At 44.1% G+C, this 72,089-nt stretch overlaps 2 protein-coding genes across 3 annotated transcripts; one reads left to right on the top strand and one right to left on the bottom strand.

Moving 5' to 3' along the window:
* Positions 1–14,566: 14,566 nt before the first annotated feature.
* On the bottom strand, positions 14,567–38,016 carry LOC139441814 (mannose-6-phosphate isomerase-like). The gene is made up of 8 exons (XM_071222572.1): positions 37,979–38,016; positions 36,627–36,754; positions 35,098–35,298; positions 33,290–33,431; positions 26,394–26,579; positions 25,593–25,766; positions 21,504–21,715; positions 14,567–19,974 (listed from the first exon to the last, which is right to left on the bottom strand). Exons 1-8 carry the CDS (start codon positions 37,995–37,997, stop codon positions 19,759–19,761), a joined length of 1,278 nt encoding a protein of 425 aa, XP_071078673.1. The 5' UTR covers positions 37,998–38,016; the 3' UTR covers positions 14,567–19,758.
* A 270-nt stretch (positions 38,017–38,286) lies between these two features.
* LOC139441824 (ecto-NOX disulfide-thiol exchanger 2-like) lies at positions 38,287–70,221 on the top strand. Of its 2 annotated transcripts, none has more exons than XM_071222581.1 (13): positions 38,287–38,466; positions 39,156–39,332; positions 39,815–39,993; positions 40,733–40,832; positions 42,505–42,711; positions 44,057–44,290; positions 46,636–46,848; positions 50,420–50,526; positions 57,884–58,016; positions 61,419–61,591; positions 65,550–65,774; positions 66,554–66,722; positions 67,715–70,221. In XM_071222581.1, the coding sequence occupies exons 1-13, from the start codon at positions 38,439–38,441 to the stop codon at positions 67,963–67,965; spliced, it is 2,196 nt and encodes a 731-aa protein (XP_071078682.1). In that variant the 5' UTR covers positions 38,287–38,438; the 3' UTR covers positions 67,966–70,221. The 2 variants fall into 2 exon arrangements, with proteins under 2 accessions (XP_071078682.1, XP_071078681.1); XM_071222580.1 differs by having other exon boundaries at positions 61,407–61,591.
* Positions 70,222–72,089: the final 1,868 nt, after the last annotated feature.

The raw sequence follows: 72,089 nt of genomic DNA, 5'->3' as shown, positions 1-72,089 counted from the left end.
TCATTCTTTCATATGTCGCGGTAGCTGAGGTAGACAATCACTTAACCACAAATCAAACGATGCGGGTTCGAACCCCGCTGGCGACACATGTTTTCTTACAAAATCTGAAATCATTCACTTGTCGAAATATTTAAAAAATAGTTCCGTCAATTCCAAGTGCAAATTAATTGAAATGTTGATTCAAGATAATGTATACTTGACATTTATTGTAATAAAAAAGTTGTTCATCAATAAATCTTACCCTCATTCACAAACAACTCGGGGGCACGGGTGGCCCAGTTGTGTAAGGCGCCGCGATTCGCTGTGCAGAGTTGCGTCCCTTTGGCACGCCAGAAATCTATGATTTCGGGTTCGAATCCCGGTTCGCCCCAATTATGTTTCTAGGTTTGTCAGCACCATACCTGTGCTCGTGGGTTCGACCGAAGATGTAAACGTGTGAGATCTGCATCACTTAGGGCTTTCCTCCCACATTAAGCTGACACGCCGTGATATGAGCACCGATCCACGCAATTGGGATACGATGACATGCATGAACCAAGTCAGCGAGCCTGACCACCCGATCCCGTTAGTCGCATCTTACGACAAGCATGGTTTGCTGAAGAACTGTTCTAACTGATCTTCATATTATGATGTTATGATAATGTTGTTATGATAAGGTTACTGCTGTGAGGGTGAAGTAAATAAATAGATACTATTCCCATATACATGTTCATATTATTTCTTATATTGGCTGTTATCTCCAGATGAGGCTGTCGTTTTCTCTGAGGCCGTTGGCCGTTTTCTCGATTTTTCCTTAGGCCATTTTTGACGGTGGCCGTTTTCTCTATAACCCGATAGTACGAGTCCGACCCTATCACCCTATAACATGTGTTTATGAATCACAATCAACAAATGATGCTACTGAGTGTTCATGAAAAGGTGAGCGTAGCCTGCCCCACCGGTGGCAACCGCCACAAACAAGTCAGTCGTTCACCTCTAAGAACACGAGGGGGCACGGGTGGCCCAGTCGTCTAAAGCGCCGCGATTCGCTGTGCAGAGTTGCGTCCCTTGGGCACGGCAGAAACCTATGATTGTGGGTTCGAATTCCGGTTCGCCCCGATTATGTTTCTAGGTTTGTCAGCACCATACCCGTGCTCGTGGGTTTTACTGAAGTGGTAAACGTCTGAAACCTGCATGATTGTTGTTTTTTGTCACTGTATATTTATGCATAAATCTAAATATAAAAGAGTTGAGGTGATTCCGTTGATAAATGTTTGCTTCTAGTTCAGTGGGTCAATCAGTGGAAGGGAATTGGCTATTTGACCGTAGCGAACGGTATCAGGTCACGGTATCCCTGAAGCTTAAGTTAAACTTCTAGGGGCGGAGGGGTAGGTCGTGTGAAAACTATGAGATGGTGACATAACGTGGGCGCCCCAACGTCAAAGAAAACGTTAGCGAGAAAACGTCTTGGCCACAACGCCTTCTTGTGACTTTGCCAATCCAACCGGAAATTCTGATTCATGCATAAAGAAGCGTATCAGCAAGAAGGGGCGCGCAATTGGTGCTTATTTTGATGCCTACTTCTTGCCTAAAGTTTAGGTAGATGTTATCAATGCGGAAGTCAAACATTTTTCATTTTGTTTTCTACCCCAAAACCCAACCTGCTTCTCGAGCCCCGCCCCTCAACCCACCCCACCCCTCACCCAATCCCACCCAACGCCACCCCAAAACCCAACCTGCTTCTCCAGCAGCCACCCCTCGCCCCAGGCTACCCCAAACTCAACCTGCTTCGCTAGCCCCCACCCCTCGCCCCACGCTACCCCAAAACCCAACCTGCTTCGCTAGCCCCCACCCCTGGAACCACGCTACCTCAAAACCCAACCTGCTTCGCTAGCCCCCACCCCTCGCCCCACGCTACCCCAAAACCCAACCTGCTTCTCTATCCCCCACCCCTCACCCCACGCTACCCCAAAACCCAACCTGCTTCTCTTTCCCCCATCCCTCGCCCCACGCTACCCCAAAACCCAACCTGCTTCTCTTTCCCCCATCCCTCGCCCCACGCCACCCCAAAACCCAACCTGCTTCTCTTTCCCCCATCCCTCGCCCCACGCTACCCCAAAACCCAACCTGCTTCTCTAGCCCCCACCCCTCGCCCCACGCTACCCCAAAACCCAACCTGCTTCGCTAGCCCCCACCCCTCGAACCACGCTACCCCCAAACCCAACCTCCTTCGCTAGCCCCCATCCCTCGAACCACGCTACCCCAAAACCCAACCTCCTTCGCTAGCCCCCACCCCTCGAATCCCGCTACCCCAAAACCCAACCTGCTTCGCTAGCCCCCACCCCTCGAACCACGCTACCCCCAAAACCCAACCTGCTTCGCTAGCCCCCATCCCTCGAACCCCGCTACCCCAAAACCCAACCTGCTTCTCCAGCCCCCACCCCTCGCCCCACGCCACCCCAAAAACCAACCTGCTTCTCTGTCCCTCATCCCTCGCCCCACGCTACCCCAAAACCCAACCTGCTTCGCTAGCCCCCATCCCTCGAACCACGCTACCCCAAAACCCAACCTGCTTCGCTAGCCCCCACCCCTGGAACCACGCTACCTCAAAACCCAACCTGCTTCGCTAGCCCCCACCCCTCGCCCCACGCTACCCCAAAACCCAACCTGCTTCTCTAGCCCCCACCCCTCGCCCCACGCTACCCCCAAAACCCAACCTGCTTCGCTAGCCCCCACCCCTCGCCCCACACTACCCCCAAACCCAACCTGCTTCTCTATCCCCCATCCCTCGCCCCACGCTACCCCAAAACCCAACCTGCTTCTCTTTCCCCCATCCCTCGCCCCACGCCACCCCAAAACCCAACCTGCTTCTCTAGCCCCCACCCCTCGCCCCACGCTACCCCCAAACCCAACCTGCTTCTCTAGCCCCCATCCCTCGCCCCACGCTACCCCCAAACCCAACCTGCTTCTCTAGCTCCCACCCCTCGAACCACGCTACCCCCAAACCCAACCTGCTTCTCTAGCCCCCATCCCTCGCCCCACGCTACCCCCAAACCCAACCTGCTTCTCTAGCCCCCACCCCTCGAACCACGCTACCCCAAAACCCAACCTGCTTCGCTAGCCCCCATCCCTCGAACCACGCTACCCCAAAACCCAACCTGCTTCGCTAGCCCCCACCCCTCGAACCCCGCTACCCCCAAAACCCAACCTGCTTCTCTATCCCCCACCCCTCGCCCCACGCCACCCCAAAACCCAACCTGCTTCGCTAGCCCCCACCCCTCGAACCCCGCTACCCCAAAACCCAACCTGCTTCTCCAGCCCCCACCCCTCGCCCCACGCTACCCCCAAAACCCAACCTGCTTCTCTAGCCCCCACCCCTCGCCCTACACTACCCCCAAACCAAACCTGCTTCTCCAACCCCCACCCTACCCCACCCGTCACCCCACGACACCCAAACACCAACCTGCTCTTCCCAGCCCCCTGGCAGTTGTCCTCCTGGCTCTATGAGTCAGAAGGGACATTGAAGAGATGCTACGAAGCCGGATGACAATATTCAACTTTAACACTGAAACAATGACCCGAGTCTCCGTTCAGAATAAAACAATCGTTTGGGCTCCGGCACTTGAAGCAAGTGAGGCGGGTGCAGGTGCCCCCCTAAGCACGTGGACAGGAAAGTGGTGGCAGGACCTTGGAAGGGGGACGTGCAGTCAACAGTCGAAGGGAGAAGGGGAAGAGGATGGGGGTGAGCGGGGAGGGGGAAGGCAAATCAGATCATCAGATATTATTAGCCGGGCGTGTTTTAAGAATAATATATGATATTTACTATTTGGAAAAAGACGACTATGCTTGTCCTAAAAGGCGACTAACGGGATCGGGTGGTCTGGCTCGGAGACTTGGTTAATGCATGCCCTGATGTCAATCACTGGATTGTCTGGTCCAGACTCGATTATTTACAGACCACCGTCATGTACATGTAGTTGGAATATTGCTGAGTGCGGCGTTAAACAACAAACAAACAAACAATATCTAAAAACACGCGAGGGTAATAATCTCTTTGTCATAAAATGTCAATCTTAGAATAAACTAAGTTTCATATATATTGCTATTCACTATACAGGAAATTTAGAAACTGTGTAGGAATACAAAGCCTGCGTGAATCGCCCCATATATAAAATAGTGCCAAAAAATGATCTGCAACCATGTTTGTTTATGTAAGCCTCTACAAATCAGGAAACCTCGCATCATGAAGACAACGTGAAGCAACAGCTTTTGAGCAAGTTATCACGTCGATGTGTGGAGCTTACTAAAAGTAGTTCCTGCTAACTGACCTCATTTGCATATTTATTGGATCGTGTTAGCAAGTTGATCGGATTAGTCCGAGATCATAAACCGGTATATGGTCTCTGGATTAATGTATCACATCGCTAACACAATGCATTATATGATCAACTTATAAAAAAAATCCCTAAGTGAGTTCTCTATCATTGAAGTGATGCATTTGGGATCACAGGGCAAAAGACAATTCGAGATGCAATGTACGGGAAGGTCAAGGTCATTTTGGGAGGGTCGTTTGTACGTGCAGCACATTCGGAGGAGCTCTCAGTACTTCGTTCTTTGTCCAGCATGTGTTCCGGGCGTTTAATGTCGCGCAGGAAGTAGGTCCTCGTTTCGCAGAACGTCTTGGGGACTATTGTCCTAACCTCCCATTGTTTAACATTGACAATCTACACGGCGTCACGGAGTTTTTGTTGGTTTGTTGTTTAACGCCGCACTCGGCAATATTTCAGCTATATGACGGTGGTCTGTAAATAATCAAGTCTGGACCAAACAATCCCTAGATTAATATCGTGAGCATCGATTCACGCAATTGGGATACGATGACATGCATCAACCAAGTCAGCGAGCCTGATCACCCGACCCGATTCCGAATATTGCTGAGTGCGGCGTTAAAGAACAAAACAAACAAACAAACAAACAAACAAACAAACAATCAAACACTGTCTGGTGTGGAAATATATACACATATAACAACTATATATATATATATATATATGTATTGGGGGCACGGGTGGCCCAGTCGTCTAGGGCACCGCGATTCGCTGTGCAGAGTTGCGTCCTTTGGGCACTCCAGAAACCTATGATTGTGGGTTCGAATCCCAGTTCTAGGTTTGTCAGCACCATACCCGTACTTGTGGGTTTCACAGAAGTGGTAAATGTCTGAGACCTGCATCACTTCGGGCTTTCCTCCCACATTAAGCTGACACGCCGCGATATAACTGGATTACTGTCAAAAGCGGCGTTAAACCCTATAATATCATTATCATTATAACAATTACCGTAAAGGCCAATCAGTCCAGTCTGCAAATCAGGCTCAGTGTTCTGCACTCGCATGAAGTCGGAAATTTGGCGGAAGAAATGTGTGCGCAGTCACCAATGTGCGGGTGCGGCATGTCGGCATCCTGACCGCTGCGTCATCGCTGTATGATGTAGTCGTTGTCACATCCGGGCTAGTGAGTTTGATCAGTGTAAGTGTGCACTTACATGTAAGTCTACCAACAGTAACATCCACGGATCATGTGGTCAGCTGACTTGTTTGATAGCGTGTCATCGTACGCGTGCTCACAATATCCATCACTGGATTGTCTGGTTCTGAGTCGTCAACGTGAGTTTTGTATCACAAAATATCCTTAAACATGTCAAGGAGCTAAACGTGAAATTCATGGCAGGAAATTTTAAAAAAGGGGCGCATTCTATGGGTCTTTTTGGCGTTTAATGGCGATATAGAAGGGGTAACTGAAAAAGGTATATAGTAGTTGTCAGATATACTTTCATTTTCCGTTTCCTGGATGAAGGAGATGATGTGAGGTACACAACAACACAACATCACAACAACACAACATCACAACATGGACACAACACGTGTAAAACCTCAGTGGGATACGAACCTGCAACCTCTTGGTGTGTAGTCCTCCATTCTTCCACCTATACTCATTCGTCACCCCTCCCCCCCTTCCGTACCTACGAGTTGGTCACGAATTCCCCTTTTATGCTATGGAGACTGCTTTGGTAGCAAATGTAAAACTTTAAACATGTTTAAATTTATAAAAGAATTAAACAGCATTTTTTTCAACTTCATATGGAATGGAAAGAACGATAAAAAAAAAGTGAGTGAGTTAGTGAGTTGGGTTTAACGCCGCTTTTAACAGTATTCCAGTTATATCACGGCGTGTTAGCTTAATGTGGGAGGAAAGCCCGAAGTGACGCAGGTCTTAGACGTTTACCACTTCGGTGAAACCCAAGAGCACGGGTATGGTGCTGACAAACCGGGGCGAACCGGGATTCGAACCCACAATCATAGGTTTCTGGCGTGCCCAAGGGACGCAACTCTGCATAGCGAATCGCGGCGCCTTAGACGACTGGGCCACCCGTGCCCCCGATAAAAAAAGAAGGGTATACCTAGTTCGAAAATATGAGGATGGTGGCCTTAGAATGGTTGATATTACAATGTTTATTTAGTCACTTAAGTTATCGTGTATCAAACGATATTTTTCCAAACCAAAAAGCTCGCCTCTTTCAGGCTTTCCCTCACAAGACATTTTCCGTTTTGGCGCTAATATTCAAAAACACTTCAATATCACAAACCCATTTTTGAAAGACACATTAGACGCTTGGAACAAGTATATAAAAACGCACCAAATACATGAAAACGAAGTTAATGAGATTTTAATGAAACTGTTGTGGTACAATCATAAATGTAAATTTCCGGATTTCATTCTTAGAAATTGGTAAACAAGGGGTATTTGCCATGTAAAGGATTTATGTGACTCTAACTGCTTTATTCCATTCCCTGAGCTGAATGTAATGTATGGTATAAAATGTACTTTATTAGACTATAACTATATTAGATGTTTGCTGTTAAACATCCCTAAGCCATGGAAAGATCTTATGCATGATGCAAAAAAAATCTAAACACAATGCAACTAAACATTTCTTCTCCATGGCTTGATTTACTGAAGATAAGCAAAGGTTCTAAGATATTTTGTGATAACTTTATTTCATCATCTAACTTTCCAGAAATTTTTGAGATGTAGGAACAAAAATTTAACAATCAAATTAATTGGAAATATTTATTTTTACAATATAGAATATCTACAATAGAAACAAACCTACTAGAATTCAAATTCAAATTCCTTCACAAAATTATATACACCAAAAAGAAATTGTTAACGATGAACTTGGTTGACAACCTAGGTTCATTTTGCAATTCAGACAATGAAAACATTGCTCACGTATATTTAGAATGTTCTCATGTTAAAGAACTCTGGGACGAATTTAATGCTTTCACAAATGTTATTTTCGGTCATGTTATTATTAAAAAACAAGATATCTATTTTGAGGTACAAACAGCTTCTTAGTAAATCACTTATTGATACTGGCAAAATGACACATTTACGTAACACATCTTGAAGGAATAAAACCATGTTTTTATTCATATAGAAATATACGGGAAGATATTTACCATGTCGAGTTGTTCTTTGCATAAAGGAACAATAATTTCTTTCAATAATACATGGAGTTTAATGGGCAAATCATAAGGCAGGCGGATTAGCTGACTTAATCTATACCTCTTACAATTATTATACTGTATCAAAGGTGAACTTACTGTCATATCACATCCTGTACATTTTCTCATGATATTTACCATGTAATTTGGTGCCTCCTATGATCCGATGACTATGTACCCTCTGGACTGAAAAAAAAAAAAAAAAAAAAAAAAAAAAAAAAAATAAAAAAAAAAAATAAAAAAAAAAAAAAAAAAAACTAAATTAAAAACTAAACTAAACAATAATGAAATAAATAAATAAATAAAATAAATAAATAAATAAATAAATAAATAAATAAATAAATAAATAGATAGATAGATAGATAGATAGATAGATAGATAGATAAATAAGAAAAAATAAAAGAAAATAAAAGAAAATAAACAAATAACAATACTAAAAACATGTTTAGATTACGGGGAGGTTGTGTTAAGGTGGTGTCCTGATTAGACGACCCTGGGGATATTTAAAAATTACAGATGATAGCAGAAATACACATATATATACAGTGCTGGCAGTGAATGGATAGGAAAATGGAAGGACTGGGTCTAACATGGCGATCAGAGGAGCATGCTGACGGTTTAATGTAAGGCTGCAACGACCAAGAATGACGACAGGGGTGTGTTGTTAAATAAAAATGAACGTTTGAGATTCCTTTATCAATAAGGAATCATGACCTCACCTCGTTGATACAGCGTGGCATGGTCCAAGTTCGGCCGCCGTTCCGGTCTTTTTGTTTACGTCGGCGTACACGTCTCCTAACCAGGGCCCTGTTTCACAAAGCGATCTTAGTGTTATGTTGATCGTAAGCCTATGAAAAAGTATGGGAGCTAGGACCAGCTTAGCACTAAGATCGCTTTGTGGAACAGCTTCAAGGTCCATTGCGTGCTCGATATGGCTGAAATATTGCTGATGTGACGTAAAAAGCATAAACTCACTCACTCACTCAATCTTTGCGTGCTCTATGAGGAACGGTCAGGACTCATGGCTGACCATTTCATTCTGGTGATATCTTGCTGCTGGGGGTAGTCATTAACGACACGTGCACGGTGAACGTCATCGTCTTGAAAGACCAAACCTGGACCAGCATGGCGCGCAAACGGCACAACTATTTTGACAGTATGTTATCTCGGTAGGACTGTCCAGTGACCCTTCCGTGCATGGATAGTGTGCAGTGGCGTTCTGGCAGTCAAAGTGATCCCGTTCCATATCATTACAAACCACCCCGGAGTCTACCATGTTGCCTTACGTTGACGTTCGCATGACGTCAGACTCGTGTGACAAGTCCACGCCTATCAAGAAATTCCACAAAGAATCTGGACCGATCTGAAATCATGACACGAGGTCTTCGGCGATTTCTACCGTTTCTTCGCCCTGAACACCATTGGCGTCTGTGCGAATGTGTCGATTTGTCAACCGTACTACAACACGTGGTCATCATGCATGAAGATTAGCATCATGAAGACTGAGTGAGTGAGTGAGTTGGGTTTAACGCCGTTTTTAACAGTATCCCAGTTATATCACGGCTTGTCAGCTTAATGTGGGAGGAAAGCCCGAAGCGATGCAGGTCTCAGACGTTTACCACTTCGGTGAAACCCACGAGCACGGGTGTGCATCATGAAGACGATTTCTAATCGTCTGGTGCCGCTGTACAAAACAATTTAGAGCTACGACTGTCGTAAGTCTATGTTAAGGAGTTACGATCACCTTAACGCTAAATCGCTTTCTACAACGGCACCTGGTCGGTAAGTTGAACTCCCGTGACCTGGCGAAAGTGAACAGCGATTTGATTGGCTGTTTGGGCTCGATTTCGTAAAGCCTGGTTTCCAATAAATCGATCCTTGACTTCTGTAGTTGTCCTAATGCGCCCTGTTCGGGGCCGATTATTTACAGAAACCTGTTCCAAAGTCTGCAAATCGCAGACTAAAACACATTAAACATATTGGCTACCGCTCGCGGAGTTCTTCCAGTTTGGGGCATGCCAATAACCACTTGGCGTTCATTACGCTGAAGACGACGCACTCCCATTCTGATCACTTATAAAGCAATCTCATTAAAATCAGATCTGAGTTCTAGCTTCCGCTAAACAAAGATCTGAGGACATCCAATTACGGGTCACGTCAGAACGACCTTTTGCGATCTTTGAACGATCACTGAAACGAATAACAAGAAGTCGACATCAGCCAATTAGAAAGCAGCTTTCTCGAGCTTTACGGCACTCGTTTCAACCTGACGACTTCCAATTCAGACTACGCTTGAAAAATATGTTGACACAGTTCTTGATTAAAATTTTTAAAACTGAACGAACATTCCGGAATGTCTAATATATGGTTGGGATTGTATAGCAATGCTTCTCACGTACTGTGCAACGCCTCCTCCATTCAAATGTTTATCCGACGGAAGCGAGAGTTAATTTTGATGGAATCAGTCGTACCGGCCGTAACTGTCGTGACAGTCGGAAAACACATTCCGACTGTCACTTTCATGATCTGGTAAGCGACGCTTTGATTTGTTGGATGAAAGGTTGTTCTGACGCGAATCCATAATGGGATGTCCTTAGATCTTTGTTTCGCGGTAGCGAGAACTAAGATCTGATTTTAATGAGATAGGCATCAAAACAATTGGTGAGGTGAGGTGAAATGGGGTTTAACGTCGCGTCCAAGATTATTGCACTTATATAGCGACGTGCATGTACGTGTATGTGTGTGTGTGTGTGGCTGCTTGTACTAGTCCGGACTGATGCCGATTTATAGTGCTAGCCGACTGAGATACCGTGCCTCAGTTAAACATGAATACCCCACTCAGACACAGTATACTGACTCCGAGCCGACCAGTCCTTGTTTTAGCCCCTTAATGCCGAGTGCCAGGCAGGGTAACAACAAGTACCATCTTTTAATGTCATTTGGTATGACCCCGGGATCGAACCCCGAACCTTCTGCTCTCCGGGCGGACGCTCTACCACTAGACCACGGAGGCGGTCCATTAAAGCAATTGACGATATGACAACTTTTCAAAGAAGTGTTATAATCATGAATGACCCCCTGACCACGTGCACGGAGAAACTGCATGGTCTACGTTAGGTGTTTATTTTTATCTCTGGCACCCATCTTCCTCCTGACGACCAGCCAGAACATTTGTTGTTCATAATTCCCGACGGGGTCAAGGGTGGCCCAGTCGTCTGAGGCGCCGCGATTCGCTATGCAGAGTTGCGTCCCTTGGGCCTGCCAGAAATCTATGATTGTGGGTTCGAATCCCGGTTCGCCCCGATTATGTTTTTGTCAGCACCATACCCGTGCTCGTGGGTTTCACCGAAGTGGTAAACGTCTGAGACCTGCATCACTTCGGGCTTTCCTCCCACATTAAGCTGACACGCCGAGATATAACTGGAATAATGTTAAAAGCAGCGTCAAACCCAACTCACTCATGATTCCCTCCTGTATTTGGAGAGTATAAATGGAAGGTTTGGAAACAGCTCTTTGGGACAATGTGGACAGCTCTTGGAATATATACGTTTTATTTTATGCTTTTGCAGATGATAAGGCATCATTGTCGGAGCTATACAAATTAGTTATACTCACTGGTTCTATATTGTTCTCGTTTGGGTTTAAATGTAAATAAATACAAAAATATGTTTTTTTCGCACCATATGGAAGATCGACGCAGATACATTTTGGGTTATGGTGGGAATAATTTGGAAATTGTACACAAGTTTAATTACCAGATATAATGGTTCTGTTATTCTAAATAAAATAATTACATTAAATGAGAACCAAATAAGTCAAACAGAAAGATGATGTGTCTATAATTCGCGAAAACACATGCAAAGCACATAAACGTAGCGTTTGGGGATAAATTTTACAGCTTCATCCAAACGCAACCGCCTGTAAAAAACGTGCAGCACAGGATCCTGCATTTAGGCATACAGGCCCCCCTGCTGAATGGGTATAAAAATCCACATCAACGGCTGTTCATACTGTCCTTATAACGGCTGTTCATGCTGTCCTTATAACGGCAGTAGAGGCGATGACAAAATGCCAAGACTGAATGCAGCTCAACGGAACGGGTAGCCCAGTGGTTAAAGTGTTTGCACGTCACGCCGAAGACCCGGGTTCGATTCCCGACATGGGTACAATGTGTGAAGCCCATAACTGGTGTCCCCCGCCGTGATATTGCTGGAATATTTCAAAATGCGGCGTAAAACCATACTCACTCACATTTCTGTTTGAAATGGAACCTGTTCCTAAATAGTTAAGGAAAGATAAACGAATCTTGCGAAGTTTAAAAGCAGTATGAGGATTTTAAATATCGAGTTTAAACGTGCCCTGTGTATGATATAAGAGAAAAGCGAGGTCACCATGGATTGGGAAGGATTTTAGCCAGTGTGACGAGTCTTGTGTACAAATAAGTGGTACTTTTCCCCTCGCACTATACCCACTCGATGTGGCCCCTGCCCTGGTTTCAGGCCAATAGAGGCGCACTACTCTTCAGCTGTTGTAAACATTACATTACACTTGAGAGGATCTTTCCTTTCATTGTGGTAGATTCACAACTCTCCATGATCCCTCCTCTTCGCCATTGATAGAGTCGTTTAAACATAGATATCCGAGGAGCTAAAGTGTCCACATGGCCACATGGCTCTCAACAACAGGAACATAACACTTGTGTCAAATATAACACTTATTTCCAAGACCTACAAACTACATGTCCCTACTCCAAAGAAGTTAAAGAAGTTTAAGAAGATGGCATATATACTAGCCACTTAAAGAAACTGTGCACGGAGAAAATATAGATATAAGGGCACACCGTCCATATATGAAATATAGGTTTGAACACAGCAATTATTGGAGACATTCAAACGCTCATGCACGTGCCATGCGATATGACGTCATTGATGGGGGCCTATGGACGTGCAATGTGTTACTGCACTTGCATCCTGTGCAACTCAAAATTCGCTGTCACTTTGGAAAGCATGATCTGTGGTCATTCAAAAATTCAAAACTTCTCAGGCGCAGATACCAAGATTGACAGCTGCACAGCGTCATGAAGCCATTGGAATGATCCGAGCGGGAATGAGGCAACAACAGGTGGCAACACATTTCCAATGCCATCGTAACACGATATCGGCATTGGTGAGGCGTTATCAGAACACAAATGACGTTGCCGACCACCCATGTTCAGGACGTCCCCGAGTAACGACGCCAAGACAAGACAGATGGATTCGAGTTACAGATCTCCGACACAGATTTTCCAAACGGCAGTAACGACGTCCCAGACAATTCCTGGACTGCGCCGTATCCATCCCAACACTGTCAGGAATCGTTTACGTCAGTACGGGATTCGACCACGACGCCCTGCCATACGTCCCATCCTGACACACCGTCGTCGCGTCAACCGTCTAAGATGGTGTCGAAATCATGTTCGCCAACCTCGAATATGGTGGAGAAATGTTGTCTTTACAGATGAATCGAGGTTCAACATTTCCCACAGTGACGGGCGCCAACGTGTCTACCGGCGTTTGGGAGAACGTTATGCACGCAAATGTATTGTGGAGAGGAATCGTTTTGGAGGTGGCTCTGTGATGATTTGGGGTGGGATAACAGCACGGCACCGAACCCCTTTGGTGGTTGTTCAGGGCAATCTCACCGGTGTTGGCTACAGAGATCAGATTCTGATCTGGTGGGTAGCCTAGTGGTTAAAGCGTTCAATCGTCATGGCAAAGACATGTGTTCGATTCCCGACATGGGTACAATGTGTGAAGCCCACTTCTGGTGTCCTACGCCGTGATATTGCTGGAATATTGCGGCGTAAAACCATACTCACTCACTCACTCACTGAGGTGTGGGCCTAACTGTGCTCATTTAACCAGCCTGTATGTCCTGCAAATTGACACCATTTTTCTGACATTTTTTGTGTGTTTCAAATCTGCCGTTCAGCGATTCCATACTGTGAGAACGGCTGTCTGTGAAAACGCTGAGTCTGGACCAGACAATCTAGTGATTAACATTACGTTTACAAAGTAGACACAATTTACGGATAACAACTTCTTTAATACCTCTTAATACTGTAATTTAGAGAATTAAAGAAGTTGTTATCCATAAATTGTGTCTGCTTTGTCATCCGTCAACTTCTAAGATATGCCCATCAAACAAAGCATTATGTTTGTTGTTTATCGCGGCACTGAGCAATATTCAAGCTAGATTCCTTCGGCCTGTCAATAATCGAGTCCTTGACCGAATGAGTCACGATGCCCGTCATTGGGGCATAACGACCCAGAACACGAACTTGAGAAGACCTATGAAAGAACAAAGTCATTTGAATAAGACAGATGTGGTGATAATAATCAAGACTCTCCACCTCATTGGCATCCGACGTACTGAATTACAGGCACCAAGCACCCCTGACTAAAGTTTGTCAGCTCCCCCCATAGCTTTATATTCACTTCAAAGAGATTGGGGGTCAGAATAGGTCCTGCGAAAGTCCATTGCATGGTTCAAGTTACCAGTCAAATTGTGCAAAACAAACACCAAAATTCGACATCATCATCTTTACGTTAGAAAATGAGAATATTTTGCTCATAATAACTTATATAATCTAAATGAAATATATCCTCCTTCAAAACTAAAAGATATGTTGAAGTAAAACTCAATTCATTCACAGGAACTAGTTATGGGGACAAAAAGAGGCACCAGTGTATACCCTTAAATATGTATTGAACGAATATATCATTTACTTTTAAACATTGAATTCGCATTATGATGTGCTCAAAGCCCTTTAGAGCATTATCTGTTTGACTTTCAGCATCCCTTTTTTCAAGGTGCAGGATAAAAAAAAAAAATAGTAAAATCAGCACAGAGAATATCATAGAAACTATCTCAATGAAGCATACTTGTCAAAAATGTAATTGGACTGTGATACTATCAAAACTAGATTGTTGAGTAAGGATAAGAATTTATGGATGAAAAGCTTCTTTATTACAAATAAGAGCGCCGTTCTAACATCGTTATCAAGCAAGTGATGTTATTGCATTTAACAACATAAATTATCGGTATAACCAGTCGTATGTACGGAGTTTGGAGTGGTGTAGTTTACGCATATATGCATCTTATGTTGGTAGTTGGGATATTCTGACATTTTCCTACTAAAACTATTAAATGTTCTCATGCCCATGCCGCATGCATGTGTTAGCTTCAATTCTGCTGTAATCCTTTCAAAACAGAGGGTGTTATTCAAATCTGCCGTTCACTATTTTGTGAATCAATGAAATGGGGACCTGATGCTCATGCTGTCGGTCACTAGTTCTACAGAAACGTGTAGTTTGATAGTAAGGTGTGTCACTAACAGAAAGCACTGGGAAACAAAAACCAAATGAAATTTCAAAATTGTTTTTCATTTTTTGTGCATGCATCAAAGTATAACAGTCACAAACTGTATAAAAATAAACCAAAGCCTGATGATATGTGCATCAACATACATTTATTAGACACATGCATCACTTAGTAAACATAACATCTTCTAAAACATAACAGCTGAGAAAGCACTACATGTCTGTAACCATAGGTCCAGCAAACTAAAAAGTCTCATAAAAAACCCAACCAAACCTGAGAAGATATGATATTCCATCCCGTGCAATGCGTGGAGGTGACATTTCTGTTACCATGGTTACAATTGCCAGCAACCAGATGCTAGATAGGGTGCAGGGCCAGTATAAATGTGCCAGCTTTAGTTGGAGTAGCTTGACCTGCTCAGAGTCTGCAGAAAATGTCATTAAATATTCCAAAATTGGAATAAATGATTTCCCAATTCATGTTTAAATATATAACTAATAACTAATTGCAGAGCTTGTAGAGGTGACTTGTATTTCACTGATACCAGGGCCAACAAAGAGGAAAAGGTCGTAATGCTTAGTTTTCTATTATTGCATTGAATGTGATCTCAATATTCAATGTTAAAAAAACTCTGAATTTAACAAAATAAGAACTCTAAAATAATCCCAATTAAGAATAAAATAACAACTTTTTTCCAAATTTGCCGGTCAGGGGGCACTTAGTTTAGAATCCTGGACAAATTCCTGAACGTATCCCACTTCAAGATGGACCACGGTTTGAATCCCGGACAAATTCCTGAACGTATCCCACTTCAAGATGGACCACGGGTTTGAATCCCGGACAAATTCCTGAATGTATCCCACTTCAAGATGGACCACGGATTTGAATCCCGGACAAATCCCTGAACGTATCCCACATCAAGATGAACCACGGGTTTGAATCCCGGACAAATTCCTGAACGTATCCCACATCAAGATGGACCACAGGTTTGAATCCCGGACAAATTCCTGAACGTATCCCACTTCAAAACTACCACCCACACAGGCCATATCAGAACTACCACCCACAGGCCATATCAAAACTACCACCCACAGGCCATATCATGTAGATCTTGAAACAATATCCTAACGTCTACTATGATCCATTGTTTGTGTTGAATGTGATACAAGACATGCTCAAAGTAGCAGACCAAATCTGTAAACAAGCATTGTTACGTCTAAAAAAGCATTGTGAGTTTCAAAACTATATTTATTTACCAGCAGAATACACGTCTCCATCGTTACACGTCTCCCTCGTTACAAGATTCCCTCGTTACACGTCTCCCTCGTTACACGTCTCCCTCGTTACACGTCTCCCTCGTTATAACACTGCTGATAATCAAACTAACCTGAATTGGGAAATATTTAATTCCTATTTGGGAAATTTAACTTATACTGGACTAAAAAATGTTAGGGATCATGAAATATTCTGTACACAAACTATCCCCATTCCAAATTGCATAACTGCCCAAATGCAATTCTTTTCATAAATTCGTATGAAAAGGACCTCACAGAGGAGTGAGTGAGTGAGTGAGTATGGTTTTTACGCCGCTTTTAGCAATATTCAAGCAATATCACGGCGGGGGACACCAGAAATGGGCTTCACATATTGTACCCATGTCGGGAATCGAACCCGGGTCTTCGGGGTGACGAGCGAACGCTTTAACCACTAGGCTACCTGACCACCCCCTCACAGAGGAAGTTATATTTCTAGTTGAGACCATTATCGATTGTCCAGCTCCATCATCGCTTTTTCACTCTAAAAAACAGCTGTCTAATCAAACTGAGCAGGACAAATTCTGTATTAAGTAGAGAAAGGAGCGATAGAAATGGCTATGTTTGTTAAGGAAGCGGATGGCTAATGGGTGCGGGATATATGTCATAATATAACCGAGATATAACACACTGTATGGTGGACGAGGACCGGAGACAAGAGTCATTGCTGTATCCGGTCTTGTCCCTCACTGTACTGAGATTGTTTGTTGAGATCAAGAACTTGGTATATTTCTGTATCATAAATACCACATACAAAGAAGACATATGTATTCATGTGTAATACACTTTTCATAAATGATACGGAAAAGGGTAAATCTGTATCAAATAGTCATTCTTGAAATAATAGAGGGCCAGTGTATGACCACAGTGGCGGAGTGTTGATCTCCGTTGATCACATAGCGCCACCGGACAAGAACAGGACCACACACACCTTGATATCCCATCTTAACCAATCAGATCTTAGTTCTCGCTATCGCTAAACAAAGCTTTGTTTAGTGGCAGCGAGAACTTAGTGAGTGAGTGAGTATGGTTTTACGCCGCTTTTAGCAATATTCCAGCAGTATCACAGCAGGGGACACCAGTAATGGGCTTCACACATTGTACCCATGTCGGGAATCGAACCCGGGTCTTCGGCGTGACGAGCGAACACTTTAACCACTAGGCTACCTGACTGCCCCAGCGAGAACTTAGATCTGATTTTAATGAGATTGCATCTTAACTGGGATGCTAGATGCTAGTTTGAGCAGGTAGGCATAGCACTCATATATGAAGCTAAATAAAAGATTTTTCTGCTGGTGACCTTAATTGCATATTTATCAGATCATGATACAAGATTACCTATTGCGTAGTGCGGCATAAATCAACAAACAAACAAACAAATAAACAAAACTTGTAGAGAATCAAAATAAGCGACACCCCCCATGATATTCCGTCCCTCTGACGGTCTCCCCATGACTGTCAATGCTGGTCACTGGATTGTCAGATCTAAAAGTCTGGACTGAAACGATTCATCCACGTACCATGATACAAAACGTGGGGATACGGTACACCGAAGCCTCCATTCAGTCTTGTTATGATTCATATCAGTTCATGAACAAAGTACCATGATACAAACTCTATCATGAATCGTATCAGCCCCAACCACATAAAACACTGCTCCATCGAAGTCTATACAAAAAAGTAATATTATCTTATATTACATTACCTTATGTTTGTCGGAACTAAGCTGTCACACGGCTTCTAGCAAGTGTGTAAGACACACTGGTATTACATATTATTGCTTACATGCATATAACTTTGAGTGAGGTACCTAATTTACCATAGTAAGTGCCCCTTTGCCACCTCCAGACCAACATGTGAGTGAGTGAGTGAGTTGGGTTTAACGCCACTTTTAACAGTATTCCAGTTATATCGCGGCGTGTCAGCTTAATGTGGGAGGAAAGCCCCAAGTGATGCAGGTCTCAGACGTTTACCACTTCGGTGAAACCCATGAGCACGGGTATGGTGCTGACAAACCTAGAAACATAATCGGGGCAAACCGGAATTCGAACCCACAATCAGGTTTCTGGCGTGCCCAATGGACGCAACTCTGCACAGTGAATCGCGGCGCCTTAGACGACTGGGCCACCCGTCCCCCCAGACCAACGTGTACCGTAAGTCCTCTTAATAAGCACCCCGCACTAAGTTAGAAACATTACTAGTACTGTTAAATCTGCATCTTATTGTGTAAATTCCTGATCTGATCACAGACAACACAGCTGTGTAGAATGGCACATAATGTCAGACTTATTTACAACAAACAACACAGAAGGAGTATATATTAGTAACTATATTAATGTTTTTGTTTTAGTTTCATCAGTGTTTGAACTACGTCTGTTCTCTACCGCCTGACCTCTGACAAGAAACTTAACTTGTGTATGATTTTAATAAGCTCTTCTTTACCAAGTTTCTAAGCCTCCAAAACGCTTATTATGGCGAATACGGCATGTGTAATAATCGAGATGTAACTATACGCCGAGTACCCAATACATCTGGATTTCTTTTTCTGTGTCTGCATGAGACGATATCACTCATGATTATCAATAGAACTAACAAAATTATTCAACAAACATCTTTGAAGACTGTCAAGATTTAATTTGATATTCACATTCATAACTGTCTTTACAAGATCTGAAACCTACTATATCATACAAGAACCTTTGTATCATGATATAACACCAGCATAGTTTGATAACATACTTTGTATCATGACATGGAGTAAAATAAATCTTTGAGTGGGAGAATAAATCTCTTATACCCCATCACGAAGAAAATGAGGCTGCACATGGATTTCTGAGGGGGAGACTATGCCACTTAAACCTCGCTATGAAGCAAAAAGCCACACGTTCTTCACGAGTCATGGAAAGACGTGACACAGCACATGCTGACCTCTACTTGCAGCTGTGTTCTATCAATTTTAAATTTGTTTTAAATCTTTTACAATGGCAGATTGAAACATGTCGGTAAGATAAATTGGTTACTAGAATCACTGGGGGTGTATGTGATGGTGTGGTCCCATGTTTGATGTAAGGTTTTAGAAGGTCAAGCTCTTGGTATAAAACCTAAGATGGGATTCACAAAACCACATATACCCCGAGTGATAATGCTACCACTATTTTGTATCATGATATATCAGCAGTCTCATGACTCTAATGCTATAAGTCAAGATGTAAGGGTCCCTAGATTCCAATTCAACAGAAGGCCCCAAGCCTCCTTAATTCGACCACTGTCATTCATAATTAGTAACCAATATCATATCCATCTTATGGAGCATTTTAACAATTATTTCTTTGGATAAAAATATATGAAAAATTCTTCTTTTGACATAAATATTGTGAGGTATGACATCACGTGATGAGCATCTTGTTAAAACCCTGTTCCCTGGTTGTGTTCTGTAGTGACTTCTGTCAAACAATGCTAATAAGAATAGATACTGGGACTTTGTTCTACAGTTGTTGGTGTCTCGCTCTACAATCTGTTCGTGTCTGTGTTTCACGTGGATCAAACTCCTGCGTATGCTCGGAACAATAGCATTCCATCTGAGGTAACATTGACAATGACTTCTTCCTCTGCGGAGAAGAAGAATACTGATCCCCGCTGGAGGGGTACGGGAGAAGACAGTGTTGCGTTGGTTGCCTCCCCTGATCCTTCAATCACAATGCATATACTGGCGCTCTTGAGTGGGGCCAGTCGCACCTTCCTTACACCAGCTGGTACCTACACAGAAACAAGGACAGGGTGAGTGAGTGAGTGAGTGAGTGAGTGAGTGAGTGAGTGAGTGAGTGAGTGGGTGGGTGGATGGATGGGTGAGTGAGTGAGTGAGTGAGTGAGTGAGTGAGTGGGTGGGTGGGTGGCTGGATGGGTGAGTGAGTGGATGGGTGAGTGAGTGAGTGAGTGAGTGAGTGAGTGAGTGAGTGGATGGATGGGTTAGTGAGTGAGTGGATGGGTGGGTGAGTGAGAGAGCAAGTGAGTGGGTAGGTGGGTGAGTGAGTGAGTGAGTGAATGAGCGAGTGAGTGGCTTAGTGGGTGAGTGAGTGGGTGAGTGAGTGATAGGGTGAGTGTATGATAGGGTGAGTGAGTGAGTGAGTGAGTGAGTGAGTGAGTGAGTGGGTGGGTGGGTGAGTGAGTGAGTGGATGGGTGAGTGAGTGAGTGAGTGAGTGAGTGAGTGAGTGGGTGGGTGGCTGGATGGGTGAGTGAGTGGATGGGTGAGTGAGTGAGTGAGTGAGTGAGTGAGAGTAGTGAGTGGATGGATGGGATAGTGAGTGAGTGGATGGGTGGGTGAGTGAGAGAGAGAGCAAGTGAGTGGGTAGGTGGGTGAGTGAGTGAGTGAGTGAATGAGCGAGTGAGTGGCTTAGTGGGTGAGTGAGTGGGTGAGTGAGTGATAGGGTGAGTGTATGATAGGGTGAGTGAGTGAGTGAGTGAGTGAGTGGGTGGATGGATGGGTGAGTGAGTGGGTGGATGGGTGAGTGAGAGTGAGTGAGTGATTGAGTGAGTGAGTGGATGGATGGGTGAGTGAGTGGGTGGATGGGTGAGTGAGTGAGTGAGTGAGTGATTGAGTGAGTGAGTGAGTGGATGGATGGGTTAGTGAGTGAGTGGATGGGTGGGTGAGTGAGAGAGAGAGCAAGTGAGTGGGTAGGTGGGTGAGTGAGTGAGTGAGTGAATGAGCGAGTGAGTGGCTTAGTGGGTGAGTGAGTGATAGGGTGAGTGAGTGAGTGAGTGGGTCGGTGGGTGGGTGAGTGAGTGAGTGGGTGGGTGTATGGGTGGGTGAATGAGTGGGTGGGTGGGTGTATGGGTGGGTGAATGAGTGGGTGGGCGGGTGGGTGAGAGAGTGAGTGAGTGGGTGGTTGACCGAGTAAGTGGCTTAGTGGATAAGTGAGTGAGTGAGTGAGTGCGTGGGTTAGTGGGTGAGGGAGTGAGTGAGTGAGAGAGAGAGAGAGACGGAGAGAGAGACGGAGAGTATGGGTAGGTGAGAGAGCGACTGAGTGAGTGTGGTCTTATATTCTATTTTGACATCCAATATATTCTGACCCTCCCCAAATATGTGTATTATGTCTTATGGTTTTAAAAAGTTCCCACGGCAAATACAGTAGCTCTTGCAATGAAAGTGCTCCACCAATGTTACCTTTACAACACACACTCAAGTTCACAAGTGATAAAACATCTTAAGGGTTGTCAACAAATAGTTATTTATTACATATATATTTTACCATTACATTCCCAAATGGTTTTCTTCCAAATGACTCACCTCAAATCTTGTAACAGCAAAGTCTGTGACAAACGGCCTGAAGACAGTAACAGCCACGTCTCCCCCTCGGTCCTCAATGCCCTTGAACTTGGTCTTAGATGCCGCCTGCCCCGTGTAGTTTAACATCTCACACAGTGTGTGCACGTCCACGAACTTGACCGTCAGGCCGGCTCGCACAACGTTGTCGGAGCACGCCATGCACTCCATGCAATCTGGAACAGATACAATGTCAAATCTGATTATTCTTATACCTTTCCATTATCTAGACCTCGGAGAGGCCAGTGTTCAGTCTCAAATTTCAGTAAAAATTCTCAAATTGGAAGTTAAATGTCCCCATTTATGTTTTTTTTGGGTTGTCATACAGACGGACTCGGTGTTATCATAGTGACGGACTCAGTGTTGTCATAGTGACTGATTTGGTGTTGTCATAGTGATGGACTCAGTGTTGTCATAGTGACTGATTTGGTGTTGTCATAGTGATGGACTCGGTGTTGTCATAGGGACAAACTTGGTGTTGTCATAGTGATGAACTCAGTGTTGTCATAGGGACAGACTTGGTGTTGTCATAGTGATGGACTCAGTGTTGTCATAGGGACAGACTTGGCGTTGTCATAGTGATGGACTCAGCATTGTCATAGGGACAGACTTGGTGTTGTCATAGTGATGGACTCAGCGTTGTCATAGTGAGGCATTGTAGGGGTGACTTGTATTGGTCACTGATCAGGGACCAATATAGGGGAAGGGGCTTTAATGCTTAGATATACACTTTGCATTGAGTTGCATATTAAAATAGGAACCCCAAAGTAGAACAAAGTAACTGTTGTCCCCCAAGTGACTGTCACACATTTACTTTGGAATCCTATATCAATCTGTGTGTTATAAACTGGCCTTACCTTTCTACTAGGTGGGGTCCTCCATGAACAATTATCCCAGTATGTCATGATCAACCCTGTCATGCCTATATACTATATAGTACTATATACTATACAAAGTAGTAAACTGTACAAATTACTAAACTATACAAAGTAGTAAACTGTACAAATTACTAAACTATACCAATTCTTAAAATGTACAAAATTACTAAACTGTACAAGTTACTATTCTGATAATGAAAATCACCAACATAATCCACCTTTAACGAGTGAAACACCTGTTCACTTTACTTGCCATGGGAGGGACCATACCAGCAGTAGTTAAACACAGTTGTTGTAAGGCTGAACGTGAAGGATGTATCACTATCGCTACGGCAACAGTAAACAAACTATGGCACTTTACATAAACTTGTGTGTCACCCCAGGCTGTTGAGCTATGACTCGTAAGTCTACAGTGAAGCAGGGAAGCTACATCTTCCCTAGGCAAGGCAAGTTACTGACTATAAAAGTCCAGTTTCCACCCTTATCGAACTAGGCTGGAATTATGGAGTTAATCTATACATAGTCCAACCAAAATCGCTTAACCAAATCAACATCTGGTTTCTAAAATGCCGTACAGATTTCGGTCGATTGGAGGATTTGCAAAGCATGTAAACCGCAAACTCGGCGTCAACAGATATTTTCCAAATTGTTTCATGTTTTTAATCAAGGTTCACGTGATTTGATGCAAATTGTGAAGTAAGACCGGTATTATCACAATATAGATTTTGATTATCGATCAGATTGTATTGACTGGGTGCCACCTTTTTGTTTGAAGCAAATGCAAGTAATATGTGAGGTGGAATCTGATTGGTCAAGGAGGGACATAAAAGGACATAACTTGTCATAGCCACTGGTGGCACTACGTTTAGGTCCACAAATTCCAGCCTAGTTTGGCAAGGGTGGAAACTGGACTTTTACGGTCAGTTAATTCCCTTGCCTCAGGAAGATGGGAAGGTATGACAATCACTGTGATTACTTTGTGACATGGGGGCTGGCACTTAGTGAGTGGATGAAACACTGACAGACATATTATTGTTGGCACAATCTGTAAGAGAATATGAAATGGGCTAGCAATCTAGGCAATCTAGGCACATCTAGGCATTTTCAGAGGGCTATATTCGATACAAGCGCCATGTAAAATGTACCCCAATGGGATTTTTTGTTATCCCAAAGCTGGCTTAGACATACGCTTTAATGAAAAAAGTCATAACTAACCAACAATGGTAGTACCTAGTGTTACATTACTGAATGAGAAGCATAGATTATCTAAGAATTTCAGAAAACAAGGACTTTAGTTCAAAAATTCCAAAATTACGACTGACTTACTATTTCCCAGATGAATTGAAGTATGTTTGTTAAATCAGACTGGTTCGAGATTGCAGACTAACGGAAAAGAAACTAAATTCCCCGTTATCTTCTCATTGTTACAATAACCGGACAGTTGAAAAGAATAAAAATTCCAGTTGACATGCAAAATAATTCAGCTGAGGTAAGGGTATCCAGCATTTGACAGTCATCACTTGTTTGTCAACATAACGGTCAGTCGGTTGTCCAACTCTCAGCATGGTTATAGCCATTTGTCACAGTGGGGAGCCGTAGCCTCCCTACATAAACAAGCATGCAATCTCCTATAGCCGCCATGACCACAACACGAGATGGCAGTAAAGCAGTGTGCATGTAAAGGGCAGAAACTGTGTGCTACATTGGATTGCATTGTTTTTAAGTACATATTAGGATTTAATTTTTTTTTTTAAAAATGGAAATAAAAACGAAACGTGCGGCAGACCTTATGATGATGCGACGGTGCCTGAGAACCAAGACTATTATTTTCATAGTGTAACGGTCAATCGGATATCAAACTCCATGCAGGGTTGTGGCCTCCTATCCCTGTAGGGAGCTGTTAGCTGCAGGCTGTCGTATACTAGTTTCCTAATAGATCGCCAGTCAAAATCAACACTTTACATGCTTCTGCATAGGACATTGATCTTGACAAATGATCTTCACTTCTCTCTTGCCTTCCAATATATGTACTTATGTTTTAGATTGTGCAACAATATATGTACTTATAGTTTGGATTGTGCAACAATATGTGCACTTATGTTTTAGATTGTGCAACAATATATGTACATATGTTTTAGATTGTGCAACAATATATGTACTTCCATTTTAGATTGTGCAACAATTTCTGTACTTGTATTAGATTGTGCAACAATATATGTACTTATGTTTTAGATTGTGCAACAATATATGTACATATGTTTTAGATTGTGCAACAATATGTATTTATGTTTTAGATTGTGCAACAATGTATGTACTTCCGTTTTAGATTGTGCAACAATATATGTACTTCCGTTTTAGATTGTGCAACAATATATGTACTTATACAGTTGGAAAACGGACTGGTAAAAATATTTTTATGCCATTGTGCTCTGTGATGGTGACCAAAACTGTTCTCTCTTGATGATTACAAACCCATATAAGTACATAGAAAGTTGCATGATCGAGCATATAAGTACACATAATTGAAGGGAAGTGTTTTCGGATGTGAATCGTGTAGCGTTTTTTGTGGGATTACGAGTCATGTACATTATGGCACGGTTGTTAGAGAGGTCTGTACGGGAATCTGTTTGTTCGGGAAAGCACTATTGAACAGTCCGTAGCTCTATATATTAAACATCAACATCATTTATAGAGGGCAGCCCAGAGATACTGTTACTGCAGATGGGGGGGGGGAGCCATGACTGGTGGCAGTAATAGTATATGTGAGGTGAGGTGAAATGGGGTTTAACGTCGCGTCCAAGATTATTGCACTTATATAGCGACGTGCATGTACGTGTGTGTGTTTGTGTGGCTACTTGTACTAGTCCGGACTGATGCCGATTTATAGTGCTAGCTCACTGAGATACCATGCCGCAGTTTAACATGAATACCCCACTCAGACACAGTATACCGACTCTGAGCCGACCAGTCCTTGTTTTAGCCCCTTAATGCCGAGCGCCAGACAGGGTAACAATAAGTACCATCTTTTAATGTCTTTTGGTATGACGTGGTTGGGGATCAAACCCCGGACCTTCCGCTCTCCGGTGGATGCTCTACCATTAGACCACGGAGGCGGTCGAGATAGTATAGAGAGCTATCGCTGTGAGAAGCAGCCAAGGGAAGGGAGACAACTCACCCCCAGATAGGTATGCGTGTGGGAGGTTGGCCTCCAGAAACATGGCCTCCCCCGGCTGTAGGGTTATCACGTTCAAGAAGTAGATAGCGAAGCCGCCACGGTCCCCGGGAAACTCTCTGTGTAACTTCAACAAGACATCTCCAACCAAATGTGACGTGTCTTTTCCATTGGCTTCTGTAATACAAATGACATAAACATGAAAAAGGTCGTTTGGAAATTAGGTTTGGAAGGAAAGCTTTCTTGGTTGGATAAAAGCTCCATTACATACCAGCTGCACACAATTCATCATACAATGTAGGTAAATAAAAGAAACCTGGCAAATAAATACGCATTTTCAAAATTGACGCCATGGAAACAAAACAAAAATTTGGATGGAGAGACCATTGGAACAAACACAAAAACATCACTACAATTGTAAAACAGAAGTTGATCATCCATATTATCTTGTCAATAGATATGTCCTAGTGATGGATAGTGTTGTAATAGCGATTATTGCCAGACTCAGTGTTGCCATAGTAACAGACATAGTGTTGCCATAGTAACAGACATAGTGTTGCCATAGTGACAGACTCAGTTTTGTATTATTGCCAGACTCAGTGTTGCCATAGTAACAGACTAGTGTTGCCATAGTGACAGACTCAGTTTTGTATTATTGCCAGACTCAGTGTTGCCATAGTAACAGACTAGTGTTGCCATAGTGACGGACTCAGTGTTGCCATAGTGACAGACTCAGTTTTGTATTATTGCCAGTCTCAGTGTTGCCATAGTAACAGACTAGTGTTGCTATCGTGACGGACTTACTCATCTCTTCTACTTTGGCCACGAGGCTCTCCAGCTGACACTTGATGACCTCCGGCTCCCTGTTCATCAGCCCGGTGAAGCACATCTTCATTGTCTCCCTGTGCAGAGGCATGTCCATAGAGTTGCTGGCGGTCAGCAGCCTCACCGCACAGTGGCTGCCCACAGCCTCGCGGAACTCGTCAATCTCTGCAACACACAACACAAACACGTGACTACAGTCCAATGGTGCTGCGTTACTCGTCAATCTCTGCAACACACAACACAAACACTTGACAACGGTCCAACACTGCTGCGTTACTCGTCAATCTCTGCAATACACAACACAAACACGGTCCAACACTGCTGCGGAACTCGTCAATCTCTGCAACACACAACACAAACACGTGACTACGGTCCAACGGTGCTGCGTTACTCGTCAAGCTCTGCTCTGCAACACACAACACATACAATGACAATGGTCCAATGGTGCTGCGGAACTCGTCAATCTCTGCAACACACAACACAAACACATGACAACGGTCCAACGCTGCTGCAAATATTCCAGCAATACGTTGTGATACTCCCGAGGCTTCACACATTCTACCCGCGTGGAATCTGGGCCTTCAGAAGAAATACAGTAAACTATGTTTATAAGAGCGAGCGAGCGAGTATGGTTTTACGCCGCTTTTAGCAATATTCCAGCAATATAACGGCGGGGGACACCAGAAATGGGCTTCACACATTGTACCCATGTCGGGAATCGAACCCTGGTCTTCGGCGTGACGAGCGAACGCTTTAACCACTGGGCTACCCGACCGCCCCTATGTTTATAAGAAACATGTGCATAATGAACTGATGGATATAATGAACTGTTTTTTTGTCCTGACCATTTGCTGAATATATGCTGTTTATATGCTTGTAATGAATTATGGTGATTACAAACTAAAATTAGTGTTTGTCTGTTTTTGTTGTTTAAAGCCACACTCACCAATATTCCAGCTATATATATGAGATAGGATTAGTATAAAAATATACAAGTTAAAGTAAAATTTACAAATTTTTAAACTTACCTTATCTCACACTATGCATTTATTCCACATTTAGACGTGAGACATACACGAAAAAGCTGGCGCCAAACAGTGATGCAAATAAAAAGAATCTACAACACTGCCTAGCGTCTTAAAAACAAGAACAACATGAAATCAAGTATAACAGGTGATACATGGTTTCAAATAGGATATCATTACATGACCGACCGTGTAGCTTTGAACAGAGATCTATTCAGCGTACGACTTATAACCAATCCCAAAGCGGTCATACAGCAATCAGTTCTAGAAGACAGACCACACCACTCTCTCCGTCGGACAATAGGGTGAGTCAGCTCGGCATCTCTTGTACCGCTTCATCAAGCTACCAATCACAAGGATTGAAGTATGTAGAGACGAGGAACGATCAACAACTACAAGAGGATCATCCAACCAATACCCAGACATCTAGTGCCTAAAGAAGTGGTGAGCAGGTAAGGGTTCCGGACATCGCTGAAATGGCCGCGCCGTGCATTGACTTCAATGTTGAAAACTGGAGTCTCTACAGGCGAGGATACCCAGTCTGGGAACCCAAATAATGAAGACAATAAATACAGGAGTGACCATTCCAATATTTAATGAGCCTCAGTGATGGTCTTGGCAACTCTCTTTGAAAAACCTTTGGTGACAAACGACTTCTGGAGATGTACCAGGCGCCAAAGATGAAGCCCTTTGGGCGACTTGGTGCAGTTGGTGGTAGTGAGGCTGGAGTAGAAGATTGTCCATCAGTGGATGATGGTGGAACTTTCTTTCTGCGATCTGTACCAGCGTTGTGAACACAACTTCCAGTTGGCAAATAGGACGTGACCCAAAGCAGTCGAAGTTGCTTGGTGGTCGCCGCCCTCTGAATGACCCTAGGTAGAAGGCTGGTCGGGGGAAAGGTGAAGTGTTGAGGTTCTCCCAGGAGATGGCCAGAGCATCGTGGTCCCGTGCCAGGTGATGGCCAGAGTATCTTGGTCTCATGCCAGGAGATGGCCAGAGCATCGTGGTCTCATGCCAGGAGATGGCCAGAGCATCATGGTCCCATGCCAGGAGATGGCCAGAGCATCATGGTCCCATGCCAGGAGATGGCCAGAGCATCGTGGTCTCATGCCAGGAGATGGCCAGAGCATCATGGTCCCATGCCAGGAGATGGCCAGAGCATCGTGGTCTCATGCCAGGAGATGGCCAGAGCATCATGGTCCCATGCCAGGAGATGGCCAGAGCATCATGGTCTCATGCCAGGAGATGGCCAGAGCATCATGGTCCCATGCCAGGAGATGGCCAGAGCATCATGGTCTCATGCCAGGAGATGGCCAGAGCATCATGGTCTCATGCCAGGAGATGGCCAGAGCATCGTGGTCCCGTGCCAGGTGATGGCCAGAGTATCTTGGTCTCATGCCAGGAGATGGCCAGAGCATCGTGGTCTCATGCCAGGAGATGGCCAGAGCATCATGGTCTCATGCCAGGAGATGGCCAGAGCATCGTGGTCCCATGCCAGGAGATGGCCAGAGCATCGTGGTCCCATGCCAGGAGATGGCCAGAGCATCGTGGTCCCATGCCAGGAGATGGCCAGAGCATCGTGGTCCCGTGCCAGGAGATGGCCAGAGCATCGTGGTCCCATGCCAGGAGATGGCCAGAGCATCATGGTCTCATGCCAGGAGATGGCCAGAGCATCATGGTCCCATGCCAGGAGATGGCCAGAGCATCGTGGTCCCATGCCAGGAGATGGCCAGAGCATCATGGTCCCATGCCAGGAGATGGCCAGAGCATCGTGGTCCCATGCCAGGAGATGGCCAGAGCATCGTGGTCCCGTGCCAGGAGATGGCCAGAGCATCGTGGTCCCATGCCAGGAGATGGCCAGAGCATCGTGGTCCCATGCCAGGAGATGGCCAGAGCATCGTGGTCCCATGCCAGGAGATGGCCAGAGCATCGTGGTCCCGTGCCAGGAGATGGCCAGAGCATCGTGGTCCCATGCCAGGAGATGGCCAGAGCATCGTGGTCTCATGCCAGGAGATGGCCAGAGCATCTTGGTCTCATGCCAGGAGATGGCCAGAGCATCGTGGTCCCATGCCAGGAGATGGCCAGAGCATCGTGGTCTCATGCCAGGAGATGGCCAGAGCATCGTGGTCCCATGCCAGGAGATGGCCAGAGCATCTTGGTCTCATGCCAGGAGATGGCCAGAGCATCGTGGTCCCATGCCAGATGGCCAGAACATAGTGGTCCCATGCCAGATGGCCAGAGCATCGTGGTCCTGTGCCTGAGGGTCCATGATGGGAGAGACAAACCATGAAAGCTGAGCACTGAACCTGGTTGTGAAGAGGTCAACGTCACCGGGTAGAGATACCATTCTGTCAGTGACGGTTGGTCGGGTCGGTGACGGTTGGTCGGGTCAGTGACGGTTGGTCGGGTTAGGACAGGGCGTCGGCTAGGACATTGTTGATCCCTGGAATGTGCCTTGCTTGGATCTAAACGTTCAGGGAGTAAATCAACCAGAAGAATATGATCGTCAATGACAGGAGCGACATAAAGTTGGTGGAGCCCATCTTGTTGATGTACCAAGTGACTGACAGATTGTCCTACTCCATCATGAGGTGTGACACACGAAGGAGCCCTGCCCAGTGGGACACCGCTCGAATGACCACCTTTAATTTGAAGTTTTTGATATAAAGTTTTTGATGGACAAGCACCCTGCCACCTGTAGATCATGGAAGCGCGCTTCCTAGCCCCAAGGTCAATGCATCAATGAAGAGGTGGTGGGTCAGGGAAAATGTCTGCAAAGAGACTCCGGCACAACATTCGACATCACCCACCACTGATGAAGATGCAGACGCAGTGAGATCAGGAGGGACATTGGGACCCGGCAATTGGAGGTAGGGCTTCAGAAAGCACTGGATCGGTCAAAGCTGAAGTTGACCTCTCTGAGTGAGTGCTGCTGATGTCAGAAGGTTTAGCAACTGTTGCCAATGGAGTAGAGGTAGGGGCTGTCTGAGTCGTTGTGTCTTTATCCACATGTCCAGGGGAAGGAACCTCATGCCCAGTCTGGTGTTGAATAATGAACTGGAGTCATTGTGTGGGAGTTGTCTCTGACTTCGCAAGAGTGATGAGCCAACCTAGCTGATGAAGAAGCCGCTGTGTAAACTCCAGATGTCTCATGAGGATATCTGGATCTGCGTGGGCCTGAACACAATCGTTGATACACGGCTGGAAGACTATCCTTGAATGAGGAACTTCGCGATCGGCTTGGTAATACGGGTGATAAGCCATGGGGCCAAAGCAATTCCAAACAGGAGCACCTTCCATTGGTAGTGGTGGCCTTGGAAAAAGAACCTGAGGAAATGGCGATGTTCCTGTTGGATGCGTACATGAAGATACGCGTCTTGAAGGTCGAAACTGACCATGTAGTTGCCTGGCTGTTTCATCGTTTGAAGCAGCGTGAAGACATCTTATGAAAATGTGGCCTATCTTGGATATAGCTTGTTTGGATATTAACGTACTGATGGTTTCCTGTAGAACCTGAAGCTGCTTGGCTGGATACTCTCACTGATGGGATGTGGATGCTGTTGGAGGAGTCCTTATCAATACAAGCCTTTTCCGTAGGAGGAGCGTGACAAAGATGTCAGCCAGGATGGACCAGTTCTCTGCAAAGGACTTAGTCTTCCGCCTCCAAGAGTCTCTACGATTGTCATGTCTGGGGGCGGAAGTTCCCTGTCGTACCCTAGCTGATACCAGACCCTCCGATGTCCTTGGAAGCAATGATGGAGACAGAATACATGGTGGAGGACGTAAAACCATGACAAGAACTAGTCCTAGCTCCAATAACCCCACAGAGGACTCACTGTGAAGGGATAAATAGCAGTTGACGTCGCTCTCTCTTTTATTGGTCATCCAGGTGCTGCCTCTGAAGCTGAAATAGGTCCAAGGACATCTGGAGAGCATGTTTTGCAGAGCGATCCTGAGAAGGTTGATCAGGAAAGCAACGATCCTGAGAAGGTCGATCAGGAGAGCGACGATCCTGAGAAGGTCGATCAGGAGAGAACGATCCTGAGAAGGTTGATCAGGAGAGCGACGATCTTGAGAAGGTCAATCAGGAAAGCAACGATCCTGAGAAGGTCGATTAGGAGAGTGACGATCTTGAGAAGGTCAATCAGGAGAGAACGATCCTGAGAAGGTCGATCAGGAGAGCGACGATCCTGAGAAGGTTGATCAGGAAAGAAATGATCCTGAGAAGGTTGATAAGAGAGCGACGATCCGGAGAAGGTTGATCAGGAGAGCGACGATCCTGAGATGGTCGATCAGGAAAGAAATGATCCTGAGAAGGTTGATAAGAGAGCAACGATCCTGAGAAGGATGATCAGGGGAGCGAGGATCCTGAGATGGTCGATCAGGAAAGAAATGATCCTGAGAAGGTTGATAAGAGAGCAACGATTCTGAGAAGGTTGATCAGGAAAGCGATGATCCTGAGATGGTCAATCAGGAGAGCGAAGATCCTGAGACGGTCAATTAGGAAAGCGACGATCCTGAGAAGGTCGATCCTGAGAGCGACGATCCTGAGAAGGTCAATCAGGAGAGCAACGATCCTGAGAGCCGTTGACATGGGAATTGATGCATCCTTAGATGAAGTGGTCAGTTCGGAAATGACTAAACTTCAGCGGGAGTGGGGGATGACAAGCAACTTGCAGCTGATGACCGGGGAGGAAAGGCCCACGTTCCACAGCCTTGGATTTCGACCACCGGTCAACCTCCTGCTTGTGGCATTTGCATCGGTTAGACTCCTCCATGAGGTGGGAAAACTGGGAACATCTTTTGTCTCCATAGCAACGGTCGCCACGATCACAACAGTGATTAGGAGGATCAGCAGCTGAGTTAGTACGTCTGTAGACAGGCCGGGCGTTGATCATGTTGTGTGCCCATCTTCTCTGCAGGTGAGCATAGTAAAGGATACACAATAAAATAACAATTGTGTATTCTCTAAACTTCAATACAGGTATCCACATTGTGGCAATGAGAAAGAGAATTATGTGGCAGGGGTAGTCAGGTGATCAAGTCGTGTAAGCTCACAAAGCCACGAGATTACAGTGTGTGACCCATTTACTGGGATGTGTTCGGGTGAATTGTTTTTAGAAACTGGAACCTTTGTTCAAGCATGTTTCAAGATTAGGATCGAAAGAAGAACGAAGAAATAGTGTGAGATAGGATAAGTTTTAAAATCAAAATTTCTCAAGACTGCTTAAAAGCATGTGGGATCGCAGACTGAAGTCAGCACCATTGCAATAGTCTTATCTACATAAGTTAGCCATCACCATGACAACAGTTTTACCTATATTGCAACACATATAGTGTTTTAAACTTATGCAATACTATTACCAATCTCACTAAAATCAGATCTTCTACACCCTCCCTGGGATACCTCTCTGCATGAAAATCTGACATGCCCCAACCATTAGAGATTGTGTCAGGGTAACCCTGGATTAACATTGACGACTGAATCTGAATGAAGGATGCCTGTCTTCTTGAGCCAATCAAATAACTGCTTCCTAAAACAATTTGGATCTAATTCTCTGCCATCTTGATTCAGAAATTTGATCTTAACAAAAGAAAACCAACATATAACCATGACAACACAAATATATTTTCCATTGTAAACTACAGTGTGTATGAAATATCCAAACAACATCATAGTGTAGCTTTTATAATTTCCATTTGGAACTGCCTGTTTAATTAGAAACTTCACCTGTGACCTGAGGAGGGGATGTCAGATCTTCACACAGTGAGGTATTTTAGTGAGATAGTACCTTTGCGAAAGTGAAACTGTCCTCGACAGTCACCCTGAATAAGACGTTCGGAACTGACCTTCCAGATACTTGGCGACCTCCTTGATGGGTCTGAAGCCACACAGGCCCTGGAAGGGGGTCAGGGCGATGGCCATCTCAGGCTTGTGGTTGCTGTCTTTGTACGCACCAGGATTCTTCTTGTGCAGCACCTCGGCTAGAACCTCAAACATTCAACCAGGTTTTACTAAACCTACTAAAGGACTTTTTAGAAAAATTCATGCATATTCATCGTCCAAACCATCCATTGAGGCCTTCAGCATGAATATGCATGAATTTGGCTAAAATGTCCTGTGGTCCTACACACATGAATTACAAAGGGGCACAAATAATATCCACTGCGAGACCCATGCGATTCATAAAATAATGCAGAGCTCCAGACACACTACGAACAATAAATCACCACAAGCCAACTAAGTTTGAGTTGATTTTGTACTAATACCCATGAAACATTAATAAACAACAACAACATAATGAGTGGGAAATTACCCAGTGTAGTCTTCTCAGCTTGTGTATGTGTATGTCTTCCCAGATGGTTAAATACTGATGGAATGTCGGCCAGTGTTCCCATTTACCGGTAATTACCAGTTTTTTACCGGTGAAATTAGGCTTGGACCGGTAATTCATGTGTCTGCCAGTCCATATGGACCAGCAAATAAAGTACCTTATACATGTTTGTTGTTGAACAAAACATTGGTGATATTCAGTATATTTTTCGAACAAAGTCAGCTTGTCTGTAACCATCAGAGTTTCCTGTTGTCTATTTTTTGTGCAAGGAAATATAATTTCGCTTTGCTTTGAGGTTAAATATATATTTGAAGTGACTTAGTCTCGAATACCAAAACAAAAACGAGAAAATTGTGACTGAACTTTGTGTGAATGATGTGTAAATCTTTATTTGTTGAAAGTTGGGACTTACAAAAATTAGAGGGGACTGGTAATTTTTAGAGTTGCCAGTCCACCAGGACCGGCAGTTTCAAAACCCAGCGGGAACACTGGTCGGCATCATGTATACATGAACTCTATTGCATTGAATAGTGCAAAGTAGTGCTCTTCTAACCTTGACATGTATTGCTTTAAAAACATCCACAAGATTCACTCACACAACCACTTTCTCTTTGTGAGTGTGTGGGTGCGTGCATGCGGGTACGTGTGTTTGCGAGTGTGCACGTACATGTCTATCTGTTTAACAAGCACCAGCCAGGGTAACAACAAGTACCATCCTTGTTATGATGTGCAAGGAGATTGAACCACTAACCTTCCTCTCTCCGAGCAGATGCTCTATCCATTTTATTATAGAAAAACACTTACACATAGCACATACTCACCAGATTAATAACTCTCATAGCATATACTCACCAGACTAATAGTAATAACTCTCATAGCATATTCTCACCAGACTAATAACTCTCATAGCATATACTCACCAGACTAATAACTCTCATAGCATAAACTCACCAGACTAATAACTCTCATAGCATATACTCACCAGACTAATAACTCTCATAGCATATACTCACCAGACTAATAACTCTCATAGCATATACTCACCAGACTAATAACTCTCATAGCATATACTCACCAGACTAATAACTCTCATAGCATATACTCACCAGACTAATAACTCTCATAGCATATACTCACCAGACTAATAACTCTCATAGCATATACTCACCAGACTAATAACTCTAATACCATATTCTCACCAGACTAATAACTCTCATAGCATAAACTCACCAGACTAATAACTCTCATAGCATAAACTCACCAGACTAATAACTCTCATAGCATATACTCACCAGACTAATAACTCTCATAGCATATACTCACCAGATTTGGATGGGCCTGTATGGACAAAGAGGTCCTGACAGACAGAACTTTGAACAAGAAGGGTAGTTTCCCCTTGAAGTACGACTCGACCTTTGACCCCAGCTTGTCTGGGTTCCTCTTTATCCAGTCTGACAGTTCCTCCTCTGTCTTGCCTGGAATGGAAACTCGGGAGGGGGCATTCGGGTGTGTCCCCATCCACAGCTGAAACATAGTCAAATCCATCTCATTATCTTTGTCTATCTGTAGGGATATATATCCGTGACGATCCGGGGTAGAATAGGTCTTCAGCAACCCATGCTTGTTGTAAAAGGCGACAGTGCTTGTTGTAGAGGCGACTCACGGGATCGGGTGGTCAGGCTCACTGACTTGGTTGATGCATGTCATCGTAGACCAATTGCGTGGATTGATGCTCATGATATCAATCACTGGATTGCCTGTTGACTCCATTATTGACAGACCGCCGTCATACAGCAGGAATATTGCTGAGTGCGGCGTAAAACAACAAACAAACAAACAAACAAACAAACAAATAAAACTGTAGTGATGAAAAGGAGTTCCACAGCAGTCACATATCACCACTTGGGGAGATAGTTTGTTTGTTCGCTGTTTAACGCTGCACTCTGCAATATTCCAGCTGCATGACAGCAGTCTGGCCAAGACAATCCAGTGATTGATATCATGAACAACAATCTACACAATTGGGATACTATGACATGCATTAATCATGTCAGTGAGCCCGACCACCCGATCTGGTTTGTCACCTCTTACAACAAGCATGGGCTGCTGAAGACCTATTCTTACTCGCAACTTCCCAGGGGCATTTGGGAAGAACTTCATAGAGATTTAGTACTGGGTACTATTGTGCTATGAAACTAGATAGATAACACAGTAAATACAGGTCTTCTCATCAGATTTCAGAAGAATGACATATAGTTTTATTCAGATCGTGGGACAAAGCCCACTTACCATCAGGTCTAAACATGCTGAACATGCTTGCTTCAGGAAATGAGGCTGTTCAGATTTCAGAGAGGACAAGAAATAAAGGCATTGTTAAGTGCATGATATAATGAAGTTTCATTATCTATAGGAAAATAGTTACAAAAAATCATATATTAAAAAAATATCTTTCAAATTTCACTGTTTTTCAAAATATTTTTCAATTTCTGTGAGAAAATTGTGAACACAAGGTGTCATCACTGATTTTCAGTGATCCATTCATAAAAGTTTTACTGCTATCTTACCTTTAACACGCCTATGGAATCTTTTTAGCCGTATAGTTATGGTTATTCTCTGGCGCTGACATTTAATCATTATAAACAAAGGTGGAAGAGTGAGTGAGTGAGTGAGAATGGTTTTACGTCGCTTTTAGCAATATTCAAGCAATATCAAAGCGGGGTACACCAGAAATGGGCTTCACACTTATACACTTAAGGTAAGAATCGATACTTTTTACTTGGTGTGCGATTGTGATCGTAAAAAAATCGCGATCCATAGATTCATTGGTGTTTTGTCCCACTACCATGTTTTACCTCAGCATAAGGTGTGTTGTCCTCGATGACAAACTCGGGGTCCACAGCTTGAGACAGCTGGGCCACCTCACTCTCTGCCCCAACTTTGCCCCAGGCATATTTCTGTACTGCACACTTCAGCAAAAAAACTGTGGAATAAATCATTATAAACATATAAATAAGTTTCAAGTGATTCCGTGTCATTTGACAGGCCAAAATAAAAATAAGTTTTGTGTTTATGTCATCATGGAGCCCCTCACCAAGCACCCAGTAAATACGTCAACAAGATAAGTGCCAGTCCAACAAAATTAAGTATTCCCCTCTGTCTTGCCATTCATTAACCATAGGGCACACCCCATTGTGTATCAACAACCAATAATATTATTATATTCCTTTTATTGTTCTAAATTTTAGCTAAATACATTGAGAAGCAAGATGTTAGGCGGAAGGGGTTTGACGCTCAAACCAAGGAAACCTCTCACCAATAGCCCAGAGGGTTGTACCGACTCTCTGAGACATCCATATATTTTAAGAAATTGTTCATTGTTTTTGTAAATAAAATTGCAGTTAGTCTCCTGTGACTCTGTCTCTTTGCTGACTAATTCCCCCACGAAAACCAGCACACCATTTGGAATGGTTTGAACATCAGAACAGAACCATAATACATTACGACTTATAACACTGATATATACATGAAACCCTGTAGGAGGAAACTGCCTCCCTCTTGAAGTTTAATATAATATAATATGGTCTCTGATTGCATACACAGACAGCAAGGATTTTCGCTAGAGGTTTTGTTGTCAGCACAGGTACCACAGAAATGTACCCTAGTGTGACAATATTAACAGCATTGTAGTCAGGAATGTAGGGTTTTATGGTAAACAGCACACTTGTGGCATACTGCTTATTTGACTGAGTTTAGCCCAAAGCGGTTTCGTCCATTGTGCAACTTCACAGTGCCATACCCCAATGTTTTGGCACACAAGGATACATTTTCAGGGTGCTTCAGTCAATATTTGCCAAATGTACCGGTATTATCAATAATGACAACCACGAGGGACCGTTCGCTCTGTATCGTGCCATCACGGGCAACCACACACGCATCAAGGGGTCATTCGGTCAGTTCGGACACATGGCGACCGCGACAGATCGTTTCACACCCCGGTGCCCAACTTCAAGGACGTTTTAACTCTCAAAACTGCAACACGTCCAAGTTGATGACAGTTACAAACTCAACATCGACACAATATGTGACATAGCTTGTCAGGTAATGCAATCAGAATGAAACTGCTCTGGTGATTTAGATTATAATTCTGAAATTATATGGTTCGTTGCTGAAGAAAAAATATTGCAAAAAAGACATTAATAAGCACCTTGCGGATTGTCTGCCATGTTGGCTGTTTATACAGAGTTCACAATTTATTTACGAATATATTTATGTCATATAAATATATGTACTTTTTGAACGATGTATTATACAACAATCGTAGCCCCTAATCTTATATTTAAAATATTTGTTAGGAAATAATAAGATTTATAGTAGATCCATAAGGATCTGAATAGTCCTTAGCTCTGTATAATATGTATACACTGGTTCCCGGATATTTTTGCGCTGCGTAACGATATGCAAATATGTAGACACGGAGCCCAGCTTTGTAACACTCAACCGGAAGTTTATTGTCGGACATTATTTTTCGGAGAAAAGACGCTTCACCTTTTCTGTAGAATGACCAAGCGTAGCGTTTGATTAGTTAACGTGATTTGCGACAGAAATCTTGTATGTTCGCACATTAAAGGAAAGGCACGAACAATAAACATAGCAGAATATTAACAATGTCACAACCATCGCAATTCATCCAAGGTAGGCGAATTTTGCAAAGCTCACTTTGCTCATCTGTAACCAGCTGGAATGTCCCGTAATATTAGAGCTGCATCCCTTACTCAGTTTCAATAAATGCAGTTAAAGTTTCTACTCTGAAAGAAGATCTGACTCTAACGTTGTATTTGGGAAATAATAAACAAGAAAGTTGTATTTTTGGAAAACTGCATGCTACATGGCTACTTGGAAAAAAAACTCAAAAGAAGTTGAGAAAATGACTAGCATGCATTTGTTTTGTTTAATATGATTAAACAGATGTCTTACAATTTTTGGGTCACTGTTATTGTTTTGGTTTATCAAAACATAAATACAAAAACAATTGCCTCGTAAGCCAATCAAATGCCCTGGAATCACTTGCAACATATTTATTGTGAGATAGACACAATTTTTATGGATAACAACTTCTTTAATACTGTAAAAAGTGACGTTTCGGTATAGATCCTTATACTGTTGTCAAGCAAGACTAAGGATCTATACCGAAACGTCGCTTTTTACTGTATTAAAGAAGTTGTTATCCATAAAAATTGTGTCTATCTTGTCATGCGCCAACTTCTAAGTAATGCCTATCAAACAAGTTATATTTATTGTGCAATTATACAATAAATGTAGTTTTATCCTGTTTACAATGAAGATTTTCTGAACTAATACATTGGAATAATGTCTCCTCCCAGGGATGATGGGACCAGTGAATATGGCCAACATGAATTCCTATGGGAATATGACCTCAGTGGGAGGAGGAAATAGACTTGACCCAGCAAACAACAACATGCCATTGAGCTTCAACACAGGGAAGAATAAACCACCGATGGCCAGAAGCAGTAATGAGTATGGGGAATCAAGTCGACAAGGTAACCGCAACCTGTGTGAAGTTTCAGCACATTACCATGAAGACCATGTTTACGTGTCAAAGGATAAATTTTTTTGAAGAATGTAAGGAATGTATGAATTGATTTTTAAATGATGGTATTAATGTTAAGCCTGTTGCATTGTCTGAGAGGCAGAAAGCAATGTAAAGTGTACTGTAATGTTTGTATTCAATTACACAACCATGCCTGTTAAATGTGAACTATAATAATTTTATTGATATGCTTCAAAAACTTAGATACTAGGGACACTTTGTAATCAATAGAGCCTGGGTTTTGTAACTCCATATACATGATATAATCAATAACATTCAGGCAATTTTTAGTATGTTAATCATGTTCTTACTGGCTGAAAAAACTGTAAAATACTTGATAGTTTAGAAGTTTTTGAAGCTTTAAAAAAAAAGGTCTCTTTAGCTCCATTAAAAGTTACTATATGTTGCTAAGCCCTACACATTTGTCTACAGTTATCCCTGACGAATCCCCCTCCAGCACAACAGAGGGCATGATGCAACAGCAACAGCAGCAGCAGCAGCAGGGGAACATGATGCAAGGTAGCAGTGATATGTACAACATGGGATACGGAGGACACATGGGATACGGTGGAGATCCCTCTATGATGATGATCGGTTCTATGATGAACCAGGTAGGGATCTGCTATGGGTGTTGAAGTTACTTGAACAAATGTGCTGCCATGACATGTATCCCTGTGTGATGGGTTGTCGGACGCTTAAGAAACATCTGTAGATTTCTCGCTTATCACACAAACAACTGTAAAAAAATCTCACTCACTTAAGAAGACATTTTTATTTTAAAATCAAGCCATCATCTGAGTAGTTTCTTTGAGAGGCATTTAGGAGTAAGTACTAAGTAAGGATAAGATATATGGATGAACCAGTTCTTTATTACACTCGGGCATCGTTTCGGTGTAGGTTGTAAGACCATTATCAAGCTAGTGATTAGAGATTTTCCATAGCCGGTGTGAAGTACTGCTATGCAACCTTGGCCATTTATTCGACATTCTAGAATATTATTCTTTGTCAGTTTCAAATTCAATTCAAGAAATATATTTTCAATGAGTAGTATGGAATGGTACTCACCATTTTGAATATAGGTCTTTAGCAACTCTTGCTTGTCGTAAGAGGTGGTCAGGCTCACTGATTTGTTTGATGAATGTCATTGTATTCCATTTGCGTAGATCCATGCTCATAATGTCAATCCCTGGATTGTCTTTTCCACACTCGATTATTTACAGACCACCATCATATAGCTGGAATATTGCTGAGTGTGGCACTACACAACAAACAAACAAACAAACAAACAAACAAACAAAACATGATGTAGCCTGGTATTCCAGGAATCATACTTCCCGTTTCTTGTTTCAGTACGGCATGAACATGATGGGCCAGATGGGCCCCATGCCAAGTTACGCAGAGAGAGAAGTGATCACACTCAAGAGCTGTGTGCTGTACCCCCCTCCCCCAGGTAATCTCCAACACCCACTGTTGCTATGATACTCTGCCATTGAGACATGCCAGTAGTCCAAAGCCTGAGTCTGCTCAAGTTAACTTTGGTCTACTAGTCTTAAATAAGACCCATATGTAACGATTGCGATTCACTGAAACAGACGAGGACAGTCAGGTTTGGTCTACTAGCCTTAACTAAGTCCCATATGTAACGATTGCGATTCACTGAAACAGACGAGGAGTCAGGTTTGGTCTACTAGTCTTAAATAAGACCCATATGTAACGATTGCGATTCACTGAAACAGACGAGGACAGTCAGGTTTGGTCTACTAGCCTTAACTAAGACCCATATGTAACGATTGCGATTCACTGAAACAGACGAGGACAGTCAGGTTTGGTCTACTAGCCTTAACTAAGTCCCATATGTAACGATTGCGATTCACTGAAACAGACGAGGACAGTCAGGTTTGGTCTACTAGTGTTAACTAAGACCCATATGTAACGATTGCGATTCACTGAAACAGACGAGGACAGTCAGGTTTGGTCTACTAGCCTTAACTAAGTCCCATATGTAACGATTGCGATTCACTGAAACAGACGAGGACAGTCAGGTTTGGTCTACTTGCCTTAACTAAGACCCATACGTAACGATTGCGATTCACTGAAACAGACGAGGACAGTCAGGTTTGGTCTACTAGCCTTAACTAGGAACCATATGTAACGATTGCGATTCACTGAAACAGACGAGGACAGTCAGGTTTGGTCTACTAGCCTTAACTAAGTCCCATATGTAACGATTGCGATTCACTGAAACAAACGAGGACAGTCACTTGGGCCCAATAGACCAAATCCATGCAGTGTGCTGTACAGAGTTCTAATCCTTGGTTTGCAAGCACCAGCCCACGCTAATGGGTTTCCTATCACATAGACAGTTTGTGGCCAAATGTTTTAGTTCACAGGCCCAAACTTGGCTCTTTGCATCATTTTCAGTTGATTTCCATTCAGTGCCATCATATGGACTGTTGATATTAGCTGCACTGTCAAGACTGAACAGAATTTGAGGGGCGGTCGGGTAGCCTCGCTCGTCACGCCGAAGACCTGGGTTCGATTCCCGACATGGGTACAATATGTGAAGCCCATTTCTGGTGTCCCCCGCCGTGATATTGGTGGAATATTGCTAAAAGCAGCGTAAAACCAAACTCACTCACTCACTCACTCACTCACTCACTCACTCACTCACTGAACAGAATTTAATTAGTTTGGCGCTTTGGACTAGTGGCTTAAGACACAGACTGTATTAAACTTGCATTGCTTGATAAAAGAGAAATACTGTTCAAGACGGCATTAAGCCCAGTTCCCGGGATGAATCAATCTCATTGGACAATCTCTTTGACAACATTTATGTATATTATACAAAAACAACATTTAATAATAATATGAATATTTTGCATATTAATAATGTGTCAAATCCATACACGAAGGAGCTACATTATTACCTGGTTAATGGTTCAGTGTGCCCTCCATTTTCATTCTCAGCTCCCTGGGGAGTATACAACCCAACTTGCCTGAGAGGCGTCATTTACTGGTGAGTGACCAGATATATGTTGAACATAGGTTGTAGAGGTCTCGTATATGTGATGATATTAAGTTATGGATTATTTATGGTTTGGGCGATATTTAATCTTTCACAGGTGCCCCTCCTCGGAGTGTGCGAGAGCGTCCACCCGGTTGCCGCACAGCTTTCATTGGCGGACTCCCTGAGAACACAACTGAAGAAATCCTGCAGGAAGTGTTTGAGAAGTGTGGCAACATCGTCAGCGTGCGACTCAGCAAGAAGAACTTCTCCCATATCAGATTCGAGTTTCATGACAGTGTTGAGCGGGCTCTCTTCATCTCAGGTAGACACGCCAGCCCTCACAGGCACTAGTGTAGTGGAATAGGGGCGGTCGGGTAGCCTAGTGGTTAAAGGGTTCGCTCGTCACGCCGAAGAACCGGGTTTGATTCCCGACGTGGGTACAATGTGTGAAGCCCATTTCTGGTGTACCCTGCCGTGATATTGCTGGAATATTGCTAAAAGTGGCGTAAAACCCTACTCACTCACTCACTGTAGTTGAATAGACCAACATTGTGTCATTGGGCACTGTTGGGATGCCATGATAGTTAGTATGATGTTGCATCGTTTGGTTGCTAATTAAGGAGGCTGAGGTGGCCTAGGGGTTAAAGTGTTCACTCATGCTGAAGGCCTGGGTTTGATTCCCTTGTATGGGTAAAATGTGTGACCCCCATTTCGGGTGTCATTTGCTGTTAATGCTGGAATGATGATAAAAGCGGTGTAAGTCCTCTCTCACGACCTCACTTTGCAAATTAGGATCAGTATACACACAAACTCAGATATGTAAGGGCAGCATCATGATATAACATAGTCACAAATATTTGTATTGTGATGCATGTCTGACCTGATATCATGAAAATAGGTCAGAGCTTATTCACATGATGAACCTTCAGAGAAAAGAGACCACCTCCCAGGGTCTAGTGAATTGAATGTTCAGGGGTTAAATCCCTTGCCGCATCAAACCAAAAGACGTTAAAACTTGTTGTTACCCTGCCTGGTTGTTGGCAATAAGGGAATAAAACAAGGACTTGTCGGCTCAGAATCAGTATACTGTGTCCCTTTCCGTGGTCTAGTGGTACAGCGTCGGCCCGGAGAGAGGAAGGTTTGGGGTTTGATCCCCGGCCGCGTCTTACCAATATGTGTTAAAAGATGGTACTTGTTGTTACCCTGCCTGATATTCTGCATAAAGGCGAAAACAAGGAATGAGTGTACTGTGTCTGAGTGGGGTATTCATGTTACATAATCAGTACAGGCAGCCACACAGACATACACACAATCATGCATGTTGCCTGTGTAAGTCAAAAGATCTTGGACGTGACGTTAAACCCCATTTCATCTCACCTGTAGGAAAAGAGGAAATGCTGCTATCAAATGTTGGTTAACTATATGAATAAGAATCTGTTTTTGGTATTTATGTTGAAATTTTTGTTTGTCTGGAATAAACATCCATTGATTGACAAAATGAGCATCGATCCATGCAATTGGAATACGATGACCTGCATCAACCAAGTCAGCTAGCCTGACCACCTGCTCTTGTTGGTTTCCCTTGTGACAAACCTGGATTGCTGAAGACCAATTCTAACGTAGATTTGCATGGAAATATTGTAATCTTGAAAATTGTACTTGTTCAGGTTATCGAATGAAGATCGACAACGAGGACGACAAGGCCAACACTGGCCGGATCCACGTGGACTACGCACTGGCCCGAGACGACCAGTATGAGTGGGAGTGTCAGCAGCGTGCTCTGGCCAGAGAGATGCGGCACCAGCAGCGCATCGAGGAGGATCTCATGAGGCCACCCAGTCCTCCCCCACCCATCGTCTTCTCCGAACATGAGGCTATGTCCCTCACTGAAAAACTGAAAAGTAAGTTTGTTGTAGCTGTCTGTTCTGTTCTCTGTGGCTGAGCTCCATTATTGATCCCAGGGGTGGCTTGGGGCCATTCGGGGGGCAGGGAAAGTTAGGGGCAGCTAGGGGACAGTGGTAGCAAGGGGGGCAGGGGAAAGAAGCAGCAAGGGGGGCTGGGGAAGAAGCAGCTTGGGGGCTGGGGAAGAAGCAGCTAGGGGGCTGGGGAAGAAGCAGCTAGGGGGCAGGGGAAGAAGCAGCTTGGGGGCTGGGGAAGAAGCAGCTTGGGGCTGGGGAAGGAGCAGCTAGGGGGCTGGGGAAGAAGCAGCTTGGGGGCTGGGGAAGGAGCAGCTAGGGGGCTGGGGAAGAAGCAGCTTGGGGGCTGGGGAAGAAGCAGCTTGGGGCTGGGGAAGAAGCAGCTTGGGGCTGGGGAAGAAGCAGCTAGGGGGCTGGGGAAGAAGCAGCTTGGGGCAGGGGAAGAAGCAGCTTGGGGGCAGGGGTAGAAGCTGCTAGGGGGCAGGGGAAAGAGCAGGTAGGGGGCAGGGGAAGGAGCAGCTAGGAGGCAGGGGAAGGAGCAGCTAGGAGGCAGGGGAAGAAGCAGCAAGGGGGGCAGGGGTAGAAGCTGCTAGGGGGCAGGGGAAAGAGCAGGTAGGGGGCAGGGGAAGGAGCAGCTAGGAGGCAGGGGAAGGAGCAGCTAGGAAGCAGGGGAAGAAGCAGCAAGGGGGGCAGGGGTAGAAGCTGCTAGGGGGCAGGGGAAGGAGGAGCTAGGGGGGCAGGGCTAGCTAGGGGTAGGAAGGGCAGATAGGGGCTTGATGGCTGGTGCAGCTACATCTTCCCGAGGAAAGGGAGATAACTGACTATAAGAGTCCAGTTTCCACCCTTGTCGAACTTGGCTGGAATTTCTGGGCTCGATTGTAGCGCCACCGGTCTCTATTACGAGTTATGGCCCTTCTATGTCCCTCTTCACCAATCAGATTCCATCTCTGATATGACTTGTATTTGCTTTAAACGGAATGGCGACGCCCTGTGAAGACGATCTGATCAATGATCAATATTGATTTTGTGATAAAATGGGTCTTCCATCTCAAAGTGAATCCATTTACATTAGCACCTTGAATAAAAATATAAAAAGTTTTAATTATCTTTTGATGCTAATATACGAACCGGATGTTGTATTCGTACGCAATTTGGATTGGACTATGCATAGACTCGTTAGTCCAGCCAAAATATAACTCCATAATTCCAGCCTAGTTCGGCAAGGGTGGAAACTTGTTTTTTTAGTTAATTAACTCCCTTGCCTTGGAAAGATGAGGCAGCTTGGGGTAGTAAGAGCAGCTGGTGTTAGCTGGTTGGTTACAGGGGCCTATGCCTTTGTAATTCAGAGTGTGGTTCTGGAATTATAATTACCAGAAAAATCCGACCAGGATGACATTGTAAGGCATGAAATTTGAGAATAGGCTAATCTAATCTACTGTTTGCTGTCTTTGGAAGTAAATGTTTTGTTTTGAATATTTAGCAATGGCATATATTACTCATAATGGTAGAATGTGTGTAATAACTCCCCAATATTTGCAGACAAACATTTTAGTGATTCTCAATGCTGATTGGAGTCACAATATGTCACAGTTCTTCATTGTTGAGAAAAATATGATATGATGTCATCCATTGTTCGTGACGTGACAAATATATTATGATACGTCATCTGAACAATAGGCTGCCTTCAGATAAGTTTCTTCTGTAGGGGGGACGTGTCATACGGTTTTCTTCATATTTTTCTATTTAAATGTCAATGAGTAATATATAGGGTTACCTACTCTAGAATGACAGAGTTTCTGTGCTCAAGAGAATGAATACGGGAAGTCCCTTACCAAAGACTCAGGATAAACACCATTCATTCAATCAGGACCCGTGAAGATCCGGGGTAGAATAGGTCTTCAGCAACCCATGCTTGCCGTAAAAGGCGACTATGCTTGCCGTAAGAGGTGACTAATATGATTGGGTGGTCAGACTCGCTGACTTGGTTGATGCATGTCATCGATCCCAATTGTGTGGATCGATGTTCATGATGTCAATCACTGGATTTTCTGGTCCAGACTGGATCATTTACTTTGCTGAGTGCAGCGTTTAACAACAAACAAACAAACAAACATTCAATCGGAATAGATAATCTGTACTTCCTCATAGCTCTTTAGTTACTCTCAAAATCTTCCAGAAAGTTTTGAATGCTGTGATTTGATTTAGAATCAAGTTTTGTCAATCAATCTGTATGTCAACTTCCTGTTGAGAAACAATTAAAATATATATCAATCATGGTTTTCAATTACACCCAACTTTTTCATTGTTATTTTTGTCTCGCTTGTGTAAAGGTGATGACGATTTCATGAATGCGGCTGAGATTCTGATTTCGTGGATGGAGAAGGGAGACTGCAATCGCCGCACCAACGCATCCTTCTACAGCATGATCCAGTGCATCAACTCCCACGTGCGTCGACTGCTGATGGAGAAGCAGCAGAACGAGGAGGAGGTGCAGCGTGTCAAGCAGCAGTCAATGTTCCGCTTCCAGGACATCATCAGACAATGTGAGTACTCTGTCTTTGCAGACTCTCTCCGTTCACAGATAGTGTGAATACTCTCTCCGCTCACAGACAAGTACTCCTTGTCCTTGTTAACACATCTGCATTGGGGCCCCACCTGTGTCAGTGGTCACCCGGTTTGACCGTCATGCAGATGCCGGAGACCAGGTCTCCACAACTCTCCACTGGTTACATTTTGTGACAGGTGCTCTATTGGGCACAGCAATTTGTATTGTACTTTGTGTTCATTGGACCTCTGTATTTTGATCTCAGTGTTTGGAGGTTGGGGTGCAAAACATGGCCATGCTTTGTTCTACACAAGAGTCAACAATTAATGTTTTAATTATAAAGTACAAGTACATATCTCTTGGATTTTTTGGAAGAATTTTCCATGTAAGTACAGCATCACAGCTCAAGTTTATAATTTTTGAACGGATGCATCCGATGAAACGAGTAACAAGTTGTTGTGGCTGGCTGGGGCTGTCACGTCTGTCCTTGGTGTCCCTGGCTGGCTGGGGCTGTCACATCTGTCCTTTGTGTCCCTGGCTGGCTGGGGCTGTCACATCAGTCCTTGGTGTCCCTGGCTGGCTGGGGCTGTCACATCAGTCCTTGGTGTCCCTGGCTGGCTGGGGCTGTCACATCTGTCCTTGGTGTCCCTGGCTGGCTGGGGCTGTCACATCAGTCCTTGGTGTCCCTGGCTGGCTGGGGCTGTCACATCAGTCGTATGTGTACAGTAGGTAAATGTGCATGAGACATATAGGCAAACATGGAAGGACTAGAACAGGAGGATGTCATATAGCCCCAATGATAATGGCAGATGTGAGAATGTTTCCTGCAGGCAGTGTTTATGTTCAGTCGTTGTGCTGTTATCCCACCGAAATTTCATATTGAAAATCATACACTTATTTGATCATCAGTGCTAATGCTGAAAAATTATGTATGTTTTTGCAAGTCTGTTAAACATGCTGATTTAATACTGTTTCAAGTGGAGACTTGAAGACATAGTTTAACATATACATATGCATTTAAAAAATCTTTCAAATCATTTTCAGTGTTAGATTTCTATCATGTTCTATTGAATAATTACTGTTAATGTTGGTGAGAAAAAAATTGACAAGGGGAGATAATTATGGTTCTGAAAATAACCTCCCCGTTTGTGACATTGAGACCTCCCTGTCAATGTTCCGTGTAAAATGGCTGCAGGTAGCATGACTCAGTCCAGACCTGTAGGGAGAGGTAGGTGGTAGATGGCTGACTTCATTGTACACGTCTAGTACGAGTAATGGCTGTATTATTGAACATAAATGTGTACATTCATCCAACGCATATTGTAATTTGCAGATGTAAATGTGACATGGGTTCTTCAGATGTTCCCTGAGAAAAAGGTGCAGCAATTCATGACAAGAGTTGCAGCCCTTAGCTGGGTCAGGATCTGGTGGTTGATGGTTCAAATCCCTGATTTTCCCAGATTATGATCCTTGGCAGCCCAATACAGTGCTGACAGCCCAATACAGTGCTGACAGCTTGCCCATAACTGGTCTGTAGCATGTGCTGCGTTGAGCTGACATGGTGAGAACTGAAATACTGTTGCACTGAGCATAGACCCAACTCCCTCACTCACTCTGATGTTGTTTAACAGGTAAATGGTTACAGTACTAAGGCAGACAGCTGTTTGAAATATTCTGGTATCCTTGTGTTTCTTGTGTCCAATGAATTTCTGAAATTTTGTGTAAAGAAAAAAAATTGATAGAAAGACTTTAAAAAAAAAATTGACGTAGAAATGATAGGTAATAATTAACATATGGCTAATACGTCATGCTATGGCTGGTTGTGCATTTTGTAAATATGGCTGAAACATTCTCTGAAAACCAGAAGAGATATGTGAGAAATACAAGGCACCAGATGTTCAACAGTGATGCAAGTAAGTCCAGGTCTGGCAAGTGGAGGATGGAAGTCATGGGTGTGGATGCAAGGAGGTCCGAGAAATGGTTGACTGTTGGATTAACTTGTCATTTTGAACCCCTGATCTTATGGATATGGTGATCAAGGCTTCTGTTGGTATTGTTCTGGAAGCATAGCAACTAGTTTTATCTTAGAAATAGAATCCCACAGTCAGGGGTGTGGAGAAATGGTTGACTGTTAGATCAACTTGTCATTTTGAACCTCTGATCTTTTGGATATGGTGATCAAGGCTTCTGTTGGTATTGTTCTGGAAGCATTGCCGCTAGGTTTATCCTAGAAAGAGAATCCCACTGTCAGGGGTCCAACTAGTTTTGTGAGATCGCTTGAGAAACAATAGAAATTAATTCAGTTGGCTGCAGACAACCTTTAGATTTAGAAGACGTTTAGTCAATTTTGATAGAATATTCATAACAATTTTGAAATATAGCTTTGAAAAAGTTTAAACATCACTACGGCTAGTTGCCCAACATATTGTAAGAAGTCATGGCATACCGCACCGGTTGCGCAAACATTTTGATTTCGTTTGATTACATGCAATGAATAATTTTATTATTGGTACTGGGAAAAGCCAAGGAGATACACATATTGACCATGTCAGATCAAAGATTGCAGGTAGTAATAATTGTTGTTAAAACACCATTTTTGGTTGGAAATTTGGACAAGAAAATCCTGTTCACTCTTCAAGGGACAAGATGACAAGTTTGATATTTCCACACCCCTGCCAGTACTCAATGCATTGGATCTGTGAACATGCATCACCTACTCATCTTCCTGCCAGACCGGTGTGTTCAGGCAGGAATATTGCTAACTGTGGTATAAAATAGTATTCACTCATTCCCTGTGGAACACTAGGAGCAGGACGTCAAAGGTAAGTAGCCTAAGATGAGACCCGTGAAGATCCGGGGTAGAATAGGTCTTCAGCAACACATGCTTGCCGTAAAAGGTGACTATGCTTGTCGTAAAAGGCGACTAACGGGATCGGGTGGTCAGGCTTGCTGACTTGATCGATGTTCATGATGTCAATCACTGGAATGTCTGGTCCAGACTCGATTATTTACAGACCGCTGCCATATAGCTGGAATATTGCTGAATGTGGCGTTAAACAACAAACAAACAAACAAACAAACCCTAATATGAGTTGATGTTGGGGTAGAATGTTCCTGAGCTGCCTGAGCTAGTCAGTCGTATGAGGCGACTATGGATCGGGTGGTCAGACTCGGTGACTTCGTTAATTGTGTACACTAACATTGCTGATAAAATTAGTCACTGAATTACCTCAGACTTGATTATTTACAGTCCACTGTCATATAGCTGCAATATTGCTGCGTGCGGCATTAAAGAACAAACGAAACAAGCAGTGCATGAAAAAAACAGAAGTACTCCTAGATTGCGTCACTATTATTCTACAATCCGTGTACGTGAAGCTTAGCTTAGAACAATGCTAACAGCCCAGCCTTGTCCATCACCCTACAAATGGTACATTAGTATAATGCTCCGAGCTGCGTCCTCGGCCGTGACTTCCACCATCCTCTGCCTGCGTGTGCTGCCGTGGTGAGTAATCGAGTAAGCTGGGACGTTGGTATGTATCTAACCCCGGACACCCTGTTTCTTCAAGTTGATCAGATAGTGCGGGTATTTAGCACTGCCACCAAACAGCGAGCATGGGATCACTTCACCAAGGCTCAACGCAAGAACATTGACGTCTGGTGCAAGCAAGCAGAGGTTAGTAACACAGACAGCAGCAAGGGTTGTGTCAAAATGTCCTAGAAGCTGTAGATTTGGGGTAATTTACCTGACCATTTCCTGAAGAAAGTTTGGTTGTTGGTTTTTGAAGTGTGTATCTATAAGAATTGACTTCGATAAGTTTTTGCGATTAGGGTGTTATAAACTTAAAAACCTGTGCAACTTTGTGTAATTTATACAGTATGAACCATAGTGGCATTACTGGATTAAATGTCTTAGTGAAGGTCAGATTAGCACTTTCCTATAGCCCATGGTCATTGATGGGGCTTTTGACAGAAAACAATTGGTAATTACCCTTTACTTTTGTTACTTAAACATGTTTACTTGAAGAGAAGAATTTTCAACAATAATGTTTGTTTTGAAATATGCGAACATCATGCACTTGCCACCAAAGGTATTGACACTGTGGACTGGTTTGCGGTTGCCTTTGTGTTGCATAACCTTCATAATTGATTCAAGTTACCACTAATTGTGTTGAAATCTGTGGAAAAATACCTTGTTTCATTAGCAGATCAAAAATGACTGGATGATAAGTGCCGAAGTTAGGGATTTTATTCCCATTTCAAAAGAATTCATAATTAGGAACTAACAAATTTGATCATGCAGTTTAATATTGATAGGAACAAGTTATTTGAATTGTTGTTCTTACATATAGGAAACTGATCCTTGTGCACACTCATCTACCATTGTAAACTAGAGTTACCATGGTTACACTTACTGCTGTCGCATACAAAGATAATAGAGGACACATTATGTCTTATACTAGAGGCTAAATGTTCTAACGCAGGATTTGAAATTACCAGTAGAAATCAGAAGAAGAAGTGACATTTCCATATGGCCTACCACTGTTACCATAAGGGTGGGTGGCAACTCGTAGCAGATCATTATTGCCGAGTAGTGAAAAAAATAAAATTTCTAGCATGTGCAAAAGGTCAGTTTTACAGCTTCTCGGGTGGTTTGATATATATCCTTACTGGTGTTGCTCCTGATGTGACTCTATGCCATGAATAGCTAAACAGTGCTGGGGTGGTATTGTACAGCCCCCACTCTCTCACTCACTCACTCCAGATGTGATGGTCAGATAGGCCTCACAGCAGTCCAACTGTTGACATGGCTTCTTGAAAAAAAAAAAAATGTTTACTCTAGATTTATGGAAACGGTGAGACTTTTGTTCAAGATGTGGTAAGCACCATGTGAAGCTGAGAAAGACAAAGCATGAAGACACTCCCTTTCACAGCTAGCCAGGCCTGCTTCTCCAGGCTTGTCCACAGGGGAAAGTTGCACCTGGATGGTCAAAACGGCCATGAAAAGTCACATGGCCAAAGTCCAAAAAGTCAAAATGGCCACACAAAAAAATAAAGATGACAAACTCAATTATTGTATCACAATAAAAACAGTGAGAGGTTTCCTTATTAGGATGAAAGTTTGTCCATGTTTTCACAACAGAATGGTACACTGGTCTGTACAGAGTTCAAATAAGTTGTTGAGAGGGACTCCACTTGAAGAGGTTACATTTTATTACCAGCCTCCAAGGTACTCTGTACACAGCCTAGCAAACACTGATATCAGTTTGGGCCTATGTTGGTTGAACGTTGCCATGCTGATATTGGACCCACATAGAGCTAACATGGTATATGAACTTCTATAATATCATATTTATGTTTCATTTAATAATACTTTTATTATTACAAACCACCAACCATGTTCAAGACTTATTTTGTTATTGTCAAACTTATCAGTTACAAATTTAGTGATTCAATTTCATCTCGAACATAATCGCAAACTGACTTCATGTAGGCTTGTCATATCTGTCTTATTGTTTGAGATAACCTTCATCTCTGTTCTTTATTAAGTGGATAAAAATATGTGATTGCCACAAGATAAACATGATTGAAAACACACATTTCATGGATTTAATCATGCCTTTGTAGATACATAGTATCATCCTAATTATGGCCATTCTGACTTTTTGTTGCGGCTGTTTGGGCTTTTCTTTGTTGCTGTCTTGACTCAGAGCTACAGATAAGCTGCATATATGCATAAAATACCCTCCAAAAACTTTTCAGAACCTAATGACTTTCAAGTAACTTGCATACAGAAACGCATGCATTAAATGAAAAACCCAAATGTATAAAAAGAGCATGTATAAAAAGAACGTGTAAAAACCCAATGAACATGTGATGAAGCTTTTTCAGCATGCATACAACAGTGCTAATTTCAGAAACACAATTACGAGTCAAGCCTACCTGTATGTTTAGAACTGTTATATACCTCTTAAACATTATTTCATTTTTTTTCAAATTTCAAAATGTTTATTCATTTTAGGAAAAAAACCAATAAAGTGATGAATGGATGAGTGAAAAATATTGGTTCCCCAATAAAAAATGTAATAACTCAATAAAAATAGAAACCTTCAGGTAAAAAACTCAATTGCTCAAAAAGTTATCTGGAACTCTGTGACTTTTGTGTTTTGAGGCTGTTCTGACATGAGGTCATTTTCACTACAACAAGTCGGTTGTACCTGGTCGTTAGGGACACAGGTAAGCACATGTGTTTCTCCGTGGACGATGATAAATCAGCTGATTGCTGTTTCTGAGTCTTACAAATGAGATGAAATATGGGATTGGCTGAAAATACAAGCAGTGAATTAACATATGAATAATGGAGAGTGGGACTGTTTTCCCATCAGCGTGAACTTCTGTATGTGTAGTGTTCAGCTTTACCACACTGATTGTGTGCGTGTCGTGTAGTAGTATCTGGGAGGTGGTAGACAGATTTGTGTCCCTTGGTTGAGTTAGGATCTGCTGATCACAGGTCCTGTGCGTGTCGGCACCATACCCTCTCGCGGGATATTTTGTTGCTCCCACATCAGGCTGACATGCATTGATATGACTTAAATACTGTTGAAAGCAGCGATCATGGCATTTATCAAAACCTGCTCAATAACTCCTATGCTCTTTAAGCCGTGATATAACTGGAATACTGTTAAAAAGCGTGTTAAATCGAACTCACTCACTATTTACCATGTGAAGATAGTGTGTTAGAATTGGTCTTCGGCACTCCATGCTTGTCATAAGAGGCGACTAACGGGATCGGTGGTCAGGCTTGCTCACTTGGTTTCTTAATTGTGTAGATCGATGCTCATGATGTCAGTCACTGGATTGTATGGTCTAGACACAATTATTTACTGATGGCTGTCATACAGCTAGAATATTGCTGGAAGTGGTTGAGGTTAAAGGTCAAACAAACAAACAAACAAACAAACAAACAAACAAACAAACACTATGCTCTTTGCCTGTTAGTATCCTCCAGTTATCAAGCATTGTACAGAAAATACTAGCCTCATCGTTTTGTTTACATTTCCAACACAAGTGTAAACTTTCATGATCCTCCCAAAAGGCATTAAAATCACCCTTTAATTCATGAAATCGCTCATTCAAGAATAGTTCACTTCAAACATGTATTAGGACACGATACTTAGATTACCACCCCCTCCATGTTCTGGAACAATATATTTGAATCAGATGCACCTAAAACCTGAACCTGCCTACCTCCTGGAACTAGAGCCTTGTGCTGGGGAGTGTTCTCTGAGGGATCAACCCTTACAAGCTGCCCCGTGTGCAGCACAGCGAGTGCTAGGAGTTGAAAGTCTGCGCTTCCACACTGGACCAGTGCAATTTTCCTAATGCTGACAGTGTCCACACACGTTGGGAACGTTGTCATCTCACCATTCTGTTCTCATCATTAGGATCGGGGTCTTGTTAACCCATAGACTGCTAAAGTGTCATTTGTAGAATAGAAACAATATGGTAATAGTTGTATTACTTTTAATTTTCCATGAAAGTTGGATTAAATTTAAAAAGAAATTCCTTCATGCTCAGAGCCATACTTGTCGTAAAAGGCGACTATGCTTGTCGCAAAAGGCGACTAACGGGATCGGATGGTCAGGCTCGCTGACTTGGTTGATGCATGTCATCGTATCCCAATTGCGTGGATCGATGCTCATGATGTCAATCACTGGATTGTCTAGTCCAGACTCGATTATTTTACAGACCGCCGTCATATAGCTGGAATATTGCTGAGTGCGGCGTTAAACAAAAAACAAACCAAACCGAACCTTCATGCTCAGTAACTTTAACCGATGCTTCCAAATTCTATCTTAAAAAAAAGAAAGAAAATGTCAATGACCTGTTCAAGTCAACAATCGTTCATCCGTACAGTGTAGGAAAACATTCATGAATCAGTGATAACTAGGAGAAATTCATGAGGTATTTTTCAAGTTAAAAAGTATTTTGTTGCGAGCTCCTCACATGTCAATAATTAATTTTGATAATCAATAATCAGTAATTGATTTGTTGTTGATCACAGTGAAATAATTAGTAATTTAACAAGTGTCACAACTAAGGGTAATTCAGGATATTGAGCATTCAGTAACTAATAAGGTTACAGTTATCAGAGGAGATGACAAAGTGTCGGACTTCTATTCTTGTGGAAGCCTTGGTGGCTGAGTGGGTTAGGTCACTGACTTTGTATGCTGGCAATTAGGTGCCTCAATCTGAAAGGGTGGGTTCAAATCGCAAATGGGACTCCGTCCCAAAACGTTCTAGAATTTGTACTTTACTTAGAAAGTGTAATCCCAAATATAATGTTATATTAGATTACGCCTGTTGTTTGTAAGACTTCTCAACCTAGAAACACACTAGATCATGAAGCTTCAATGTGCCTCCACTCTTTGAAAGAGAATTTTCAATATGTTCCAAACACTGACTAACACCGGGAACTGTTTGTATTCATGTGTCACTTGTGGTTTAAATCTCAAATATCAATGCTCTCTGTGGCAGGACGATTGTCATTGTAGCTATCAATAATTAATGTGTGATCAATACCAGCCGTGTATGATGGCATTATCAGTGGCTTCTGTTGCTGAATAGATGGCTGTGTTTGTAGAGTAACCAATTGTGGAATATTGCTGGGCCTGGTGTGGAATGACACCACTACCGATATAATGTTAACCAGGTTTTTTCCAGCAAGGTAACATAACGTATAGTAGCCACCTCCCACCTACTCACCCCCCCTCCGCCGCCCTACACACCTTATAATGAATGAATGAATGAATGAATGAATGAATAAATATATAAATCAATCAATCAATCAATCAATCAATCAATCAATCAATAAAAATCTGGATTTATATCTTAACTTAATAAAATACAATTGTAACTGATTCAAATGGATATGCTGATAATTTGTTTTAGTACATTTTGAAAGGTCAACTTGAAGTAATCAATTTGTGGTCTGACTTAAGTACAATATATACTACTCATCACTGGCTAGAGGGCCTCGCTGGCCTAGTCGTCATGGGTGCAGCAGTTTGCAGTGCAGAGTTGCGTTCTTGAGCGCACCAGAAATCTATGATCGTGGGTTTGAATCCCAGTTCGCCCCGATTATGTTTCTAGGTTTGTCAGCACTATACCCGTGTTTCACCAAAGTGGTAAACGTCACTTCAGGCTTTCCTCCCACATATGGGCGGTCGGGTAGCCTAGTGGTGAAAGCGTTCGCTCGTCACGCCGAAGACCCAGGTTCGATTCCCGACATGGGTTCAATGTGTGAAGCCAATTTCTGGTGTCCCCTGCCGTGATATTGCTGGAATATTGCTAAAAGCGGCGTAAAACCATACTCACTCACTCACTCCTCCCACATACAGCTGACACACCATGATATAACTGGAATACTGTTAAAAGCGGCACAAAACCAAACACCTCCTCACTCAACACTTGCTGAGTACCACCTTTGACTTAAGATGACTGATTTGGTCCTTAGCAAATGTTAAGTAGTATCTTTTTTTCTTGATAAATTTAAGCGGTAAGAATGTTCACAAAGATTTGAGTAATGTAGAAACTGTTTTGGTTTAATTGACACTCAATGTGTAAGCTTTACACGAGCGATGAGAGGTAACTGTGAAGGCCACAGCTAACTGATGACAGGTAATCTCATCAAGCCATTCAATAACACATCAATAATTTAACCTGCACATTCATATGTAAGCCTGCATCAGTGTCCCCAGCAGGCTCATCAAATGTGCCTTTGCTTGTCATCGAAACTTTTTCAGGCTGATCGTATATTTTATCCCGGAAAGTCTAAATTGACCCAGCCAGGCTGTTATTTTCTGATCTATGCTTTATTTATGGGATGGTATTGTGGCAATTCTCGGAGGACGCTGCTAACTTGCTATTTCTCATTAAGTGCTCATCATTGTGTCGTGTGACACAGTGAGTCGGACAGTCGAGCAGGTCGTGGCGCCGTCGCCGCAGGAAGGACTCGGTATGTATGTTAAGTCACCTCTAGATCGGACGCCCGAATATGGAGGGGTTTGGTTTGTATCCCTGAACATGTCTGTGACTTGTGGAAAATGTGTGTATCAACCTCTTTTCAGCTTGGCTCTTGTGTGTTTATACTTTGTGAAGAAGAACTTAGTTTTTGTGTGAACAGATATAGCCTTCTTGAGTCCTTTACTACTGATATTTATACTTACTACATTTATGTGTCAATCTTGTTATTGTATTCATATACTTTGGACAACAACCGGTGTGTAAGTCTTGGAAAGGAAGTGAATAAGGAAGTTAACAGATGAAGTGGGGTATTTATGGACCGTAAATGAGGTCCGGATTACTGAGAGTCCTGTGTAGACAGATGCGTTGATTCTGTTTCTTTGCATCTTTGTTTGGCGGGTTTGATCCTGTTAACCGTACACCATAACGGATTATGTTAGTTCAGTAGACGAATCTGTGCTTCTACCCCGTCAATATAGAACATATTAGTCAGTTTATGTTAGTTTTGCTATTGGTACCAATAGCAAGTAATGTCGATAATGAAGTATTGGATAGATTGCGTTTGATACATTAATGAATAGATCACTATAGTCAGCGCATGGAGGGACGTCCTAGTGTGAGATAGTTCTACCCCAGGTGCTGTGACAGATGCAGGTTGTGTAGGGGTGTCCTAGTGTGAGACAGTTCTACCCCAGGTGCTGTTATAGATGCAGGTTGTGTAGGGACGTCCTAGTGTGAGACAGTTCTACCCCAGGTGCTGTTATAGATGCAGGTTGTGTAGGGACGTCCTAGTGTGAGACAGTTCTACCCCAGGTGCTGTTATAGATGCAGGTTGTGTAGGGACGTCCTAGTGTGAGACAGTTCTACCCCAGGTGCTGTTATAGATGCAGGTTGTGTAGGGATGTCCTAGTGTGAGACAGTTCTACCCGAGGTGCTGTTACAGATACAGGTTGTGTAGGGGTGTCCTAGTGTGAGATAGGTCTTCATCTTATGCTGTTGTGTTCCAGGAGATCCGAACTGTCCAACAGGAAGAGTTTCTCAGTGACAGACAGGAGGACGAGATGGAGATGTCAGACGAGGATGGTGACGGACCGTCCAAGAAGAGGAAGACCGACACATCCCTGCAGGTTGTGGGTGCAGGTAGGCTCTATTGTACACTGAGTTGACATTGAGGGTTTCATAGACAAAATCCGTCTTCAGCCACTAATTAAGGCCATCCTTGTGCTCTTGTTACCTGTTACCACCTTCGTGGTCTAGTGGTAGAGCGTCCGCCCGGAGAGCGGAAGGTCCGGGGTTCAGTCCCCGGCTGCGTCATACCAAAAGGCTTTAAAAGATGGTACTTGTGGTTACCCTGTCTGGCGCTCAGCATTAAGGGGCTAAAACAAGGACTGGTCGGCTCAGAGTCAGTATAGTGCAATAATTTTGGACACAACGTTAAACCCCATTTCCCCTCACCTCACCTCACCTCACCTCACCTCACCTCACCTCACCTCACCTCACCTCACCTCACCTCACCTCACCTCACCTCACCCCTTGATATCTACACTGCCATGCCTTTAAGATCCTCTCAGTTGATGGTCATGATCAACTGTGCAGTGTTAAGTCGCGAAGTTGTGGCAAGATCCAAGATCTTTGGTTCCAGTCTCCCACTTGCTCCGATTATGAACCTTGGTGTGTCAGCAGGCTCATTTGTTTCATCAAAGTGCTATGCATCTATAACCAGCATCGCTTTGGGCTGTCACATTAAGCTGGCATCTGGTGTTATTGCTGAAATACTGTTCTCAGCAGCCTTTGCCCCAACCGACCCACTCAGTTCATAGTCCTCCTTTTGGGGCTACAGCGTTACAAACTGGCACTAGTCCCATAGTCCTTGCCAAGCTGCCCAATAGCTGAGTGAGTGAGTGAGTATGGTTTTACGCCGCTTTTAGCAATATTCCAGCAATATCACGGTGGGGGACACCAGAAATGGGCTTCACACATCGTACCTATGTCGGGAATCGAACCCGGGTCTTCGGTGTGATGAGCGTACGCTTTAACCTCTAGGCTACCCGACCGCCCCCCAATAGTTGAGGTATCATAAGGACTGGTAGAGATTTTTACCTTTTTATGGGTTTTGCAAAATGTTACCAGATGAGGCTCTGGAGGATGATGGTTGATATCTGTACAATGTATGTGTATGGACTAGATGAGGCTGTGGAGGGTGCTGGTTGATATCTGTACAATGTATGTTTATGGACTAGATGAGGCTCTTGAGTGTTGGTTGATATCTGTACAATGTATGTGTATGGACTAGATGAGGCTCTTGAGTGTTGGTTGATATCTGTACAATGTATGTTTATGGACTAGATGAGGCTGTGGAGGGTGTTGGCTGATATCTGTACAATGTATGTGTAAAGATCCGATGAGGCTCTGGAGGGTGCTGGTTTATATGTGTATGTGTAGAGATCCAATGAGGCTCCTGAGGGTGCTGGTTGATATCTGTATGTGTAAAGATCCGATGAGGCTCCTGAGTGTGCTGGTTGATATCTGTATGTGTAGAGATCCAATGAGGCTCCTGAGGGTGCTGGTTGATATCTGTATGTGTAAAGATCCCATGAGGCTCCTGAGTGTGCTGGTTTATATCTGTATGTGTAGAGATCCAATGAGGCTCCTGAGGGTGCTGGTTGATATCTGTATGTGTAGAGATCCAATGAGGCTCCTGAGGGTGCTGGTTAATATCTGTATGTGTAAAGATCCGATGAGGCTCCTGAGGGTGCTGGTTGATATCTGTATGTGTAGAGATCCGATGAGGCTCTGGAGGGTGCTGGTTGATATCTGTATGTGTAAAGATCCGATGAGGGTGCTGGTTAATATCTGTATGTGTAAAGATCCGATGAGACCCTCGGGTCCAGGATGTTCAAGTTGTCAGTTGAAACACAAATGTGGTTTTATATGATTGATTTTCATCACTGGTGTGAGACAATGTTGTAGTTTATCTCTCTAGTGATTTACATAATGCATTAAAAATGGATGCTGCTTCTGCCCACCAAACACATCAATACAATCAGCCAGCCAGGACTAATGACTATTAATGGCAAGCACTGAAAATGATCAGCCCCATCTGAACCTGAAGCAAACATTGAACATGGAATTATTCTGTAACAACCTGAAAAGGTGTTCCAGTTTCATTGGTTCATGGGTAGTCCTGTAGTTGGCAATGTGTTTTGAGGTAAATTCAGTTGTCCTGAAAACTATTGTTCCACTGCTCTTGGTTTGGCTGAACCAATCTTGTCGTTTGGACATGTTTCTCATGTTGGCCCATCATCATCCGCTTGTGTCTGTTGATTGTACCAGCAACAGTCTCTAGAATTGTGAACAGTCACCATATTGAAGTTTCTATGTGGCCCTAATATTATTATTCCTAAAAGGGCGGAGGGTGTATAGTTGTACCAAGGACTTCTGTCTGTCAGCCATCCAAGGGGGCGGTCGGGTAGCCTAGTGGTTAAAGCGTTCGCTCATCATGCCGAAGACCCGGGTTCGATTCCCGAAATGGGTACAATGTGTGAAGACCATTTCTGGTGTCTCCGCCGTGATATTGCTGGAATATTGCCTAAAACGGCGTAAAACCATACTCACTCACTCACTCCAAGGATTTTTGGGTGTGCGACCTGTAACATGAAAACTACTGCATAGATTCTTTTCAGACTTGGTGAACACTTTTTCTATCAATAGGAGAGGTGCAGTGCAACGTTTGATTTCAATATTTTGATTTTCACAAAGAATATCGCAATTTCTTTTTTGTAATATGAATTTTTTTACTTAAACATTTGTACAACCTATAACTTAAAACTGCTCCATGGGTTCTTTTCAAATTTTGATACATGGATACAATGTGTGAAGCCAATCTCTGGTGTCCCCCGCCGTGATATTGCTGGAATATTGCTAAAAGCGGCGTGAAACCATACACACTCATTCTTCTCTCAGATGTTGCCAATCTTATTGCTGGAACTTTACTGAAAGCGATGTAAAACCAAACTCACTCACTCAAGACTTGACAAACATGCATGACTGCGCTGAAGGTTTTGTGTACAAGCATTTCATCCATAAGAGCTTCTCCCTCCAGGGATTCTGGACCAGACAATCCAGTGATTGATATCATTAGCATCCATCCACTCAATTGGGATCAACTAAGTCAGTGAGCCTGACTACCAGATCCTGTTAGTCGCCCCTTACGACAAGCATAGTCGCCTCTTACGACAAGCATAGTCGCCTTTTAAGGCAAGCATGGGTTGCTGGAGACCTATTCTATCCTGGATCTTCACGGGTCGCTTAGAATAGGTCTTAAATACCAATGCTGGTCTTAACTGATCAAGTGGTCAGACTCAGTAACTTAGCTATTGCATGTAATTGAGCCCCTTGTCAAAGATTGTTGCTCATTGTATCAATCACTGGTTTGTCTGGTCCTGACTTGAGTATCTACAGCGCTGTACAAATCACTAATTGTAGGAGTACATGTCAGGAGGTATGTGTTGTGAGAATGACCAAGCGTAGGTTGTATTCCAGGAGACAGCAGCAACATGGTGAACACTCTGAAGGATGAAAACGACACGCTGAAGTGTCAGATGGAGGCCTACAAGAACGAGGTGGACCTCATCAAGCAGGAGTCCCTCAACTCACTCGACGAGAAGGACAAACAGATCCGAGCTCTGCAGAACGCTCTGCAGGGGATGCAACAGGTCAGCATTTCATCGGAGCGTTTCAGAATTGTAGTAATATCTGGTCCCCACATGATATAGTTGGAATATTGCTCAAAGTGGCATAAAATCACACTCACTCACGCCTACACAATCAGGACACTGGGGTAGTGGAGTAGCCATCGTGGCAGTAGGGCAGCAATCAGGGCAGTGGCGAAGTGGAGTTGCCATCAGGGCTGTGGGGTAGTCATCAAGGCAGTGTGGTAGCCATCAGGGCAGTGTGGTAGCCATCAGGGCAGTGGGGTAACCATCAGGGCAGTGTGGTAGCCATCAGGGCAGTGGGGTAGCCATCAGGGCAGTGTGGTAGCCATCAGGGCAGTGTGGTAGCCATCAGGGCAGTGGGGTAGCCATCAGGGCTGTGGGGTAGTCATCAAGGCAGTGTGGTAGTCATCAGGGCAGTGGGGTAGCCATCAGGGCAGTGGGGTAGCCATCAGGGCAGTGGGGTAGCCATCAGAGCAGTGGGGTAGCCATCAGGGCAGCAGAGTAGCCATCAGGGCAGTGGAGAAGCCATCAAGGCAGTGGGGTAGCCATCAGGGCAGTGGGGTAGTCATCAGGGCAGTGGAGTAGCCATCAGGGCAGTGGAGTAACCATCAGGGCAGTGGAGTAGCCATCAGGGCAGTGGAGTAGCCATCAGGGCAGTGGAGTAGCCATCAGGGCAGTGGAGTAGCCATCAGGGCAGTGGAGTTACCATCAGGGCAGTGGAGTTACCATCAGGGCAGTGGAGTAGCCATCAGGGCAGTGGAGTTACCATCAGGGGTGGAGTAACCATCTGGGCAGTGGAGTAGCCATCAGGGCAGTGGAGTAGCCATCAGGGCAGTGGAGTTACCATCAGGGCAGTGGAGTTACCATCAGGGCAGTGGAGTAGCCATCTGGGCAGTGGGGTAGCCATCTGGGCAGTGGGGTAGCCATCAGAGCAGTGGGGTAGCCATCAGGGCAGCAGAGTAGCCATCAAGGCAGCGGAGAAGCCATCAAGGCAGTGGGGTAGCCATCAGGGCAGTGGGGTAGTCATCAGGGCAGTGGAGTAGCCATCAGGGCAGTATGGTAACCATCAGGGCAGTGGAGTAGCCATCAAGGCAGTGGAGTAACCATCAGGGCAGTGGAGTAGCCATCAGGGCAGTGTAGTAGCCATCTGGGCAGTGGAGTTACCATCAGGGCAGTGGAGTAGCCATCTGGGCAGTGGAGTAGCCATCAGGGCAGTGGAGTAGCCATCAGGGCAGTGGAGTAGCCATCAGGGCAGTGGAGTAGCCATCTGGGCAGTGGAGTAGCCATCTGGGCAGTGGAGTAGCCATCAGGGCAGTGGAGTAACCATCTGGGCAGTGGAGTAGCCATCTGGGCAGTGGAGTAACCATCAGGACAGTGGAGTAACCATCAGGGCAGTGGAGTAGCCATCTGGGCAGTGGATTAGCCATCAGGGCAGTGGAGTAGCCATCAGGGCAGTGGAGTAGCCATCAGGGCAGTGGAGTTACCATCAGGGCAGTGTAGTTACCATCAGGGCAGTGGAGTAGCCATCTGGGCAGTGGGGCAGTGGAGTAGCCATCAGGGCAGTGGGGTAGCCATCAGGGCAGTGGGGCAGTGGAGTAACCATCAGGGCAGTGGGGTAGCCATCAGGGCAGTGGGGCAGTGGAGTAGCAATCAGGGCAGTGGGGCAGTGGAGTAACCATCAGGGCAGTGGGGTAGCCATCAGGGCAGTGGGATAGCCATCAGGGCAGTGGAGTAGCCTTCAGGGCAGTGGAGTAGCCATCAGGGCAGTGGAGTAGCCATCAGGGCAGTTGGGTAGCCATCAGGGTAGTGGAGTAGCCATCAGGGCAGTGGGGTAGCCATCAAAGCAGTGGGGCAGTGGAGTAGCCATCAGGGCAGTGGAGTAGCCATCAGGGCAGTGGAGTAGCCATCAGGGCAGTGGGGTAGCCATCAGGGCAGTGGGGCAGTGGAGTAACCATCAGGACAGTGGAGTAGCCATCAGGGCAGTGGAGTAGCCATCAGGGCAGTGGAGTAACCATCAGGGCAGTGGAGTAACCATCAGGGCAGTGGAGTAGCCATCAGGGCAGTGGAGTAACCATCAGGGCAGTGGAGTAGCCATCAGGGCAGTGGAGTAGCCATCAGGGCAGTGGAGTAACCATCAGGGCAGTGGAGTAGCCATCAGGGCAGTGGAGTAGCCATCAGGGCAGTGGAGTAGCCATCAGGGCAGTGGAGTAGCCATCTGGGCAGTGGAGTAGCCATCAGGGCAGTGGAGTAGCCATCAGGGCAGTGGAGTAGCCATCAGGGCAGTGGGGTAGTCATCAGGGCAGTGGAGTAGCCATCAGGGCAGTGGAGTAGCCATCAGGGCAGTGGAGTAGCCATCAGGACAGTGGAGTAACCATCAGGGCAGTGGGGTAGTCATCAGGGCAGTGGAGTAGCCATCAGGGCAGTGGAGTAGCCATCAGGGCAGTGGAGTAGCCATCAGGACAGTGGAGTAACCATCAGGACAGTGGAGTAGCCATCAGGGCAGTGGAGTAGCCATCAGGGCAGTGGAGTTACCATCAGGGCAGTGGAGTAACCATCTGGGCAGTGGAGTAACCATCAGGGCAGTGGAGTAACCATCTGGGCAGTGGAGTAACCATCAGGGCAGTGGAGTAACCATCAGGGCAGTGGAGTAGCCATCAGGACAGTGGAGTAGCCATCAGGGCAGTGGAGTAGCCATCAGGGCAGTGGAGTAAGCATCTGGGCAGTGGAGTAACCATCAGGGCAGTGGAGTAACCATCTGGGCAGTGGAGTAACCATCAGGGCAGTGGAGTAACCATCAGGGCAGTGGGGTAGCCATCAGAGCAGTGGAGTTACCATCAGGGCAGTGGGGTAGTCATCAGGGTAGTGGAGTAGCCATCAGGACAGTGGAGTAACCATCAGGGCAGTGGGGTAGTCATCAGGGCAGTGGAGTAATCATCAGGGCAGTGGGGTAGTCATCATGGCAGTGGAGTAGCCATCAGGGCAGTGGAGTAGCCATCAGGGCAGTGGAGTAGCCATCAGGACAGTGGAGTAACCATCAGGACAGTGGAGTAGCCATCAGGGCAGTGGAGTAGCCATCAGGGCAGTGGAGTTACCATCAGGGCAGTGGAGTAACCATCTGGGCAGTGGAGTAACCATCAGGGCAGTGGAGTAACCATCTGGGCAGTGGAGTAACCATCAGGGCAGTGGAGTAACCATCAGGGCAGTGGAGTAGCCATCAGGACAGTGGAGTAGCCATCAGGGCAGTGGAGTAGCCATCAGGGCAGTGGAGTAAGCATCTGGGCAGTGGAGTAACCATCAGGGCAGTGGAGTAACCATCTGGGCAGTGGAGTAACCATCAGGGCAGTGGAGTAACCATCAGGGCAGTGGGGTAGCCATCAGAGCAGTGGAGTTACCATCAGGGCAGTGGGGTAGTCATCAGGGTAGTGGAGTAGCCATCAGGACAGTGGAGTAACCATCAGGGCAGTGGGGTAGTCATCAGGGCAGTGGGGTAGTCATCAGGGCAGTGGAGTTACCATCAGGACAGTGGAGTAACCATCAGGGCAGTGGAGTAACCATCAGGGCAGTGGAGTAACCATCAGGGCAGTGGAGTAACCATCAGGGCAGTGGAGTAACCATCTGGGCAGTGGAGTAGCCATTCAAGCCTTCTCCATCAGTGGTGTTGGGTAGTTGAGTGGTTGCCCATCACGCCAAAGGCCCAGGTTCGATTCAGCACATTTCTACTTGTGTGAAACCCATTCATTTTAGGTGCCCCTCACTCACTCACTCACTCACTCATTCACTCACTCATTTGATCACCCTCACTCACTCACTCACCCACTTGATCATCCTCACTCACTCACTCGCCCTCACTCACTCACTCACTCATTTGATCACCCTCACTCACTAACTCACTCACCCACTTGATCATCCTCACTCACTCACTCACTCACTCACTCACTCACTCACTCCTCTCCTCCAGCAACTGATCAGTTCCCAGCAACAGATGAAGAAGTCGGAGCAGCTGTACAAGGAGAAGGAGAGGCAGCTGGAGGTGGAGCGAGCCCGCAACAAGTCCGCCCCCGTCGCTGACAAGACGGCGGACAAGACGGGGGACAAGTCGGGGGACAAGTCGGAGGACACCTCAGGGGACCAGTCAGAGGACAAGGAGGGCACAGAGAAGGCAGCAGAGGACAAGGAGTCACAGGTAACGCCTGGCAGCTTGTAGACAGGGAAGGAGAGTACTCGTAGCCGTTGTTATGTGAATAAATACTGCCTGTCAATTAAACTTCTAACATTCCTGTAGGGATTGCGGGTTCCTCCCCAGCATTGGTTGCTGGTCGTAAGCGGCGACCAAATTGATCGGTGTCTTGGTTCCTAGCGTGTCATTGTACTCCATTCGTGTGGATTGTTGTTCACGTCAATCACTGGATTGACGGGTCAAGACTCAATAGTTTAACAGGCCGTCATCATATAGCTGGAATATTGCTGAGTACAGCATTCAGCAACAACACGCACAAATATTTTAAAGTACAACTTCCTTGGAGAGTCACATGGATATCTGTAGAGATAATGCTCAATAAGATATGATGCTATTTCCTGAGTAGTTCCTTCACTGCAACTGTATGTCAGCTGTCACAGTAGTAGTGCAGCAGGAACTCTGCCCTCGGTTTCACTCCTAAATATGATGGACCCGTGAAGATCCGGGGTAGAATAGGTCTTCGGCAACCCATGCTTGCCATAAAAGGCGACTATGCTTGTCGTTAAAGGCGACTAACGGGATCGGGTGGTCAAGCTCGCTGACTTGGTTGATGCATGTCATCGGTCCCAATTGCGTGGATCGATGCTCATGATATTAATCACTGGATTGTCTGGTCCAGACTAGATTATTTACAGACCGCCGTCATATAGCTGGAATATTGCTGAGTGCGGCGTAAAACATCAAACCAACCAAACCAACCTAAATATGACGAATCTCTGTTCCAGCCTGCTGAGGAGAACAGCAAGGACAAAGCTCCTACCTTTGATGTGATCGAGATCCCCGAGATCCCGTCTATTCCAGGCATCCCATCTATTCCAGGCCTCAGCAGCAGCATTGAGTCCACCGTCAGCAGCTCCGCCATCAACCTCTCCGGCAAGGAGGCTAAGATACTAGGTATAGAACTTGCTACTACCCCGTGGGGAGGCCAGTCAGAACTGATCCCCAGAAACCTATGCTGGTCGTATGAGGTGTCCAAGCTTGGTGAATTTGTTGATGGCCTTTCCTCGTACCCTGATGGCAGGGATCGTTGCTTGCTCACAATATCAATCACTGTTTTGTCTGGTCCAGAGGCGACTAACAGGATCAGGTGGTCAGGCTCCCTGACTTGGTTGATGCATGTGACTGTAGATCCATGCTCATGATGTCAGTCTCTCCATTATTTACAGGTCAAGGTCATATAGCTGGAATATTGCTGAGTGAGGCGTTAAACAACAAAGAAAGAAAGCATGATTTGTACTCTCAGGACATTTTGTCCAACTTATTTGCGAAATTCTCATTCTCCAATCTCATATAAATCAGATCTTAGTGCTCGTGACTGCTTCTCAAAGATCTGGGCACATCCCAATACAGGTCATTTCAGAAGAACCTTTTGCTAAGTTTGACTGACCAATGAAATGACATTAGCCAGTCAGAAGGCAGCTTTCTCAAGGTTTATCATGTTTATGGTCCTATTTTAAGACTTAAAAAATCCATTCCAGACTGGGTTTGAAAAATATTTGACAAAGTTTCTGAATTTCAATATTTGTAAACTGAACAAAAGAAAATCTGGAATGTCTCATAGAGATTGTATTGCAGTACTGCCCAGGGGCTGTGGAAAATGTCTTCCATTTCAAATGTTTATCCAATTGAAGTGAGAGAGAGGCGATGATGTTGACAGCATTAGAAAACACATTCAGACGTTCACAAAGCGAAGTTCTAATCGGTTGGGGTAGCAAGTACCAAGATCAAATTTTATTAAGATTGCTAATGAAAGCCTGGGTTCAGCTACAAACCCCTTTGTGTGAAGACCATTTCTTGTGTCCCCCTCCGTGATATTGTAGGAATAATTCTCATTCAGTCTTGTGTGGTTATGTGTGTTCTACAAGAGTGACGTCCCTTGTTTGCAGGTCTCATCACCTGCTTCCTCCATGTCCATCCGTTCGGGGCATCCGTGGACTATTTGTGGTCCTACCTCAACCAGATGATCTCCTGTCGACCCCGGGAGATCGAGGACCTGGTGGAACGCCTGCCCATGCTGTTCAAACAAGAGCTGCAGGGGGTGGGGGCTCGGCTGGAGCGGAGGTGGGTTTTCACTGGCTACTCCAGCAGCCCAAACACAGACGCCAGCAGTTCCTTCTGGACGGGTCGCAACAAGTAATTGTGTGGAAAGATTTCTCCTTTGTCTCATCAGTCGAGGGATAGAATTTAAGTTTGTCAGCTGTTTAATGTACCTGTAAATTATCTAGATAGGTCGGAGCATTATTGTGGCCTGAGGTTCCTCAGGAGTTGTCTCCCTTGTCAGGAATCGCTGGTATGGGTTCAATTACTAGATTTACCGTGCTTATGGTCCATGGTCAGGCTGCAACACAGATGCCGCCTGGATATCTGACCAACCCTTATCAAGAGTTGTCTCCCTTGTCAGTGTCAGGATTCGCTGGTATGGGTTCAATTACTAGATTTACCGTGCTTATGGTCCATGGTCAGGCTGCAACACAGATGCCGCCTGGATATCTGACCATCCCTTATCAAGAGTTGTATCCCTTGTCAGTGTCAGGATTCGCTGGTATGGGTTCAATTACTAGATTTACCATGCTTATGGTCCATGGTCAGGCTGCAACACAGATGCCGCCTGGATATCTGACCACCCCTTATCAAGAGTTGTCTCCCTTGTCAGTGTCAGGATTCGCTGGTATGGGTTCAATTACTAGATTTACCATGCTTATGGTCCATGGTCAGGCTGCAACACAGATGCCGCCTGGATATCTGACCAACAGTAATCGAGGAACATGCTCACTGACCCGCCCTACCATAATTCATATTTTGAAAGTAAGAGGAAAATTTACAGCTTAACTACCCAATTTTTTTTACGACTAAAATAGGTGACCCACATCTTTTTAACAATTGACTTCAATTGCTGGCTGGCTGACTGTCATCTTCTATCCTTGATGTGGTTGCAGCAGCAGTTGCCATGTAAGATGACACTATTACTATTGAGATGGCACTGTTACTATGGAGACATCACTGTTACTATGGAGAAAGAGTTTGAGGGAAAATAATTAAAATGAGTAACTACTGAAATAAGCCTGATGCGATGGTGATTTCTTGTAGAATATGTGTGGGATTTTCTCTAATGGATGAGTATGTGTGTTTTGGAAATAGAAACACTGCTTGCACATGTTCCTCGGTCGGTATCGCTAACCTATTTGTGACAGGAATTAGGATGTAATGAGAACATTAATAACGTAATGTTGAAAACACGGCCTACCTGTTATTAAATCAGTTACGAGCAGTATAGCAATATAATGGATGGGGATACGTTCTGGGCATTAAACTGATCAGTCTCTGTGTAAGAATTCTATGTAAAATCCATAATTAACTTTTAAGCAGGAGATGCTATTGTCCATCGTCTCTTTCATATTCCTGTGTGTTATGCCTTCATTTAAAGGTATGTATTCACTCTGTAGTCTCAAGGCTATGAGATGGCCCTGGTTGAATGTTGATACTGCAGAGGTTTGAGAGGGAAATCGGCAGTGGGTTATCTCCCTTTGCCTGCAAATCATTGTCAAGCTAAGCTTATGGTGTGTTCACAATATTCATGTCTTACTTTACTGCATCATGTGAATCCATTGTGTTGATTATTTTACTTTAAGAAATATGTGTTTGGAATCAACAAGTACACTGACCCACTGGACGAGTACAAGGAAAAACTTAATCAGGACCAGTAATTTTTGAATTTTAGATTAGTCGAAGAAAAGAAATGTCTGTCTCTTTTCTCGTTCACCTTTAGGATGTTTTGGTAGTGATGATGTGGAAACCTTGAAATTGTTTAAAATGGTATATTGTGTTGGAACAGTGCTTTGTTCAGTAGAGTTCGTCCTGATGATTCACTGCAAGGGTTTTGTTGAACCTTGATGACATGGCAAATTCATTCTTCATGGCTTTGTTCACTGTTTACGTTGTGATATGTTTGATGTGAATGTGTGAGACAGTTGATATTTCTTCTTCATGTTGCTGTTGTTCATTGATAAGGTTTATGTCCATTTCTCGTAACAAAACAATCATGTATTATTTAGGTGAAGCAAAGTACCTCTTTCAGTTCCACATCTGGTGTTTACATGATACGTGAAAAACCATTTTTGAGTGTGGATATTTTGGACATTTTGCCCATTCTATTTTATGCTGATGCAGCATTTTCAGAACCAACACCATGTCCTGCCCTTTTGGCATGTGCCTGTGTAGGTCTGTATGGTGTAGGTCTGTATGGTGTAGGTTCTGCTGAATGCTTCTAACATGAGGATGCAATCAAACAAGTTGTTTCCAGTTTTTCATTGCACATAATTCATTTTGATAAGGACACGTGGTGTGTATTACCTGTTGCACCAGGCCTTTGTGTTTGTTTCATGGGAAAATATCAATAAACCATAAATCTTGACACGTTTCCTGTCGTCTTTTCATATGAATGGGGCAGTAAAAGTGCAGTGTCGGATACCTGGAAGGTCTTTCTGCAGGGGAGCATGTTTGTTGTTTTGTTCGTTGTTTGGTGCTGCACTTGGCAATATTCTAGCTGTATGATGGCAGCCTGTAAAGAATCAAGTCTGGATCAGATAATCCAGTGATTGATATTGTGAGCAACGATTGAGTACGACCCCATGAAGCATGTCTCCCAGTCTGACTACACATCCAGGTAGCCTCTTTCTACTAGCATAGTTTATTGGGGGCAAATTCTAACTGTAGTAAGACCGTCTCCATGGTCTAGTGGTAGAGTGTCCTCACTGAGAGCGAAAGGTCCAGGGTTCGATACCAAAAGACATTTAAAGATGGCACTTATTGTTACCCTGTCTGGCGCTCGGCATTAAGGGGCTAAAACAAGGACTGGTCGGCTCGGAGTCAGTATACTGTGTCTGAGTGTGGCATTCATGTTAAACTGAGGCATGGTATCTCAGTGGGCTAGCACTATAAATCTGCTAGCACTATAAATCTGCATCAGTCGGACTAGTACAAGCAGCCACACACACAGACACACACACACACACACACACACACACACAGACACACAGACAGACAGAGATGTGCATGCAGGTCAATATATAAGTGCAATAAACTTGGACAACGTTAGACTCCATTTCTCCTCAACTCTAACTATGGTAAGCACCTGTAGGGATTCCCTGTCAGAACATAGGTGCCAAGCAACCTTGTGGTTCATTGATGCTCCTGATGTCAATCACTGGATTGTCTGGCCCAGACTTGATTATTTACAGACCACCGTCATATAGCTGGAATATTGCTGAGTGCTGCGGTAAACAACAAACAATACGTATTTACACACCACTGTCGTGTACAGGGGTGAAAATCTTCCGCGGATCCGCAAATTTTAGTGACCCCAAATTTGTTAACAGTCTGAAGGCTTCCCCCATAAACAGCCCCAATATATGGACCACACTCAATTGTAAATGAGTTTAAGCTGAAAAGGAAAATATCCATTCTCATCCCTGCACGTAGCTGGAATTTGGCCGAATGGGGTGTTAAACAACAAACCTACAATATCAGGAGATGACAATGAAAAAGTAAGATTGTTAGTGTGTGAGGTGTTGTGGAAACATGTAAAACTGTATTGATAAAATGTCACACCAGTCATTGACATACAAGACACAATACAATATATTCAATAAGAAATATACAAAATGATTGAACAGCCGAGAGCTAAAATACTGACCCAACGCAGGTTCACAATCAACTGTACTTACACGTTGGAGAGACGGACAATTCCGGGCAAATAGCAGCAACGTCGGCCTTGGCAAGGGCACTGTGTAGAACCAATATGACCTCCAACCTATCCGAGGGACATTAACTATGGAGTAAGATTATTTGCATTCCAGCTGTATGAGAGCGGTCTGTAAATAAAGAACTTGTGACCACGCTGACTTGGTTGATGCATGTCATCGATCCTCATTGCGTGGATCGATGCTCATGGTATCAGTCACTGGATTGTCTGGCCCAGACTTGATTATTTACATACCCCCATCATACAGCTGGAGTATTGGTGAGTGCGGCGTTAAATAACAAAGTAACACATAAAACATGATCAATTTGGTGGCGTCCTGGAGCCAGCATGCCCCAGCAGTGGTAGGCATAAAACACGTCGTGCTCTTGATTGTTCTCCTACATGAAACTGACACGATGTGATATAATTGATACACTTTTCAAAGCGGCATTAAACCGAACTAACTAATAACCGCATTGGCTCTGAAAATAAGAAATATGGTACTACGGTAAACTCAATAA

This window comes from Haliotis cracherodii, unplaced genomic scaffold (assembly GCF_022045235.1).
Source record: "Haliotis cracherodii isolate W230 unplaced genomic scaffold, xgHalCrac1.p SCAF_45, whole genome shotgun sequence".
Taxonomy (NCBI): Eukaryota; Metazoa; Mollusca; class Gastropoda; order Lepetellida; family Haliotidae; genus Haliotis; species Haliotis cracherodii.
Note: the sequence above shows the minus strand (reverse complement) of the source record. Positions and strands in the feature narration are given on the sequence as shown.

Bases quoted from the DNA above. Each gene is read 5' to 3' on its own strand.
- LOC139441814 (XM_071222572.1), bottom strand. The intron at 35,299-36,626 runs GTAAAACATGGT...ACTATGTTTCAG, and splicing joins ACAACACACCTTATGCTGAG to CTGTGGATGGGGACACACCC. The intron at 21,716-25,592 runs GTGAGTTGTCTC...TATCTGTTCCAG, and splicing joins ACACGCATACCTATCTGGGG to ATTGCATGGAGTGCATGGCG.
- LOC139441824 (XM_071222580.1), top strand. From the start codon at position 38,439: ATGTCACAACCATCGCAATTCATCCAAG. The intron at 50,527-57,883 runs GTTAGTAACACA...GTTGTGTTCCAG, and splicing joins TCTGGTGCAAGCAAGCAGAG to GAGATCCGAACTGTCCAACA. The intron at 58,017-61,406 runs GTAGGCTCTATT...GACCAAGCGTAG, and splicing joins CCTGCAGGTTGTGGGTGCAG to GTTGTATTCCAGGAGACAGC.